General features: G+C 28.9%; 4 protein-coding genes and 1 pseudogene across 5 annotated transcripts; 1 reads left to right on the forward strand and 4 right to left on the reverse strand.

Annotated features, from left to right (window-relative positions):
- Positions 1 to 3,666: 3,666 nt before the first annotated feature.
- On the forward strand, positions 3,667 to 5,221 carry LOC129297068 (lamin-like protein; annotated as a pseudogene).
- A 4,601-nt stretch (positions 5,222 to 9,822) lies between these two features.
- Positions 9,823 to 12,345, reverse strand: LOC129297071 (putative receptor-like protein kinase At1g80870). The gene has a single exon (XM_054935442.1). The coding sequence runs from the start codon at positions 12,114 to 12,116 to the stop codon at positions 10,062 to 10,064; it is 2,055 nt and encodes a 684-aa protein (XP_054791417.1). The 5' UTR covers positions 12,117 to 12,345; the 3' UTR covers positions 9,823 to 10,061.
- Positions 12,346 to 15,174: 2,829 nt separating this feature from the next.
- LOC129297067 (galactoside 2-alpha-L-fucosyltransferase-like) lies at positions 15,175 to 17,428 on the reverse strand. The gene is made up of 3 exons (XM_054935440.1): positions 17,170 to 17,428; positions 16,990 to 17,068; positions 15,175 to 16,678 (listed from the first exon to the last, which is right to left on the reverse strand). Exons 1-3 carry the CDS (start codon positions 17,398 to 17,400, stop codon positions 15,228 to 15,230), a joined length of 1,761 nt encoding a protein of 586 aa, XP_054791415.1. The 5' UTR covers positions 17,401 to 17,428; the 3' UTR covers positions 15,175 to 15,227.
- An 8,598-nt stretch (positions 17,429 to 26,026) lies between these two features.
- Positions 26,027 to 28,403, reverse strand: LOC129297070 (probable fucosyltransferase 7). Its single transcript, XM_054935441.1, has 3 exons — positions 28,141 to 28,403; positions 27,971 to 28,041; positions 26,027 to 27,525 (listed from the first exon to the last, which is right to left on the reverse strand). The coding sequence occupies exons 1-3, from the start codon at positions 28,401 to 28,403 to the stop codon at positions 26,072 to 26,074; spliced, it is 1,788 nt and encodes a 595-aa protein (XP_054791416.1). The 3' UTR covers positions 26,027 to 26,071.
- A 16,118-nt stretch (positions 28,404 to 44,521) lies between these two features.
- Positions 44,522 to 47,141, reverse strand: LOC129297072 (fucosyltransferase 2-like). 2 transcript variants are annotated; one of them, XM_054935443.1, is made up of 3 exons: positions 47,087 to 47,141; positions 46,528 to 46,987; positions 44,522 to 46,096 (listed from the first exon to the last, which is right to left on the reverse strand). In XM_054935443.1, the coding sequence occupies exon 3, from the start codon at positions 45,846 to 45,848 to the stop codon at positions 45,120 to 45,122; it is 729 nt and encodes a 242-aa protein (XP_054791418.1). In that variant the 5' UTR covers positions 45,849 to 46,096; positions 46,528 to 46,987; positions 47,087 to 47,141; the 3' UTR covers positions 44,522 to 45,119. The 2 variants fall into 2 exon arrangements, with proteins under 2 accessions (XP_054791418.1, XP_054791419.1); XM_054935444.1 differs by having other exon boundaries at positions 46,528 to 46,614; positions 46,715 to 47,130.
- Between the last annotated feature and the right edge of the window lie 3,711 nt (positions 47,142 to 50,852).

Here is a 50,852-nt window from a genome sequence, read left to right on the forward strand (position 1 = left end):
AAAAGGTGAAGATTTGCTCTCTATGCCACATACCGCAGCGCATGGTCAGTCCGTCATAATGCACAGAGGCAGATTTGAAATCCAATGGGCTTCTCTGTGCCATACGCCCAACGGAGGGCAACATGCGTTACGGCGCATGGCCAAAATTTTGATATATCAGTTTCGTATCTGCGCAAGAAAATAGAGAAGAGGAAAGAAAAATGAAGAGAACAAAGAGTTAAGCTAAGGCTTGAAGAAACCGACTTATAGGAGTAATTTAGAGCTCATAAACACCAAAGGTAGCTTTCTTACTTAATCTTTCTCTCTTTTTTTTATTTTCTTGATGGTAGAAGTTAGGGTTTAATTGAAATAATGATTTTCAGTCCAGAGAAATATAAATTTTGAACCCATTAACTTAAATAGAGTTAATATGAGTAGATTAAACTAAGTAAACTTGGTATTTATGATTTTATGATGACTGCTGGTTGAAGGACATTAAATGTCTAAAATTCTCATAAATATGGTAGTTGGGAAACAATGTGGTTTCATTAATGACCATCTAAGAGCTCAATATTATTAATGAGAGTTAAAGAAAGCTAAGAAGCTTTTATGGGTACTTTTACATGAAGAATAAATCTTAAGTATTAAGAAATGATGAAGTGTTAGTGAAAAATAGCTCAAAATGGATATTGATGTTTTGCATAGTAAATGCTTGTAGAGTAACTATCATTGGTACCATTCAAGCTCTTGGAAGCTTTGGGAGTGAGTAATTGAGGGGTGAAACCTTTGACCTCTTAAAGGTTGAAGTAATCAGGGAAATTTTATCTTATACTTTTTGTGTGTTTATTAGTTTAATAGTTTATTTTATCATTGAAATGTGTAAATTAAAAAGAAATGCAAGTATAGCTTGATTTGTTAGAAAATCCACTAGATCAAAACTGTAAATTTTATATGCCTTTATGATGTAAAATTTTTTTGAGAACAATATCGGTGGATTTTCGTATTATGTTTTATTGAAAGTTCAAGATTTTGTGAATTGAGAAGTAACATGAATCTTTGTTTATGAGAAGTTCAATATATTTAAACTAGTAGAGTTCAATGATATTAAAAGTGTAAAGTACAATGATTGTGAAGTTAGAGTTCAACGACTTATTTGATTTGAAGTTCCATGAAATGTAATTTAGAAGTCCAATGATTGTGTAATGAAAAGTTCAATGAAAATTGATAATGTTCTATGAATTGCATATGTGTGAATTATGACCATGAATGTGCATTGCATGATCTTGATAGGCAGGAGTTTTTCCTAGGAAGAGGAGTAGATAATGAAATCCACATGGTAATGCCTATCCGTGAGACGGTTTGCCAGATTAATTATATCTATATTGTCTCACTTGTTCAATGAGGGATTGTTCTATTGGTTCAATGAGAGACTCGAACCTAGCTAGCTATCCACCGGTTCAATGAGGAGGCTAGTTTAAGATGTATGACACCCCATAGTGTGGGAAATAAGGTAAACCGTGTTCCATAAATGAGTTAAGTGTGCCTTGGCTAAGTAATTCCCTCACAATTATTTAGGCTAGGGAAGTCATGAAATATAGACTAACCCATTGAGTTATAGCCCATGGTTTTATGTCAGAGAAAATAAGAAGAATATAAGAGAGGTGTGATCATGCATATAGTGAATAAGGGCATCAGGTTGTCTATATTATGTCCCTAACGATGATAAGATCACGAGTTGAGTCCTAATTTCTTCCATGTATTTGTCAATGAATTGTGTGACCAACTCTCTTTATATGAAAAGCACTAAAAAGCATGGTTTTCTCAAGTAAATGCTATTATATGGAGTGAAATTGTAAATATCTATTTTCAAATGTTTTACATGGGTTAAGTATTGACATTAACTGTCACTTGCATTCAAACAATTAACATACATTAATATGGGTTAGTCAGACTTTGTTACTGAATGGTTATACTCACCCCCACTATTTTTAATATTATAGGGAAAGCTCAGAGGTATGGATAGAAAAAAAACACCTAAAGGTTTAGACTGCAATCCTTTGTAGTAGGTCTCTTTATTTTAAGTAATTATATGTATGATAATTTTATTTTCAATTAGGAATTCCATGTATTCCTTACTTGCATTATGTGAATTGTAAATTGTGGGTCCTAAAAAGTGAGTTGATGAATATGTGTTGTTGTGATAAAGGACCAAAACACTAATATAAGTAAAGTAAAGAGTATGTTATGAGATAAATTGGAGAATTTGATGAAAATGGTGGTAACTCCCCTTGTATGTTTTTGAGTCGAAGGGATTGGATAGTAAAAAATTTAATCGGGAGTATTTCATGAGATATGGTACATTGCACGAGTTAGCCTTAATGACTTGTATATGATCAAATTGGTGTCGGTGGCAATTGACCTTTGGCATTTGATTTAAACACTTGATTTTGTGAAAATTATTGTAAAAGTATAAGTTTTGAAATGTATCTAATTTTTATTTTAGAATAATTTGAGTCTGAGACTAATGCTATTAGTTAGAGCTCGAAAAGAGGTTTTCTGTAGACACCTAGTTCGCAACATTCGGACATCGATGGAGATTTGAGACGCACCCAAAGTTGGCCCTAATACTGTCAAATTGATAGCAAAATTTATTATCAAAATTCATGCAATGCAATTGACCGCGACGCATGGTGCCACGCGCTACGGTGCATGTCACAGAGGCGAATAGGCTGCGGGCATGTTCAATAACTGCGGTGTATGCCTCAAAGTTTTTTCAAAAATTATCTTATTTCAAATTCTTAAACAAATACACTTATACATGTAATGGTCCTATACTTTTTCATATTTGTAAACTTAATTTGTCTAATTGCAAGACTTTAAATTTAATTTTGTAAGCTTGGGGTCTCCATTTGCTAACCATTGAAAACTTGATATTTTATATTAATTACTAAATCCCATTTTCTAATTACTTGAAACTTGATTTTAAGTATGGGATTAGAAGGAGGAGGATATTACAAAACGTCTTAATTAACAACATTTCCTAAAAATATAAAAGGAAACATGACAATAAAGTGTTTCCTTAAATTATGATAATGTCATAATTTTTTTTTTAAGTTTTTAGAAACTTTTCTATCATTAAAAAATTAATATAAATGACTAAATTACCTTTAATTCAAATATTAATTGCCATTTAAAAGTTTTATTTTAAGATTTACAATTGTTTCTTCTTAAAATGACAAGAATTCAACAACAATTTTTAAGTTCACATTTGAAATCTTGATATTTTTCAAATGTTACAAATATCAATTAGTATTCACAAGTTTTGTTTTTAATATTCACAATTTTTTCTCTAAAATTACAATAATTCAACAACAATTTATAAGTTTAAATTAATGATAATTTAATCATTTATATTATTTTTTAATGACAGAAAAATTTATAAAAATTTTATAAAAATTATAACATTTTAAAAGAATAAATATTATTTACATAATTTAAATAATAAATTTTAATCGGTATTTTCTCAATATAAAAATGAAGGATTTTTTTTTTAAAAAAAATGAAAAAGTGAAGCAATGGTGTAATGCTAATAATTGAGTCGAGCGTCATAGTTAACTGTAAGGCGTAAGCAAGCCAGCCAGAGGCGTCCCGCAGAGAAAGGAGCGAGACCAGCTCCCGCACACAAGGATGGCCAGTTCCAGTTCCTCATCCAAAGTGTGGACGTTGTCGTTGGTCCTCGCCTCCGTCGTCGCTTCCCTCTCCGCCGTCCATCTGCCACCGACCACATCGTCGGCGCCAACCGTGGCTGGAACCCCCCATATTAACTACACTCTCTGGGCCAACAACCACACTTTCTATGTCGGCGACCTTATCTGTTAGTCTCTTTCTTTTACCTTCTCCCCAACCATCTCTCTTTTTGTTCCTTCCTAGAATCTGAACCTGCTTTCCCTTTTGGTATCTCTCTCCTTTTTTTAATCCAACACATTTTTTTCCTTCCGAGCCAAAACAAGTCATGAAATTGAAATCTTCTACTCTTATCTCAGCTACTGTGCTGAAGATTTAGAAAGAAAGGGTTCTTAATCTCTTTCTGTCTCATGAGATTTGGCATTGTGTTTGATTTGGGAGGCAAACAGAAAAGAAAATGAAGCTTTTTTTTTCTTGTAGTGTATAATGGCTACTGTTCTAGATTATGCTATACTTGTTCTTTAACCAATAATTTCTTTCTCTCTTTTGAGCAAGGAAGGTTTCTGCTATGCTTCTTCTTCTTCTTCCTTCTTTGAGATGTAATCTCTGTCTGTCTCTTGAGATGTTTCAAGTATCATTCAGGTACCAGAATAAACAGTGCATTTCGTTTGATTCGGGAGGCAGAAAGAAGAAGAAATGAAGCTTTTTGTTTTAGTTCTCTAGCTACTGTTCTTAAAGATTTTCTTTAAAAAAAAATCTGTCTGGCAATGTGTGGATTTGAAAGAAGAAAAAGAAGCTTCTCATTGTATTTGACTGTTAAAGATTCTGCTATGTTCATTCTTTAAGCAATAATATCTTTCTCTCTTTCATCAAGGGACCTAAGCTATTTCAGACTGTTGTTAAAGACTCTGCTATACTTCTGCAATTCGTTGTTTTTGACTCTTTAGAAGTTTTAATTTTTGTGTTGCTTTTGTTTTTCTTGGTGGGTAGCATTCAGGTACCAGAAAAACCAGTACAATGTGTTTGAGGTGAACCAAACTGGGTATGATAACTGCACAACTGAGGGAGCTATTGGGAATTGGACAAAAGGCAAAGACTTCATACCCTTGACTGAGGCTAAGAGGTATTACGTTCATTTGGCAATGGCCAATGCTTCAATGGCATGAAAGTCTCTGTACTTGTCCATCCTCTTCCTTCTCCTCCTGCTTCTGCTGCTGAATCTGCTAAGCATTCATCCCCATCCTCTGCTGCTCCATTATTGCTTTCCATTAATGCTTTCTGGTCTCTGCTCATGTCTTCTGCCTTGGTTTGGTTTGGATGTGTGGTTGGATGATCTAGCAAGTGTGTTTTTTCTTAGGAATTTTTATGATTTATCATTCTCATTTTCTTTTTCATTCTTCCCTGATTCAATCCAGACATTGTTGTGTCATATGAGACTCCATGATTGTGTCAAACCAATACCATTCCCAATTCTGAAGGTTGTTGCCTTTCCAAACTTGAGTGTTGTTGTCTGTTAATTCACATCAAAGTATCGAAAGCTAGACTGATTATTGAATTGTTCAAGGCATTGATTCCACAATTATTGGTCAAAATCACGATCGAATTGGTCATAAACAAAAATTTCATTAAATTAGTTAAGGTACTCCATTTTCAATGCTATGATTCAGATTCCAGACATATAAAAAAGCTTATGATTGATGCTCACACATTTAAATGGAATTGAAATCAAGAACACTATTTTTAGTAAAAACATTAAGACAGGCACTAAAGTTTGATACATGCTTCTGGGAAATCGGTAAAGAATGTTCTCTTCATTTTGTATGTAATTATAGTTTATGTGTAGTTAGTGAAGATTCTGCTGTAATCACGTGGCTATGCATGTGCCTTCAATCTTAAGATGAGAGGTCTTGTATCATTGACTGTACTCTTGTCTTAATTACTGGGCAAAGTTTTAATATAAGATAAAGGTGTGGAAATTAGTTTTTTTCCCCCAAAAATATTGCCTTTCCTTAACTGCACTATGTTGTAATTTATACATGCATTTTGTTGTGATAATTAATTTTAATGAAGGGAAAAATTGGAAAATCAAATGTTTTTCACAGGTTTAAGGATATTAACCATGACTTCTTAAAAACTGTGAAGTTGATTAATTTTATCCTATAATCAAGAGAGGGTGGAGTATCATGTTCAAATTTTGCACTGAACTCAATTTATGACCGGTTGATCTTCTATGCCTGACCAAATATCTTTGGATGCTATTTAGCTTACTGCCTCTGGTTAACATTCGTTATAAGGCACTTTTAAGAGATATCATGTTTAAAATTATAAGATATTTTGGTTTTTTTAGAAGTAATTAATGAGGGTTTTTTTTTTCACAAATGCTATTAATAAATATTTGAAATTAATGAGATTATTTTTTAATTTACTTGTGGTTAAGTTATCTTATTAAATAAGGTGGATATAGAAAAATTTTATAATTTTTAATGATTTTAATTGTTTTATTTGAAAGTGATAGTTAAAAATGTCTTATAATTTTAAATAAAAGGAGTACTTATTTAAAAGAGTGAATTTTATTTCATGAGAAGTGCACATGTTATTCACACTCTATTCAATAAAAGCGTGTCATGTTAGATGAATGTAAATATAAATTAATTTTGTTATTGATTATAATAGATAGAGAAAAGTAATAAATTAAATAGGTGCTTTATTCTAAAATAAAATCATTACAAAATAATAATATAAGATATTATTTAATTGAATTGGTGTAATATGATATAGTATGTATGAAGTGGTGTGTCGAGTTTATCTAATAATTTTTTATTTTATGTTAGGAACCACAAAAACCAAAACAAAATGATTTTGATGATTTTTAATGTGATATTAAACACACTAAATTTCACAAATATAACAGTATTTCAAAAATACACCTCTTGAGTCGTGCTTTTGTGAACAAAGCCAACTTATTATAACGAGAAAATGACGTGTGATCATTGAAATAGAATATTGACATGTAAGTCTCATATGAACTAATTACACTATATTTTTTTTTTGAAATTTTTTTGACATTAAGTTTTCTTGCCATATTACCACCATATTAACCTTCTTGACATTAAGTTGTCACTGTTAAAATTGCAGTTGCCAACTTGTCATGAGTAATAATCAAAGTTGTCAATCATTATACAAAACTTATCATTGAACTTTATGTGACTACTAATCTTTAAAATCCATTAGTTAAATTTTTGAAAAGTAGTTATCATAGATGCGATTGTAGTTGCCATTACTTGTAACAAAAGTTATTTATCATTCTGAACTTATCATTGAGCTCCAACACTTGAAACCAAGTTAATTGTTATTTATAAAAAATAGTTGTCATTGGTGAAAGTGTAGTTGTCACTTTTAAATATATGGTTGTCATTAATTACGATCAAAGTTATCAAATTGTATAGAAAAATATTATTTAGGAGAGAACAACCTTTTAAATGGCACTCAAATTTTTTGAGAGATTAGTTTCACAACTACTGATTGTGGAGATGCCTGGGCAACAAAAAAAAAAATTGTTATACATAACTTGTTAGAGCTCTGGTGTAATTTCAAATTATGGGCACTATGGTATAACTTGATAAGGAAAATTAATGTCAGAAAATGATCTAAGAACTCTACTTTGATTAGCTCATTATTATGGAACTTATATGTCAATAAGCTATTTCAATGATCCTCATATGTTATTCTCCCTACTATAATTCATACTTGAAAAACATATAACAAACCATGCATATGAAGAATCAGTTTAATAGATTTGGACCTAGTGAGAGGCTTAAATCCACTTATCCAATAATTATCTCATGTGACATGACAATAATAATTCAATTTAATTGAATGATTGTAAAATGTTTTGTTATCTAATACTTAGAAAGTGAATCTCAAATTTTCAAAGAGAACAACATATGTGAAGAGTGTTTTGAATATAAAGATTGTTTTGAATTTTGGACAGAAAATATATTTTGATAATTTTTAAGTATTGATGAAATATAATTGCTATAATTAGTACACGCATTAAATGAATAGATTTAAGCCACTTGTAAATTTAAATCTGTAATTAACTTTTAAATTGATAACCAGAAGACAAATAACGAAACGAAGGGTTATTATGGTTCTGTTAGCTGTTACGAAAGCCAACAACTCTTGTTTCCCCGTAAGTGACACATTTGACACACATGTTTATGTATCTTTTTATGGTTAACTCAATCCTTTTTTCTAAAAAAAAAAATTATTACTTAAGAAGTCGCGAAATTGGTAGGCAATGTGATCCTCATTTGACTGATGACTTGTTGAAAAGGACTAGAGCATATCAACATGACATGATTACCATATAGTTAATATAATATATTAACAACAATATTGAAGAGATTTGATACGATCGCATGTTTGTTTTAGCACCGAATTTCTGGGTCCGAGACAGGGCCAGATCCGGAGTTTTATTGTTTTTTTTTTGGGCGGTTAAACTGAAAATAAAATAAAATGGGGGGCCAAAGTCTACTTTAAACTATTTTGCAAAGAACAAATAAAATTTTGCTAAAGGCGCAATGATGTAAGGGGGGCAAGGACCGTCTTTGGTTCGAGATTTGACATGGATTTGTCTTCTTTGGCACTTTAAAGGAACAAGACAATGTCATAATTTGCAGTCTTGTGGCCAACTCAAGAAGTTATACTCCTCCGATCTCATTTATAAGTCTCATTTTAGAAGGTGTATTTGGTCTCATTTATAAATTATGGTGTATTTTTTAGGTAATATTTGAGAGGTATTTTTAAAATTACCCTTCATGAGAGAGAAAAAGTAACAGGACATTACTTTTTAAATTTGTTATATAGGAGCATGTTTGAAATTTTACTTACTTTTATTCCTTGTACTTTTATTATATTGGTATTGATAAGGTTGGTAGAAATAACTTATAAATAAGATCGGAGGGAGTATGTTTGAAGACAGGAACAATATAAAATTGTTTAATAAAAAAATTTGAATGATGGGGATGGGGGAAGTGGAGGGAAAGGGAGGAAAAAAAATGAAGACATCCCTAGTCCGTTGGAAATGCTATCTCCAATTAAATTTAAGGGTTAAATATTATTTTATATTTAAATTTTTTCTTAGAGTTTTTTAGGTACTCTTAACTTGATTGAAATTATTTTATCCTTAAACATTTAAATTTCAATATCTCATCACCTTAACATTAACATATTTAACAGGTGTTATGTGGATCTCACTATTTGTGCATTTTTACAAGGTTACAATGTCATTTTTTGCCTCAAACTTTTCCTTTAAGGTTTACAATTACATTGAACTTGATTTTAGATTATTTTTATTCCTAAAAATTTGAAATTCAGTGCGTCATCACCTTACCATCCACAAGTCTAATAGTTTAGTTAATGGGTTACACTATTTGCTAAGCTAGCATTTTTTTAATATTTTTATAATAAAATGTTATATGTGAATCCCAATCTTCTTCTTCCTCTCCCCTCTCTCCTCTATCCCTCCATTCTCTCTCTTTCCTTTATTCCTCCAATCTTCTCTCCATGCTTTGCAACCCAATTTTGAACCTACTCCGAAACTAGGTTGCAATGGAGAAGAATGTAGGAGAGATAACGTGGAGGGGGGAGAGGGGAAGGGGAAGAAGAAGATTGGAACCTCATATAATATTTTATTACAAAAATATTTTAAAAAAAATACCAGCTTAACAAAGCATGAGCCCATTAATGAAATTGTTATGCATGTGAACAATAGAGTGATGAGGCAATAGATTTAAAATGTTCAAGGACAAATATGACCCAACATTGAGTTCAAATTACTCGCAGACTTTAAGCAAAAAGTTCAAAGACAAAAATTACCCTTAACTCTTATAAAAAATGCAAATGGTGGGGCCTATATAACAGCCATTAAACGTGTTAACATTGAGGTGATGAGGTAATGGATTTCAAATGTTCAAAGATAAAAATGACTCACAATAAAATTTAAAATACCTATAAATCCTAAACAAAAGTTTGGAGGGGTCCTTTAACCCTAAATCTAATAACGCTTGAATGTCATATGATAATACTAAAAGCTAGATAAATGCTTCAAAAAAGAAAAAGAAAAAGACAAAGGAGTAGCATTCTCATGGGTTAATACTTAGTGTTGTCCTGGTAATGATTGACTTTGTCATGTGATTTAGACTTGATTGGTCCATAACTTCATGAGACCATGACCATTCAGCAAGCACAAACCAAAAGTGACTACCATCAATACCATCATATATCAAGCCATTACAAAGCACCAAGAAAGTCATCTAGTATACATTTAACATACATTTCAACGCTACAGGTGCATTCAAACTCAGCACAAGATGAAACAAACAGTAAAATGAAGCCTAACAAAAAAATATTAACATAAAAAACCTATTCTGCAGTACCTTTTTGTCTTCTTCATGATTCATAAACCATAACCCCTTCAGATTCTTAACAATATCCCCAATATCTGGCCTCAATTCTGGATCTTTCTGTAAGCAAGAAAGTGCCATGTTGATGCACAAGCTTGCTTGCTCTTTGTTGTAATCTTCTTTCAACCTCTCATCTACAAGCTCTAAAATGTTACCAGATTGTGCCAATTGCTTACACCAGCTTACTAGATTGGCTTTCTCAAGCTTCAGTGGGGATAAAGGAATATGTAATGGTCTTCTTCCTGAAACAATCACAAGGATCAATACTCCTAAACTGTAAATGTCAGTCTTCTCCGTTGAGAAGCCATCAAATCCACCATATTCTGGAGCAGCATAGCTCAGCGTCCCTCTCATGCTGGCTGTGCTGCTGAAAAGATCTCCGCTTCGCATCTCGCTCCCAATGGAAGGACTGCTTCCTTTCTCTTTCCAACCTCTTCTGAAACTGAACTCCCCATTTTGATCATAGCCATTCTGATCCTCCCTTCCAAGTTTTTTACATCTGAAGAAATAAAACCTTTTACCCAAATCAAAATGTCGTACTTTAAACTTCTTCAACTTAGTCTGTAAATTTTTCAGGTTGCCTCTGTTCTTGCTTAATTCTGCCAGATTCTCTTCTTTCCACAACTCTTGCATCTTCCTATGCTTCTTATGATATTTCTTTTCCACTGATTCTTTGTTCTCAGCAGCGCCAGTGTCAGCATCTTTTGTGCTCATTGCTTGAAATTGTGATCCATTTACATCATCGGGTTTATCTGTTGGATTTGGATTTTCCAGTTCTGTTTTCTCAGGGATGTTCTTCTCTTCATCCCAATTAGTGTTTGGTGGATAAATCTGACTCCCTATCCACTCCATGACATAATCTTTACTGCATAATTCTGAACTTTCATCCTGCCTCCACCACCAATCTTTACCCCATGGTTTTTCACCTGGCTTTTCTTCATCTACTGATGAAGCATTAACATTTAACTCCTTACCATGATCAATGCTGGAAAAGTCACCATCATAAGGAACAAAGTTGTTATCCCAATCGTCCCCACCAATGTACAAACTTGAGATTTCCTTCCCCTTGACAGCACTTGTCCTCACTTCATTTTCACTGATGAAGGCACTAGAATTCACCGAATCCAAGTTCAAAGCTCCAACATTATAACCTGCTTTACTATACTTGGATGAAGGAGATGCCTGCAAAGTATCAGTGGCTGGGCTTTCTGCAGTTAAATTACCTGAAAACTCTTGGCTCTTCCATAGGTCCCGACTCTTATCACAGAAATTCCTACTAAATTCACCATCCTCCACTTTAATCCTTGACAATCCAAAATCCGAGATCTTTGCATGGTAATCTTCATCAAGTAGAACATTGCTTGGCTTAATATCCCCATGAATCACTGGAGGATCACATTCAAGGTGCAGGAATTCCAAAGCTCTAGAAACATCCAATATTACAAAAAACCTTGTTTCCCAGCTTAAACTGAAACAGACATTTTCTCCAAAGAGAGACTCCTGCAAGCTTCTCTTAGGCATATATTCAAACACCAAAGCTCTCCGGTTGTCCTCCATACAATATCCCAGTAGGGTCGATAGGAAAGGGGATGTTAATCCACCAAGAATCTGAAGCTCATTCTGAAACTCTTGCTCTGTTTGTAAACACAAAGCATCTAGACGCTTAATAGCAATAAATTTCCCATCTTTAAGCTTTCCTTTAAAAACTGTGCTAGACCCACCTTTGCCTATGACGTTTTCAGTGTGAAAGCCATTGGTGGCTTGCTTGAGCTCTTTGTCTGAGAATCTTTGGAGCTTCAAAGGAGAATTTGCATCAAATGGGATCGTTTTAGCTCTATGTACAACAGAGTACCAGACATGGTATAGAAAGTAAAGTATTGAGCAGAAAATAACAAGAGACGCTGAGATTGTGAGAGCCAGGAAAAGAACCATGTTCTTGGTGAAAAAATTGTGACTTGGAGCTGGAGGGAAGGATCTTGAAGTCATGTTGGAGATGGATTCTACTTCTAAGATTCAAAGGGTCTTAGATTCGAGATATTATTTACAGGAATTGAAGAAGGAAAGGTGAATGAAGAACTGGCTGATGAGCCTTCCGGTTTTTCTGATTCATGCCTATCTTAGGTCCCTGGTATCCAAATTTGGCTGCTTTCATGGTTTATAATATCAAAGCAGTTGAATTCAACCATGATCCATTTAAGAAAATAATAAACTCAAGTCTTTCCATCTGAACTTATGGACTTGGAAAATAAAACTAAATGTTTGACGGAGATCAATCTTCTTTAATTGAATTGGGATATGGGAGATGACAAGACAAGAGTTGACTTCATGGTTTTAGCTTCAAGAGTTTTCATACATTCATGCATGTTTCTATCAAAATCATAGTTTTAGTGGTTTATAATGTAAAACCAAACACGCTTGTATATTGACTAAACACTCCTTTGTTGAAAAAAAATTATTTATTACTCCTTCCACCTTATTTTATAAGATATTTTTTGAGGTGATTTAGTATCCCAAAATATATAAAAAAATGTTTTTTAAAAAATAAAATTTTATTAATGATGATTATTTCAATATTATCCCTCATTATTTCACAAAAATTTCTTTCCTCTCCCTTATTAATAAATGATAATTTTGGAAGTTTATAAAAAATTAAAATTATAATCTTTAGTTAGTTGTTTTGTTTTATCCCGTGTTTTCTGGAACTATGGTTCTTGTTTCTTACAAGAAAATTCGCTAGTATATTATATATGTGCCAACTATTAAGTGTTTATAATAATGAGATGAGACGAATAAGAGAATATGCAAGTGGATTTTGTGTGGTGGAAAATATAATAAAGAAGAATTCAGCCAAAATGTCATAAACGGTGGAGCCTACTCAGATGCTTTTCTGAATTTGACTTTTTATTAACAACCTGAAAGTGTGACTTGAGTTCAATCAAATCATTTTAAAAATTAATAAATATTTATTTGATTTGAACTAATAAAAAAACTTACATTCCAACAAACAATTATAATTTTGAAAAATCTCACTTAGGGCCTCATAGCATAGAATTTTGCATTTAAAGCAAATACAATCTAAAAACTTTTTACAGCTCAAGGGCCTGAGTAGAAATATATTTTAACAAAATAAGTTGTATTTGTCTTTGGACATTTTATTGTCAATTAAAGGATATTACATTATACATTCATAGATATTCATTTGTACTTTCATCTTGTATAATTTGTGCATTTTAAATTAAACTATTTTCACTGGTCCAACTATACATTATAGGACATTGTGTTGAGATTTTATAAACATTATGTTGTGTATTCATGGATATCTATTGTTATTTCATCCTGCAGAACTTGTACATTTTAAATTAAGCAATTTCTTTGACACCAATTGTTCATTAAAAGACATTATGTTAAGAATTTATAGACAACATATTGTGCATTCATAGAGAAAGGGAGGGCAAATGCATTTTTTTTATTAAAACATATTTTCACTCAAGGCACTTGGGTTTGCAGAGAGTTTTTAAATTTTATTAGGTTATAAATGCAAATTTTTATGCTTTTGAGGCCCTAAGTGAGATTTTCCCTATAATTTTTAATCAAATATTAAGCACGCCCTACATTCTAGGAGATGCCAAGATTGGAATAAGGAGAGAAGTGATCAATATTGGCTAGGTTTAGTGAAATGAATTAGATTTTTACAACATGACACACCAAGAAGAGATATGTTTATGTTTAGTACTTGACTATACTTCAAATGGAATATTGGTGTTGGTTGGTAATAAAATTAAATTTTTATTATTTTTCCTATTTTTAATTTTTTTTAAAAAAATGTTCAGTAATTTCTGGCAAGAAACAAAAATATTCAGTAATATAATAGAGAACCTTGACTGCCAAAACAAATAATAAAGCGAACCATGTGAGGGATGCCTTTGTCCCAATAATGGATAGCCTTCACAAATATTTTGTTTTGAGGAAATCTGGTCACTTGAGAACTAAGGCATACATGTTTAATTAACTTATCATATACACTAAGTGGACCAATAATCTCTTTGAATTGATAATGACATTTGATCATCTGATAGTCCTGCATTTCCGGCTCAATAAACAAAATCACAAATCCTGATAAAAGTAGAAGCAACATCAAGAGGACAAAACTATTTTATAAAGAATCCATAGGTAATAAATCAAGAAATGAACCCACTGGTAAGCCAGTAAAGGTGGGTTAAGTGTCCGTTTGATTACAAATCGATTTGTTAAAAATTCATTTAACAAAAATAAATTTAGTGAAAGTCAGTAATTATAATAAAATTTATATTTTGAGATATTTTTTCAAAAATCAAGTTTGGTAAATTAAAATATATTTGAATTTCATATAATTTAAAATGTTTTTGAATATATTATTACTAATAGAAAGGAAATTGATTTTTATCATTTATAATTTTTTCTACACAAATGCAATATATTATTAATGATTGAAAATATCTGTGATAAAAATTTTGAATAGCATAAAAGTTAAAATATTGGACAAAAAATTGTATAAATAATTCAATATACATTAATAAAAGCATCTGACTCGAGGAGTGGCATGATAAAATCAAAAGTTAAATGCATATTTTAACTCCCTCATTGAATGCCCAATCCCAATGCTCACAGTTAGTTTCAAAAGCAATGTTTACCTCGAGCAAATTCACTTTCTAAGGCTTTTCAAATGAACTTTCTAAAGGTGATGTGTATCTTTATATCCAAATTTAGTAGCTAAACAACTTTTAATTTTCAGAAAGTTATTATAAAGTACCTTTTTAAAAGTCAAAAGTAAGTTGCTTGAATGGACATTAAGTTAATAAAGATTTAGCTCATAATTTATCATAATGATATGAGAACATTGTTGGTAAGGTTTTTGTAAATGCTGTTGAACTTAAAGGTATGTCCTAAGTATAATGAGTTATTGGGGTCCAACTCATAAAAAAAAAATTGTCCGAAAAAAATAAAGTAAAGAATCCACATGTAAGGAACTTGTGTGTTTCAAAATATATATATTGATTGGGTTCAACATAAATACAATGAGCACATTAAAAGGTTTGTTGAATAGTCGTGACTAACTAACTACACAGAAACATTAACCAACTTTACTCCAGAGGAATAATCCAAACATGACCTCATGTAAGGGAAAGAAGAACTAAAATCTTTGATAGCCTTTCCTTCACAATTATGCTTAGGAGGAATGTGATAACAAGGCTCCATAGAGAAGTCCCTTTGACAAGGTGGATTGGGATGAAGAGTCCTATTTCCGACTAGCCTATGAAGAAGCCATGGCTTCAATCCTCCCAAACCTTGAGCCACATACCCAAAAGTAGATAAAGAAGTAGTCACCAACACATCACAAAGACTCAAAAGGTACATATCAGTCCATGCCTTCATGTTATGCAAATTGTTATGGAACTTTTGACTCCCTTCGTGACTTGGTTGATGTACTCCTACCACTTCTCCTGTAATGGTTGGTTCCGTCAAATACATAATTCTCAATTTCTCACCAAATTCAGGAAATAGCGATGCAACTAGAACAACCTTTAAACTTGGGTCTTCATGGGTTGAAGTCGAAGCCGCCGAATTTTTCTTGTCTAATTCCGGGAGCAACTTGTGCTGCAAGGTGCAACTTAAGAGTAGATCCATAACTGCTTCATGTGGGGTGGAATCAGGAGTGAATAGCCTAATTTGAAGGCCAATTTTCTCATCTGCTTTTGCTAAGTATGCATCATAGAATCTGCTTATTTGTCCCCAAGCCTCATTTGAAGGGTGAAAAAGGTAATTTCCTACATGGTGAAACACAGTGTCTCTCTCTGGAAACATTTGTGCAATCTCAAGGTTAAAGGATGGGATCATGGACAGAGAAGGGACAAAGTACTGGTCTGTTTGCAAAATCAAAAGAGGGACTTTTTGAACAAGCTTTTGATTATGATCACAGTGGAAAAACTTCTCAGGATCATCTCTGGTGTGTTGGAGATTCAGATATAGAACTGATGGTGAACTGTTCTTAGCCAACATGTTTTCATATGTTTCAACATGCTTAGGATTCCAAAAAGGAGAATCTTTTGAAAATACCCAAGTTGAATTCAGAAATGGCTCACAGAACAAACCCATCATGTCATTTTCAAATTTCACAAGTAGGACTCTGTCTGTGAGTACAGCATAAACAAATGAAGCAGCCATGCTTATGATTCTATTACCTAAGCCATTTGCAGGTGTCCAAACAAGGTACTTACACGTGGTATCCTCACTGTTTTTCTTAGACCTTAGAAGCTTTTTCATGGTTCTGTTGTAATATCTGGTCCATGGTCCACATTTTCTGTGAATTTTTTCATAATTGCGTAGTTTGGAAATGAGATATGAAGAGGGTTTGTGCGGAGAAGCTTTTCTATACAAGTGAGACTGAAACCTGCTTATGCATGATGCTTCATCAAAACCAGAAGCTTGAAGCCCATCATAAAGTCTTTCGGTGACATTTTTGACAGGTGAGATTGAATCATTTGTGAATCTTGAGCATGAAGAATTCAATCCTATAAATTATGAAGAAACTAGATACAAGTTAGCAAGATAGAATGTTACCACCATGCATACAAGGACCATGATCTAACACTAACATAGTTAATTTCACTTACGTGTACCTAACTTGGGTCATGGTTCTTAAGTGCATTTTTAAAACTATGCAGACAAACATTATAGGCTGATCAAATTAAAAGGAATAGGAACAACAAAATAAAATTATAAGGATTAAAAAACAAAAAAAAACAATTAAAATATAGGGACCTGTTGTATTTTCCCTTACTTTTTTTTTGTTTTTGTTTTTTTGGTAATAAAGTTGTATTACCTTCATCTGACTCTGTAAGATTCTGATAAGCTATGTCTTTTGTTGCTGTAATATTGAGATTTTCCTGCCAAACCCTTGACTTTTACAAGTTCATTAAGGATAAAGTGTGTGAGCTTGGATCAAAAAATGAGGGAAAAAGGAAACAAAGGAAAGACAAGGGGGGAAAGGTATTGTAAATACCTCTGAGGAGGTTCCATTAATATCTGATGCATTGGTTGAGAGGTTGTGAGGTCTTCTTCTTCCTAGGATGTCTTTTGAGAAACCCTCAGAATCAGAAAGATAGAACGTTGAGTTCTGGTACATTAATAATGTAATTATGAGCAGTAAAGAGAAAGCCATGGCAAACAAAGCAGAGCATGTCGTGAATCTGTTGAAGCCCGTCCCCACCATCTTGTTGTTGTTGTTGTCCATCGCGGCTGCTTCTTCTGACGCTCAGAACCAGAGCTTTAATGGCGGAAATCAGACCAAAGCCCTTTGACATTACCAACAAGCACATAATCAATCAGCGTCCAAAATTGAAGCCAAAGTTTTTTTAAAAAAAAAAACAGTTATCTAATAAGAAGAAAAAAGAAGCATACTGCATATCTGCACTCTCAATGAAACAAAACGCCGGCTTTCTCAACCTTTAAAAAATTGTTGTGGAATATTAAAAGGTGAGATGGTAAATATCTTATATTAATTATAAATTATTATGAGTGAAGATTTGATTCATAAATTTTACGTGAATATTTCTGTTTCTATAATAACAATATTCTCTTATGCTTTAAATGCACATACTATATACACACAACACACACATACATACACAAAGAAAAGAATAATAATGGTTATTTATTATTCATTTTTTTGAATAATTAATTTACCTTTTTCATAAATTTGAAACAATTTTCACAAGGTTCTGAATCATGTGCCGGTGGTGTCCAGGAGTTAAAGCTATTTTCTATTCTATTTTTTTAAAAAAAATTGCAATGCAACTTATTTATTTAATCATGTTTTTACGTAACAATTGAAATTGAGAAACATCACAAATTTAAAGTAACAATTTAATAATTTAAAAAATGCTCATAAAAATTAAGTAAATAATTTCATTAAAGGATATGACACTTATTCACCGAGGAAAAAAAAAAAGATATGACACTTAAATAAATATTTCACTATGAAAGATAAATAGTTTTAAAAAAGTACAATTCAGAATCTTTTCACCAATATCTGTAAGCTTCTATATGCTTATATATATATATATATATATAGCATACACTTAATACCAGATGATGTTTCAGATGAGGTTATTGTATTGCTATTGTACCAGATTCATGATGAAGCCAATGTCTTCTGGTTTGAGAGCAAAAGTTACAGCTTTTTGTTCTTGCAAGGGCAAGGCTATCAAAGAAGACGCTAATAATAATACATAAATAAAACAATATCAAACTCAATCAACAAAGAAGAAACTTAACAGAGTGCTCACTTGTTTGAAAGAAATAAAATAAAATAAAATAGATTGATAAAGAATGAATTAAACTAAAATAAAATTATAAATTGACAGAAGTGATGATAATAAAATAAAATAAAATAAAAGCCATGAGGCGATAAAAGAAATAGGAATGGTGATTGACATCAATAAGGTCATGAATCTCCATTCGCACCCATCCGTCATTCTGTTGCTCTCACCTCTCTATAATCCTCACTATATATCTTTATTATTTTATAATCTAGAACCAAAAATTCGAGCAGGCCATGTTTATTCAAGCGGCTTAAATAAGCCCGACCCAACTTTCTGAAAAATTCCAATAGCCAAGCCCGACTCCAAATTTCTTCAAGCTTCGGAAGGCTTGAATACTTGAATTTCATTTTTAAAATTATTTTCATTTTAATTTTTCTCTAAAATTATGATGGACCCCATAGCACGGGTGACATAGCATTAATGGCAACGAAACTTGAGGATGGTAATCATGAGCATGGTGACATAGAAGGAACCCAATACTTCCAATCCAACGTACCTAAAAACCCATTACAACATATTGGAGGTCCAATGATAAAAGCCCGAACTAAAGCCATGAAGCAAGCCTTGTTTAGTCTTGTGCAAGAAGTTCAAGAGCTTGGAGAGCATTGGGGCACTCCTCTCAAGCTCAAAGGAGAGCATCTATACGTGTATAATGTATTTAGAATCCAAACTTATGAAGAGTCAAGCCCAAGAGATACAGACCTTAGCCCAATGCAATGAAGACTACAAGTTGAGCCTCTTGCAAGCAAGGAGGCATGAAACCCTAGTAAAGAAGTCAAGGGTGGCGTGATTTTAAATCCTTTATGATCCCTTGATTGTCTCCTAAATTATTTCCTATTTTAATAGTCCTTTGATTTGATTTTCTATTTTGAGTCTAGTCAAAGGTTAGAATTAATTATAGTATTAATTTCTAAATTTTGTAATCCCATAATTTTAGGATCACATCTTCTAAATTATGTGGCTGAATATTTATCATTATTTTATATTATTTCTCCTTTTAGTATTAGGAAATTAGGGTTTTAATTTTAGAAAATATTTTTTCTATGAGCCTATATAAATTAGGCATGCTCCCTATTGTAAACAAGACAGAAGTTGAATGAAATTATTCATTTTAGAGTTTATAACTCTTGTGAGCCTTAGTGCTTTGTGGTGGCATCCCGTGTGAGAAACAGACGTGATCAAGAGCGTGATCAACTCTTGTGGTGTCTTCAAAGGTTGAGGTTCCTAGAGGCAGGTGCTCTAGAGGATCTTCTCCTTAATCATTATCCTATTATTTACTTCATACCTTTCTTTATTTTCGTCATAAATTTCGTCCCTTTTCTTTTTGTTCTTGTGTTTTTGTTGTTTCAGGGTTCTGTCCCTAAACTAGCACGATTCTGCTTCCGCGTCCCCTATCAAATTATTTTTTTTATTTTATATAAAATATAGAAATATATTTTTACTCAAATTTTTTTAAAAAATATGTGGGTCTTAAAATATAAAATTAATATTAAAATATAATTTAAATATTATTTTGAGATATTTTATAGATTAAAAAATAAAATATTACAATATAAATATTTTTTTAAAAAAAATCTATAATAATGCACTTAAATATATGATATTTTAGTATAAAATGATTTAAAACTTAAAGAATTAATTAATATTTATTATATTTTATACATTTTAAAAAAAATAATTTTTTATTTGGGTATTTGGTTTATTTGGTTAACTTGAATAAGCCCAAAATATTGATTTTTTTTAAAGTGTTAAGCTTGGCCTTAATTTTATTTGAATTTATTCAAACTAGCCTGTCGAGCTTGATTGAAATTATTAATTTTATTATAATCTTATTTTAATCTATTTTATTTTATTTTTTTCTAGTAATCAAACAATGCCTATGAGTTAAAAAAAAAAAAAGAGAAAAAATAATACCTTACAGTAAAAGACAGGCTGTCTTCAACAGCTCTGAAAATATTCAACTAGTCTATAGAGAAACAGATGCATATACATACATAGGATGGTAATAATGAACAAATGATATGTTTCCTCAAACGTTTCCGGACACTAGAAGTTTCCCGAATGAGCACTAGTAGGGGAATCAAAGTCTCTCTGTAAATGCAGAAATTTCGAACATTATGTACATACACTTGAAACATCCAGAAATCGCTGTAACCAATTTAAAATATAAGTTATTCCAAATTATTTTTGACTCATTTTTTCTAAAAATGTTTGGGTGGAAGGGGGGTTATTACATTCTTTTAATCTTGGGATTCTCGAAGATTACGATAAAAGGATAAATCACATGAATTTAAATTTGATAAGTGAATTAAGTACATTCATTTAATAAGTACTTCACATGATACAATAATAATTTTTTAATTTAATCGAACAGTTATCAAAAATTTTATCATATATGTGATACTTAGAAAGTACCAAATTTTGAATTTTTGGAGTGGAGAGCATATGAAAATGAGTGTTTTGATTGTGAGAATTATTTTAAATTTTTGAAAGAAAATGCATCTTAATAATTTTTAAGTATTGATGAAATTAAATAATTGTAATTAAAACATTTTTTAAATGAGCATATTTAGAGCATTCATTGAATCTAAATCCAAATCTTACAAATATTATCATGTTATTATCACCAGAGATTTTTTACCAGATTTGATTTATAAAAAAAAATTAGACTGTGTTATAAATTATAAAATACTTAAAAGAAAGGGATTAAAAAGTTTTGGTTTTAAGAACACAGCCATTAAGCAGGACGAATGCATTGTAATCTTCAACGATGGCTTGAGATTGTCGAGCCCAAAACAAGAAATTTATTTCTGTAAGAAAATAAATTCAAAATATTTTTGGACTCATAAATGGCAATTTGACCACGATGCTATAAAAAAATTACTAATATACTATATTTTTAAAATTATTTTTCCAAATATTACAAATTTAAAAGTTAGTTTGAATCAGTTCGAGTTTTAAATTTTTTTTTTAAACATGACAAACCTTAACCTTTATCAAATCGAATTCAATACTTCTACTTTTTCTTATAAAAAAACTTGATATGACAGACATGACAGGCTATGGTGTCACGCCATATAGTCCATAGCATGTCACACCTTATAGTACATAGCCTGTCACACCCTATAGTATTGTTTACCACTATCCCACCCTAATAGATTATTGCACTCTGTAGTTTCTAGGAATTCAATACTTCTACTTTTTCTTATAAAAAAACTTGATATGACAGACATGACAGGCTATGGTGTCACGCCATATAGTCCATAGCATGTCACACCTTATAGTACATAGCCTGTCACACCTTATAGTATTGTTTACCACTATCCCACCCTAATAGATTATTGCACTCTGTAGTTTCTAGATATGAGAAATAGGCCAATCTCATTCATATAGGCTCAACCCTTAATAGCTCAAGCTCATAAGTTTGATTATCCTATAATTCATCATTTTTTAAAACTCAACTTTTATTTAAAGGGCTCAAAACTAAGCTCATAAGTCTGCTTTTATTTTTTTATTTTTAATTTTAAAAAATTAAAATTTTCAATTATAATATTTTATATTTTTTAAAAATACAAGTTTAATGTTTGCTCACCAAAATAAAATGGGCCAAAAGGGCCACCCTAACCTTGGCCACTTCAAAATTCAATTTTCCTATAAAAATGTAATTTTTCAAGCTAAATCTCTTATGAAAATGAGTTTAAATGGCAGCCTGCCAAGCTTAGCTTTTATCTTTGACTTTAATAGGTTTCCTTCCCTTCATTTTGAAGAGAACTTGGTCCACACAAGAGGAGGGGGGAGGGGCTCTTATTCCTAACTATAATAGGTTTCCTTTCTTTCATTTTGAAGGAAACTCAATCCATGCAAGAGAAGGGGAGGGGCAACCCACGGTGAAGGAAAGGAAACCTATTAAAGTCGTGAATACGAGTTGAACTTGACGAGCCGCTATTTAAACATGTTTTTATAAGGGTTTGGATTTAAAAAATTATATATTTTTAAAAAAATTGAGTTTTGAAGCTCGAGCCTGATAAGCCCTAAAAAAAAGGCTACGATTAGGGTAGCCCTTTTATGCTCGTTATTTTAATGAATATTATACCTTGTATTTTAAAAAAATATGAAATATTTTAATTTTTAAAAATTAAAAATAATAAAAGCAAGCTTATAGGCTCAATTTTGGGCTCTTTGAATAAAAGTTAGGTTTCAGAAAATAATAGATTATGGAGTAATCTGGCTTATAGCTTGAGTTCTTAAGGGTGTAGTCCATATGAGCCAGACTCACCTCTTTTCCATTTCTAAAAACTATAGAGTGCAATCATCTATTAAGGTAGGGTGGTGGTAGGCAATACAAATAACCTAGCATGTCTGTCACATCAAATTTTTTTTTTTAAGCACAAGTACTGAACCCAGTTTGATAGAGATCAAGTTTTGTACTTTTATGTTTAAAAAAATTTGAAACTCGATCTAATTGAAATCAAGTTTTAAATTTATACTTTCTCCGTTTAAAAATATAATATGTTTTTAACCAAATATTATTCCCAAATAAAGTAGTTACTTGTCTTTAAATTAACATTATTTTTTCATATTTATCCCTATTTAATATAATGTTATACCCTAAAATATATATATATATATATATAAAGTGATTTATTTAATAGGGGTACTTTTGAAAAAAATAATGATTATATCTTAAAAAATTAAAAATATCTTATATTTTTTAACAGTAGAAATAGTATTCAAGAAAATAATTTTAAAAGTGTAGCATATTGGTAATTTTTTTTCTACATACGATGGTCAAATTGCCCTCATAATAATTAAAACAATAGTAGATATAAAATAACATATTGGCTAATAGCTACTCCCTCAGTTTTTAAATAAAAGTAAACTTTAACCAACTCATACAATTTAAAAAAAATTGATAAATTCTAATAATTATATTTAAAATTAAAAAGTTTGAACTAAATGATATTTTAATTAACCCTTTATTTTTCCCTAATATAATAATAGTATCATTTAATTCAGAATAATTAAAAAATATCATAAATACTTCCAAAAATTATTATTTTGTTTAAAAAATAAAACATCATATAAAAAATTTGTTTAGTGAGGCAAATCGAGAAGGAATAGGTTGATTCGACTTTGGCTTTAGTTTAATGTTTTTTTGTTTTTTTACTGTCTTCAGTCTTTGCTTCCTGTTGTTGATTGTTTTTACTTGGAGTTTGCCTTTTTTTTTTTTTTTTACGCAATGCATCCTTTGCTGGTAAAAAAAAAAAAATCAACCTAATAGTCATTGTTGCATATAATCAAGGGAGAATGATAAATAAAAACCTTATAAAAATATTAATATTAAATTAAAAATTTTATTACTGAAACATGATAGAAGGGATATTAAAATTTAAAAATGTCAATATTAAAAAATTTTAATTTGATATTAATATTCTTATAAGGTCCTCATTAAACATCATATTATTTCTTTATATTTCATTCCTTAAATAAAATTATTTTCCTCTCTCCCTTATGATGAAAGGTAGTTTTGAAAGTTGATAGAAAAATTAAGATCATAAAACTATATTTAATTAACTACGTTAATATGTGTAATTTTTCTAAAAAAAAAAAACCTTTACAAATTGTTAGAACTAGGAACATAAGACAGGCTGATCGAGCTACCTGTTTAAGCCTTTGTTTTTTTTTTTTTTTCAAATTTAGGCTTTAAAAATTAAGATATTTTTATATCACGGGTAAAAGCCAAACTCTTTTAAGCTCTAAAAAAAAAATTGGATTCAGGCTACTTTCGTTTAAACCCATATTTTTAACCTTAAAAAATAATGATATTTTATGTTTGGATTTTTTTTTTGGTTAAAAATATGTTTGGATTAAATTTATACTTATATGTTTTTGTGCTTTAAAATTATATTTGTTTCATTTTAAATTTTAGAAGATTTTAATTTGCACTTTAAAACATGAATATAATATAAAAATGACAAATTAAATTTTAAAAAATTAAGAAAATTTGAAAAATAAAAAGCGGGCTATCATATCAAACCAAGCTCTAAACCTAATCAATAAGATTCAAGTTTAAAAAATTGATTGATATTAAAATAACTAAGTTTTTAAGCTTGAGCTCATATGAGTCAAGCCCACTTATTTGTAGACTTTATATGTTGAAATGGAGGGATTATTTATTATGAGTTACTTTTGGAACTACTATTCTTGTTTCTTACAAGAAAATACTTAGGTTTATTGTATTTACTGGCTATCAAGTGTTTACATTAAAAAGTCAAATTTATGTACTTAACGTTGTATGCTTACTGTATTTATATTTAATCAAATTATGATAAGTAAATCTTAATTAATGTTTTAACAAAACTAATGACAAAATTTATTATAAAATAAATAATCTATACAAAATTTAAATATTTTGATTTAATTAAGAACAAGTTATAATATATACAAAGTTAAGTATATAAGATTTTTTTTATATTAAATAGACCATTTAAGAGTTTATACATGCGGATTTTGTGTGTGGTGTAAAATATAATAAATTAAACAAGAATTTAGCCAATTGTCATAAACGGTGGAATCTGCTCAGACGCTTTGCTGGATTTGACTTTTTGTTAACAACCTGAATGTGTAACCTGAGTTCAATAAAATCACATTAAAAATTAATAAATATGTATTTGATTTGAACTGACAAGAAAACTTACAAGTAAAACTTATAATTTTTAAACAAAGTTTAAGAGCGTCCAAAATCCTCAGAGATGCTAAGGTTATAATAAGAAAAGAAGTGATCATTCATCAACATTGGTTGAGTTTAGAGAAATAGGCTAGCTCATCACATAACCAAAATAATGTTTGATTTTTTATTAAAAGATATGTTCATATTTAATACTCGATCATATTTCAAATAGAATTATCTTCAAGAAGAAGACATATATATAAAGAGAGACAATATTCCAAGAATACCATATTAAGTATATTCTTAATTACCAATAAAAATAGTTTATATAACATAAAATTTGATTTGTTAATAAAAATATAAAATATAAAATTTGATATATTGGACAAAAATATATAAATAATTCAATATACATTAATAAAAGCAACTAACATTAGCGGTGGCATGGTAAAATCAAAAGTCAGTTATAAAATCAACAAATATTTTACACTAAGCAAATCCACTTTTAGAGGCTTTTCAAATGGACTTTTTGAACATGATTGTACCCAAATTTGGTATCTAAACACTTTTGGCTATTAAAAAGTTGCAAAAGTATTTTCTAAAAATTAAAAATAAATTACCCAAATAGATTCTAAGTTAGTAAGAATTTGACCTATAACATGATATAAGGACATTGTTGTTAAATGATATGTAAGCACTCATGAGCTCAGAGACATGTTATAACTCTAATAAATTTTCAAAACTCAACTCTCCTAAACATTATTTTATCCAAAATGGGGGAAAAAAAAAGAATCCACTAGTAAAAACTTAAGCTATGCAATATATATATATATATATATATTGACTAGGTCCAACTGAGATAAAATGAGCACAGCAAAAGGTTTGTTGAATAGTCATAACTAACTAACTAACTACACAGAAACATTAACCAACTTTACTCCGGAGGAATAATCCAAACATGACCTCATGTAAGGGAAAGAGGAACTAAAATCTTTGATAGCCTTTCCTTCACAATTACGCTTAGGAGGAATCTGATAACAAGGCTCCATAGAGAAGTCCCTTTGACCAGGTGGATTAGGATGAAGAGTCCTATTTCCGACTAGCCTATAAAGATGCCATGGCTTCATTCCTCCCAAACCTTGAGCCACATACCCAAAAGTAGACGCAGAGGTAGTCACCAACACATCACAAAGACTCAAAAGGTACATATCAATCCATGCCTTCATGTTATGCAAATTGTTACGAAACTTTTGATACCCTCCATGACTTGGTTGATATACTCCTATCACTTCTCCTGTAATGGTTGGTTCCGTCAAATACATAATTCTCAATTTCTCACCAAATTCAGGAAATAGAGATGCAACTAGAACAACCTTTAAACTTGGGTCTTCATGGGTCGAAGTTGAAGCTACCGAATTTTTCTTGTCTAATTCCGGGAGCAACTTGTGCTGCAATGTGCAACTTAAGAGTAGGTCCATGACTGCTTTATGTGGGGTGGAATCAGGAGTGAACAGTCTAATTTGAAGGCCAATTTTCTCATCTGCTTTTGCTAAGTATGCATCGTAGAATCTGCTTATTTGTCCCCAAGCCTCATTTGAAGGGTGAAAAAGGTAATTTCCTACATGGTGAAACACAGTGTCTCTCTCTGGAAACATTTGTGCAATCTCAAGGTTAAAGGATGGGATCATGAACAGAGAAGGGACAAAGTACTGGTCTGTTCGCAAAATCAAAAGGGGGACTTTTTGAACAAGCTTTTGATTATGATCACAGTGGAAAAACTTCTCAGGATCATCTCTGGTGTGTTGGAGATTCAGATATAGAACTGATGGTGAACTGTTCTTAGCCAACATGTTTTCATATGTTTCAACATGCTTAGGATTCCAAAAAGGAGGATCTTTTGAAAATACCCAAGTTGAATTCAGAAATGGCTCACAGAACAAACCCATCATGTCATTTTCAAATTTCACAAGTAGGACTCTGTGTGTGAGTACAGCATAAACAAATGAAGCAGCCATGCTTATGATTCTGTTACCTAAGCCAATTGCAGGTGTCCAAACAAGGTACTTACGCGTGGTATCAACGTTGTTTTTCTTAGACTTCACAAGCTTTTTCATGGTTTTGTAGTAATATCTGGTCCCAGGTCCACATTTTCTGTGAATTTCTTCATAATTTCGTAGTTTGGAGATGAGATATGAAGAGGGTTTGTGTGGAGAAGATTTTCGATACAAATGAGACTGAAACCTGCTTATGCATGATGGTTCATCAAAACCAGAAGCTAGAAGTCCATCATAAAGTTGCTGAGTGACACTTTTTACAGGTGAGATGGAATCGTTTGTGAATCTTGAGCATGAAGAAATTTCCAGTCCTATCAATTTTGAAGAAACTATAAAAGAGTTAGCAAGCAGAGGATGGAAACTCTGACTACCAAAAAATTAGAAAATAAATCATTTAATCCTATACTTTTCACTCTATTAGAATAAACTCAATTCTTAAACTTTGATTGATTGTAACTAAATTCTCAATAATTTTTATTTGATTAAATCCCTATAGTTTTATCTATATATTAAAATGTTGGTTCTTATATTTTATAAAATAAAATTATCAAGAATAAAGTTATTATTAAAGTTTAAGAACTAATGTTTTAAATAACTAAAACTACAAGTTACTTTGAGTTAATGTTTATGAATAAAGTTATAATTGAGTTGAATTATTCAAATTAAGGAAATGAATTACAATTGAGTTAAAATATAAAGATTAAATAATTTTTTTATTTTTTTTAATTTTTTTCTTTTTTGTAACAAAGTCAGTACCTTCATTTGACTCCGTAAGATTCTGAGCTCTATCTTCTGTTTCTGTAATATTGAGAATTTCCTGGGAAAGCCTTGACTTTTCCAAGGTCATTAAGGATAAAGACTAAAGAGTGTGAGCTTGGATCAAATCGTGAGAGAAAAAAGAAGAAGAAAATAGGAATTGTAAGTACCTCTGAGGAGGTTCCACATTAATATCTGATGTATTGGTTGCTCTTGCTGTCAATCCTAAGTCCTTGGTGGTGACGTTATAAGGTCGTCTTCTTCCTAGGATGTTATCTTTTGAGAAGCCCTCAGAATCAGAAAGATAGAACGTAGAGTTCTGATACATTAATAATGTAATTATGAGCAGTAAAGAGAAAGCCATGGCAAACAAAGCAGAGCATGTCGTGAATCTGTTGAAGCTCATCCCCACCATCTTCTTGTTGTTGTCCATGGTGGCTTCTTCTTCTGCTGAAGCTGAGTTTTAATGGCAGAAATCAAACCAAACCCCTTTGACATTACAACAAGGCACATAGCCAATCAGAGTCCAAAATTGAAGCAAAACTTAAAAAATAAAAAAACATTTATCCGATAAGAACAAAAGAGCATGCATACTGCACATCTGCAACAAGGAAACAAACTGCCGACTTCCCATCCTTCAAAAAAGGAACAACCTACGGCATATAATAATCAGTGGCGCAGCCACATTCGGGACCACGAGGATGTAACATATTTTAGGTTAGAATATACAAAACTTCCCTCAAATTTTGGTCAGCTGCACAAAATCCTGGTCACTTTTAAAAATTTAAAATAGGTTAATGAAAATTCTAGACATTAAATTATTACACAAATAATATTTTAGTTCCTGAACTCTTAAAATATATGAAAACTCTTCTCAACTTTTAAATTTTAAGCACCTGAAATCCAAATTTTAAGTTAGAAAAAACGGCTATTATTTTTAAAGTTAAAATGAGTATTACTTAGTATACAATTGGGCCCCACAACTATAAAAACTACAAAAGTCACGGTTGTTTTTTTCAACTTAACAATGAAATTTCAAATACTTAAAATTTAAAAATTCAAAAAAGTTTTTACACATTTCAGAAGTTCAAAATTCAAAATAATATTCGTGCAATAATTTAGGATTAAGATGCTCGTTAACCCATTTAAAATTAATATCCCTAACATTTTATTTTTTTGAGCACCTAAAACTCAACTATTAGGTTGGAGAAAATGATCGTTATTTTTAAAGGTCAAGATGAGTGTCACTTCAATATGCGATTGGGCTCCACAACTATAATAACTATAAAAGTAACAGTTATTTTTTTCAACTTAACAGTAAAGTTTCAAATGCTTGAAATTTAGATGTTAAGAAGAGTTTTTACATATTTTAGAATTTTAAGATCCATAATATTATTCGTGCAATAATTTAAAATTTAAGATGCTCATTAATCCATTTAAAATTAAAATCCCTAACATTTTATTTTTTTTATCACAAAATCTCCTATCATTATTTCTTAGTTATCTTACAAACACAAGTTGTCATATCATATATATATATATATAAGACATGTAACAACTTATGTGGTATCCTATATATGTAAGTTAATAATGATTTTATAAAGATTTTATCTATATTTTTTCTGTGCATTTTTTTCTTGTTTTAAAAGATACATTTTTATTCATTTGACTTTTCCTTAAATTGGGAAAAAATAATTAAAATATTGACTAAAGTACACTTTTAGTTTTCTAACTTTATATAAAGGTTTAATTTGATCTCTTAATTTTATAAAATATCTTTTTAGTCATTTAACTCTAACATTAGTTTTAAATGATTGTTTTTTATATCAATCATTATTATTTAAAAAAATTAAATGTAAAATGTCAACATTTAAAAAAAAATTCAATATTTTAAAGTTTAATGTAAAATTTATTAGAATAAAACTAACAGTACTAAAGTTAAAGGATTAAAAAATACTTTATGAAGTTAAGAAACTACAATAAAATCTTATGTAAAGTTAAAAGATTAAGTGTTTATTTTAGCCTAAAATATTTTTCCATATTAGGTGCCAGGTGTATCTCATTAATATGATATGGAAAACTTTATTAATAAAATAACATATTCATTAGCAATAGGGGATTTTAAAAAAATAAAAGATTAAGAAAATTAATTGTAAATATTTAAATATGAGAGAAGTCATATACAACTATATTAATAAAAAAAAGTTGTGTATATTTTAATCAGCTTATTACTTAAAAGATCATACTGTAAATATATAATATTCATTACAATTTTTTATGATTGAAGATTTGGTACATAAATTTCATGTGAATAATTTTGCTTCTATACTAATTAACAATCTTCTGTTATGTTTTTTTTTTTTTTGGGTAGAATCTTCTCTTATGTTTTAAATGCATATTATATTTATATATTTATATATATATATATATAAAGAATAAGTCAGGATTGCTAGTTTGAATAATGGTTATTTATTATTTATTATTTATTATTGGCTAGTATTATTCTATATTTTTTTGAATAATTAATTTACCTTTTCATAAATTTGAAACGATCTTAACAAGGGGTTCTGATATCTGAACTTTATCGGATGTCCCGAAGGCACCCGACTTCTGCTGAAGTGCGTGCGGCGTGCGTGCGGGAGAAAAAGCTATTTTCTCTTTGCAATTTTTTTAAAAAAATTACAAGTCCACTTAGTCATTTAATCATGTTTTAAAATAAAAATTGAAATTAACAAAAAAACATCATAAATTTAAAGTAACAATTTAAACTGTTTATCGAAAAAAATTAAAATTTTAACGAAGGCATATAAAAATTAAATAATTTCATTAAAAGATATGACACTTAAATAAATATTTCACCAAGTGAATGGGAAAGATGTATGTACATATGTATAAAGTGGTAATGATTTAATGAATGGTATGATATGTTTCCTTAATCGTTTACAGAGAATCAGAATTTTCCCAACTAGTCAGGGAATCAAATTCTCACTGCAAATACAGAAATTTTCGATTCCAAATTATGTATGTGCGCATGAAACATTCAAAAATATAATCACTGTCACCAATTTAAAATATAAATTATTATAAATTATCTATGACTCATCTATTATCTATATATAACGTCAGACGAAGATATATTTTGCGGTGTTATTGCAATATCATTTACATTTTTTGGTCAGAATATCATTTACATAATGACAATGATTTTGCAATATATCATGACTTCTTGCAATAATTCATGATGAAATTATTTAACATAATTTATGGTGAAACTATTTCTAGGATGTACAATAATCATTATTTTTACACTAATATCTGATTATCCTTCCAAAATATCAAGTTCCAGATATACCATTGATTTTTCCTTCAATTTTAATTTCTCCTTCAATTTATAAAATCCGAAAAATAATCAACTCATATTCCATGCATTAATTGACTTTAAATTACATAAATATTTGTTAAATTAAATTTAATAAGATTGCACTCAAATTTAAATTTTAATAAATTTATTGATTATTTTATTTTGTGAATATGTAACAGATAGAATTAGAATATATTAATGGTTAATTTTGTTGATGATAAACTGAAAAATACGTCAGTAGTATATATATAATAGTTTATTCGATTTTATGACAATTTTTACAGTGACTTGTTAGAGTTACTCTACTTTTTTTTTTTCAATTAAGAGTTCTCTTAGACATTTTATTTGCAAGTACAATCCTATAATATGAAGATAAATTATGTTCCCAGTAGTCTATGCTCCCTCCCATTAATTATTTATTTTACTTTAATTTAAAATTGTGTTATTATTAAAGGGACTCGGTTACTGTAGTTTTCTCAGGAGATTTCTTCTCTTTGATTATTGGATTTACATATAAAACCTCATCATAAATTAAAAATAAATTATGCTCTTGAGAGCTGATAATTTGAGTTAAGTCTGATGAGTTAACTCAAATAAGCTTAAAATATTTGAAGGTTGATAGTAGGAAAATTGAATTTTTTTTTCAGTTGGCCCAAAAAAAAAATTAGCCAAGATATATGACATATTAATATTAATTATTCTCTTAAAACTTAGTTCATTTTGTACTAAGATTTAATGTGTGTATATTTGACTGCATTGTTATAGATATTTTCTTTAAAAATTAAGAAGATTCATATTGTTATATTTCTATCATTTTTAATTTATAAAATAATTTTGAAGATGCTTTTAGTTTTGATCTTAAAAATTTAAGACCCACATTTAAAAAAAAGTTTAAAACATCACAAAATTTTACTGGGGACTTCAAATATCAAGACCTCTTGTCCCATCTTGAATAAGTATTATACATATTAATTTTATTTTTTTATTATAAATATAATTCCATTTCAATTTGATAATAAAAGAGATGCACATAATATCTTGAAATTTTAAAACATATCTACCTCTTCGAAATATCCACATGGTTTTTTTTTAATCAAAAGTCTTAAAATGAGAAATTAAGTTTAGGAAGAAAAATGAAAATAAAAACCATATTTTTATTAGTAGAAAACTATATAAATAAACAAGAAAGAGGCAGCATATTCTTGATAAATGATAATGTATAAATAAAGGAAAAATATAATTTTTAATCTCTATATTAAACAGTTTTGATACAAGTTTTTTTTTTTTTACTTTTTTTCATTCGTTTGTAAAGTTAGTTCCTTTAATGTTGAGATGGTATTAATGATATTAAATTTGTTAATATGTTACTAATAGTGTTAATTTGGATGTTGAGGTGTTGAATAGTGAAGAGAATGCCACTAGAAAGCGGCAATTGTTATCCTTGCTACAAGCAGCAATTTTTCTCCTTTTTATTTAATTAATAAAGAGTATTTATTTTTAATTAATAAAGAATACAAGCATAAGGTTTTGTTTGAACAAGCAGCGATTTTCTCCCTTTTTTAATTAATAAACAATACAAGCTTATATGTGGATTCATTTACGCCAGAAGTATATGATACAAGCATGATATAAGTTATACATCCCATTCCTCTTTAAATTAATTATATTTTTATCCCTATCCGTTCTTCCTTCTGTTTTGTACACATACATATATGATGATATATCTAGCTGAATGTTTCATTCAGGATTTTAAGCAATATTTATTTTTTATTAGATTTACTTGTAATTGGATGTAGGTTAATAGATTAAATCTTTCAAGTCATTGAATACATAACAAAGATCTTCCAAATGACAGGGGGATTGGAACATCATTGCATCAATTGCCACTGAGAAATTCACATATGTAAGTTTAAAAAAAAATGAAGAAACCACATTGTTCAGTGAATATTTCCTTCAATGGCATAGAATTTTAGAATTTCATCCTTTATGGATCTGATTTGATAGCCTAACATCTTCTTGGCAGTCTGTCTTCCAAGCGTTCGCCTTTGTATGTGAGATGCTGAAGAGAAAAGTATATCCATTGTGTTGGTCGAGTGCTATACCATATGTGAGAATGGATTTACAAACTGAACTCAATTGTGACTCACAACAAATACACTTGAAAGGTTGAGAGAAAGAACAAACTGAGAGAAATTCACAATCAATCATTTTTTTGACTTGAAAGTTATCTTGTTGTATAAAACCACCCACATCAATTGTGGGTTTCGGTCGTGCATGCGTAAGTTAAAACTGTTCCCTCCTCTGAAGTTTTAAATCATTAAGGAAAATTTTTACATTTGACCCAAAGCATATTACATTTTTTAGCCCAAATCTTCTCTATATTCCGATAAAGATCCTATAGGTATATTGAGCCTGATCCACCAAAAGTGAATTACTCAATAGTATCAATAGCATTTGACAAAATTATTGGGATTCCTCTATCCAGCTTGGTGACTTGGTGCTTAAGCTCAACAAAGAAAATTTATTTCTTTTTAAGGCCAAAGTACAATTTACCAAGACATAAAAGAGATAATCCAACAGTTTTCTCATATATTTTTTTTAAAAGTGTGGTTATAGTTATACTAACCACAAACCATCTTTTTTCTACTTTTGCTTTTCCTATTAAGCTTTGAACCTTTGTGTTTGTATTTTGGTTTTATTATGTTAATATAATTGCTTCTTATTAAAAAAAAAGTATTTATATGATAATATATAAGGCTATGCAAAAATCTAATTGTCCTATCCAATTTAGTCTAACCCGAACAAGTTCGATCCAGTAAAAAAAATTTCTCCAAAAGATTAAAGAGATTAAAAAGATCAGACTAATTTCTTAGATTAGACTAGATAGGAGACCAAGCTCTTAAATCATTTAATCCTATCATATGAAATTATTTTGATATAATTTTAATTATTTTTAATATATTTAAATAGCTTGAAGTTTGAATTCAGTGTTTCCTTCATTCACATTTCGCTCTATTTAATATAATTTTAATTTATTTTATTGCTAAATTGTTATTGTAATGTATATTAGACAAGTTGCTGACATTTGTTGAATAATGTTGTTATCGTTACTGTTGAAGTTATGAATTTAAATTATTTGGATTGTAACTGATTTTTTTTATTGTTGTTAAAAATTGTTATGGATTTTTTATAATTATAAGTATTTTTATTATTTTAATTAAGTTTATCAAAATGAAATGAATTATTACTTCCCATACAAAAAAAAAAGTTAAATGAACACTAAATTACCAGGACCAGTTTAATAGTTCTACGAATCAAATTTAGTTATATTAATTTTTGGGCTACATTTAGACCAAATCAAATTACGCCTTATAAGTTGGCTAACCTAATTATTGTTATGAAAGAGAATAAACTTTAGATTAGATTAAAATTCAGCCTTATCCAACTCTTTGTGTAGCGTTAACAATACACGAAGAAAAACTCAGTTTCCTGGTACGGAGCATGAGAATGAATCATCTTATGAAATTGGACATGAACAAACAACAGCCGAGTCATTCTCTAAAACAGGGGACCACATATGCTTATTGCACGTGAAACATGGGACCTGTCCATGTGTATGATAGAAGCCATTGCCCTCAAATGCCAAAAAAATATTGCGGGTAGTGATTCTCAATACTTCATTTCTCCTCATTTAAAAAATTTGATTGCCCTTGTCTCCTCCAAAAAAAAAAAAACCAAAAGAAAGTTTATGTGTTCTCATGAAAAAAGTTACTTATTTTCTAAAAAATTTATTTGACTAAAATATTATTTATATGTTATAATTTTCAATAAAAAGATTTAAAAAGAATGGAGGAATAATTTAGAAAATAATTTTCTTTGATAGTTTAAATTGTAAATTTTATCACAAAAAAAGTTTTTAATATTATAATTTTATGTTTTATACATAACTTTTTAGTTGTACTTCATCAGTTTAATATTATAAGGTACTAATAAGAGAGAATGATAGTTATGTTTCAAAAAAATAAATTAATGACAGTTAAGTCCTCTATAAAAGTTTTTACAATATGAATTATAAATATTAATTCAAATAGTTACAAATAAATTTTTTGTTAAATCTAAAAATTATATTTAATATTTAAATATTTATTTACAATTGAAACTTTTGTAGTCGTAATAATTTGGATCAATATTTTTAACTTCTTTTTTTAAAAAATTTGTTATGAACTTAACTAATATTAATTTGGTGTTTTAAGACTTAATTATCATTCTCTCTACTTTTAACCATGTTATATTTCCAATAAGTTAGTTAATTATTTTTAAAATTATACACTACTTTCATGTTTACCTTTATTTTTTTTGGTAATATGTTTACCTTTAGTTAATAAGATGTATCAATTAGAAACTTTATTAATTACACCCCTTGAATAAGGGTATTTTTGAAAAAAAAATTATTAATTGCATATTTAAAGACCCAAATGGCTTATTTTTTTAGCATCTTATCTTAAAAAAATGTTTTATATTTTTAAGTGGTTGGAGTATTTAACTTTTAATAATTTTTATATTTAATATAATTTAATAAAAATTCAAAATTAATTTGTTAAAAATATTAATATTTGTTTTAGGTATAAATCTGGTCTCCACTGAATAATTTTTCTAAGTCCTTCACTGCATGCCAAAAGGTTATGACCTGCCAAGTTTGGAAAATGACCCTTAACTTTCAATAGGATCATTTTATTTAAGTAAAGTCCTAATAAAATTTAAAATATGAAGCAAGTTTCTTGGGTTCTTAACTGATATTTGTATATACTGCAATTTGTTCTCAGTTTTAAAATTAGAAAAATAAGTTACAAACTCAACAAGACAAAATTACAAATTTGGAAAATAAAATTGTAAATTCTTGAAAGTATGCAAATAATAACATGTTAATTTTCAAATTTAATCATAAAGATTTGCATTATCTATTAAAATTGTGAAAGGAAGTTGTTAATTCAAGGTGATGAAATTACAAATTTGTCTCCCAAATTTGATATTTTAATATTATGCAATCTTATCTTTCAAATTTACAATTTTATTATCTTGAATTTGTAACTCACTTTTTAATTTTAATATAAAATATAAATTTTAATTATTAAATTTGAAAAATAACATGTTATTATTTAAACATTTCTAGGAACTTGCAACTTTATCACCCAAATTTGCATATTTGTCTTGTTGACTATGCAACTTGAGTTCCCAACTTTTAATATTAAAAACATATTCTATTAAAAAAATTAGGAACATGTTACATTATAAAAATATTAGTTAAGAACTTAAGGAACTTACTTTACATTTTAAAATTTGTTGAGACTTTACTTAAATAAAATATTTTTTTCTTGGGACTTAAGTGTTATTCCTCTAAATATCTATGTACCCTTCACGCCTCATAAAATCACAATAAATGACCATAGTCTTTACTAATAATTAAAAAAATGTGAATACTCAATTAAAAAATTTATTAGCTACACTTGAAATTACTTGTGACATCAATTGAGAATATATAAAAGTTAGTTTTAAATCTCAATTTTTTTTATCAATATACAAATAAATCACTTAAAAAATCAAGTAAATATACTTGAAATTATTTATAAGATTAGTTACAAATCTATGAGAGTCAATTGTGAATCGTAAACTAATTATTTATGATTGTTTTCTTTTAATATATAAATAAATTATTTAAAAAAATTTACTATATACACTTGAGATTATTTATAATGTCAATTAAAAATTTAAAAAAGTCAATTATAAATCGTAAGTTAAATATCATTCGGGAATTTATTAAAATTTATTGTAAATCTCAAATCAATTAATAAAAAATAATTTATTATAAAATATGAGGAAAATACTAAATATGAGAAAAAATATGAAGAAAAACTATACTCTATTGTCAATATAAACCAGAAACGACAATCAATAGATTCAGAATCAAACAAAGTAAAACAGAGGTGAAGAATAGACGGGACGGACGAAGCCAAAACGAAAGAGAAGAGGCGAGTTCAATTAAAGGGTTTTAAAAACGAATGAAATTCTGGCCAAGTAAAAAAAAAAAAAAAACGAATGAAATTAAATGATGTGAAATGCTGAACCTCTGTCAGCCTCTCAAGGACGTGAAATCAGAAATGTCGAAATCTCGCCTCGTCTAACCTCACAGATCGTTTCCGCCGTTGACTATTCCAATGTTGTCTGATAGTCTTTTTCGCCGTCAGAGTATGTGGGGTCACTAAATTAAAAGGGACTATGAGTTGACACCTTGATGGATGACTATGTGTGGACAGGCCCAATAAATTGGGGTTTTCTTATTGGGCCACATCACTGGGGGCAAGCGGATCAAAATTTCTATCTCAACAACGATCTATCAGCTCAACACGAAACTAACAATGTCAATGGCAAGTTGGTATTTTAACATCTTTTGTATCACGTCAATATCCCTCTAAATGTATTTAAAAATAGAAGATTAACATTACAAATGACAAAAGCTATAGGAACTTATTTTATCATGTGGGTGTAAGATTTTGTCATATAATATTTAGAAAATACTAAATTTCAAATTTTTGAAAAAAATAACATATATATATATATATATGAGATGTATTTTGATCGTTAGAATTATTTTGAATTTTTTAAATAAAATGTATATTAATAATATTTAAGTATTAATAAAATTAAATTATTATAATTTTTAATTATTGATAAAATTGAAAAGTTTTGTTTTTAAGAATACAGCTAGTAGGCACGATGAATGCATTGCAGTTTTAAGGTTAATGAATATCCCAAACTTAAATCTATTGCCTAAATAGTATTTCAAATTTTGAACTCTTCAAACGTATAAAAATTTCCTTCAATTTTTAAATTCTAAATACCTAAAATGTCATCATTAAGTTGAAGCAAATTGTTGTTATTTTTAAGGGTCAAAATGAGTTCCGTACTAGCATGAATTTAGTCTCACAACTATAAAAGTAACAGTCATTTTATCTAATCTAACAATGAAGTTTTAAATGTTTGAAATTTAAAAGTTAAAAAAAATTTTTACACATTTCAAAAGTTTAAAGTCTAAAATGTTATTTATGTAATATTTTGAGGTTTAAGTTACTTATTAACCCTAAGTTTTAGGAGTAGGTTGATATGCTTTAATTTATATTTTAATTATACATTTTACTTTTTTAAATCGTTTTTATTAATCTATTGTAAATACCCCATTTATCTTGGCATTTCAAAATAAAAGCGATTGCCTATTTCAAAACAAGAAATTTATTTCTATAAGAAAAAAATGTCAAAATATTTTTATGGGTTAAAGGTATTTTTGCTTTTCAACTTTTTGCATGGAGTGAACTTAAATTTTAAACTTAATTTTAGATCATGTTTGTCCTTAAATTTTAAAAATTTGACGTGTCGATTGTTTACCATTATCTACTTAGCTTGAATTTTTTTTTGGGCCACAAGCCATCGAAGTAGAAGAAGTTGCCTGGTCAAAATTAAATAGGTTTATTTATGCGCTTGAAGTGTTCACTTAGGAACACAAAATAACCTTTACTTGACTTTTTGGATCATTTTCTTTCATAAAGTTGAAAAAAAAACGTTACCATACAAATCCTAACTTGAATGCCGCATGACCTGTAATATTTCAAAATTTAACCCAAAATTAATTTAAGCTAATAAAAAAATAAATGAATAATTTTAGAGAAATATTCAGAAATAAATAATTTTAGTTAAGAAGTTATAATTTGAATCTAAGTTAGATAAAATCTTAAGTTATGATTTTTTAAAAAATAAAAATAAAAATATTAAAAAGAAAGAAGAAAAGAGATATAAATTAATAAAAAAAAGATGGAAAACAGATGAAATCCGCTGGTGTGTGTGTTTGGTGTGTGTTTGTGTGTGCATACAGAGGTAAAAAAAAAATATGAAAGAAAGTGAGTGTGGAACCCACGCTTAAATTAAAAATACACCACTCCTCTTCTTCATTCTTTCATTCACTCTTCGGCCTCACAGAAGGGAAAAACAGAAACAGAGCGTGCGCGCTCGAGACAAAAAATTTGATTGAAGGCTCTATAATATGATATTTTGAATAAAATTTAAAATATTTAAATAATATGTAAGTGTCATAAACATTTTTTTAATCATTTTTTTGAGTTTCTAATTTTATGGTTATGGAAAATCTAAAGTTTGAAAGGATGATGAGTTTATGATAAATAAATATGATTGTTAAGATTGTTGGTAGTATATTAAATATTTTAAAATATTATTTTGTTGATGGAATTTGAATTTAAGATTTTTGAGTTAAACACTAGACTCATATGGATATATTTTTTATTAAATCTAAAAATATAAGTTAATTTGTTTATGTTTAAGTAATTATTTGATATGAGAAATAGATTATTATGACTATAGAATGATGATTCTAAATTTAAAACTAAGCTTTATAATTTTTAAATATTTTTTCGTGTAAATTTATGGAATAAAAATAAAAATTTTAATATTAAAAAATTATTTAAAAAATAATTTTAGCCAAAACTTTAATAAAATTATTGTGAAGGAAGTTATTGAATGAAGTAAATAGGTTTAAATATATAAAATTAGATTTTAAAAGTCAAGAGGCTAAGACTAAGATCTTAAAAAAATACTTAAATATTAGAATACGAGTAAAAATTGTATTAATAATATTAGTGACACATTTGTGATGTGATTAATTGTATATTAATTGTCATTTAGCACTATTCAAGTTTTGAAAGTATTGATTTAAGGGATAACCTTTAAGCTTTCAAAAGTTGAGGTAACCGAGCTAATTAATTATTTATGTTTGTGAAACAAATGAATACGCACACCCCCCAACCAAAACTTAAAATAGTTGTTTGTAATGCACCAAAACTTAAAATTGTTATTTGTAATGCATATGTGACCTTGTTGAGATTTTATGATTTGTGACAAAGTTAATTATGATATATGTAAAGAATTTGAATGTGATGCTCATATGTGCAGAAAAAGAAATGAATATAAAAACTTGCTTGTAATGTAAAATATTAATATTAATTTATGCTTTTATGGAATAATGTGACACGATTTGAGTAATGAGATTGAGAGTTGATGATGATATGCATAGTTTTAATTATAAATTGTGGATTATACATGGTGACGAATTATATATGAGCATGTTATGATACTAACGTAATTTATGTGGTAATATAAAAATTGATATATGAGGATGATTGAAATATGATTATTAATTTATGTGGTAATATAAAAATTGATATATGAGGATGATTGAAATATGATTATTCTTTATGCTTGTTGAGTAAGAAAATTGATAATACATGGGATAATTGTGAATTACATATATGAGAGTTATTGAAATGTATTTTCTCATGAGCATAATTATATGGTCGAAGTTTGCCTTAATAAAGGAGCTAGCGGTTGTGTAAAATCTATATGGTACTTGGCTATTAATTGTTAATCCTAAGGGTTATAGCTACTACTCACTTTGTAGGGTATTGTAGTATTGTTCCTATTAAGAGACTTAACCCTATTCGCCTACCTAGAGTTTTAGATATAATTAGTTTTGAGTATGACAACCCATAATGTATGATTTAGGGGAAATCATGTTCATCAATGAGTAAGATAATCTTAGCTCGATAACCTCTCAAAATATGATTAAGGACTTGGGTAGTCTCGTCACATGAATAATTCCTTTCGATTGTTAGCCCATAGATTTCATGTAAAAGGAAATAATAGAGGATAAAAGAAAGAGATTGATCATGTATTTCATTATTGTTATGCCATTTGAATGATTAATGGCTATGTTTGAAACTCCGATTACAATTGTAAAAATGAGACATGGTAAATATGTGAAAAATATACATATGGGCACTTGTGCAAATTTTATACGAACATTCAGTACTTATGGATAATCGTGCTACTTTTATACTTGACTTTATTGTTAAAATTATTCACATGAGTTACATGTTAATATGCTTAACATGATCTTGATATGATTGTTTGCATGGTTATCTTGATAAATTTATTAGCTACTTGCACTCATGATTAATTATTATGCATCTATGTAACTTAGATGTACATTGATTATTGAGTGGTTATATTCACCCCTTTCTTTTAACATATTACAAGAGCCAACTTATCTTGGAAGAACAGAGGAAAGGAATATCAGACCAAGTGATAATAAACACTTCTGTAGGCCTTTTTATTTTTTTATATGTCTATTTAGCTTATGATATTGTTAACTAGGATAATATATTCTTGATTCGCTTGAATTATGGGTTTTATGTTAGATGGAAGTGTATTTTGGGCCCTTGAGGATGTGATTTGATGCTTATGTTTATATTAGTTGGCCAAAATACACGAGCAAGTAAAAATAGTTATTATATATATGATTTGAGAACCGAAATATTGTTATAGTCTCCTTTTATATTTTTGATGTCTAAGGGTGAATAGTTAATATTAATTATATATGAATGAACAGGAAAATTTATGCATGTGATGAACTGTTGATAAATAGATGATATACATGAAGTATGATGATTAAGTGATAATTATTATGATAAATGTAATTGAGACCTTAGCCCCTGTTGTCAATTATGAAAGAATTTGAGTAGGTAAGCGTTATGTTGGTAAATATATATATATATATATATACACTATTTGGAGCAGGGCACATAAAGGAAATAAGAGAGAGTTTTCCTCCCATCTTGAAATGTGTTTCTTAATTATTAATAAGTCTCATACTTCCACACAGGTTTAATTGAATGATATGAGTTCTTAAAATATTTTCAAGACTTGAGATCTCTTTATTTTAAATAGTTTGTGAAAATATATGTTAAAGATTTGTTTGGGTTAATCTCTTATATGATAATCTTTTTGAATTAGTCCTTGATTAATTATAATTAGTGTGATAATTTGAGTCTTAATTTAGGTCATCCTTGCATGGCCCAAAAAAAGTCAACAAAATGCTTCCAAATTAGCAGATAACGGTTAACAAGCCATGCATGAATGAGAAAATCATGAGATGTTAGATTTTAAAAGTTTAAGAACACTCACATGTCCCATGCAAAAAATTCAAGAATAAAAATTCCCCTTAACGCTATTGTTAAAGTCATAGAACACTAATAGATATAAAATAACCTACTAGCTACTAGAAACTATCCGAAATCAAATGGTGATGTAAATGCTTTATATATATAAACATATGATCAAGCTTAAGTACTTCATCTTATATACTTAATGGGCTTTTATCCCATTAAATTAAAATAAGTAAATTTTAATGTGTTGATAATATTAATAAAAAAAGTCTGTTGTAAAAAAAATTAATATATAAAGGATTCATTTGTCTTGGTTTAATTGAAAACAAATATTTTAAGCATGTAAGACTAAACATATAAATTTTTCAATATATAGACTAAATATTATATATATATATATATATATATTAAACAAGACAAAACTCTTTTTTTGTAAAAAAAAAATATTTACTTAAAAAATATTTGTCCTTTTCTACGCCGCGCTTGGGGCAAGTCCATTAATTTAATGTTTTAAGAGATCATAACGCTTATATAAAAATAATGTTAAAATACCAAATAAATTATTAACCCATAATATATTAACTTATACATAATAGGTTGACACCACTCTTTATAAATTATCTATCTCATGTAGAATAAATATGATTAAATTCATCTTCTCATTAGTATTATTAACATAATTAGAAGTATGCTTTTACAAGATTGACAGGTTTTCATTGATCACATTTTCAAGAAAATAAATCAACGAACTGCCACGCTGTCAGGGCTCAAGAACTTCTTTTTCTTTGAAATGTGCCAATTTTAACTTGATTAACCTCTTAATCATGACTAAGTCAACTGAAACTCACAATGTAGACAAAAAAATTTAAGAAAGCTAGTCATACAAGTAGAGAGTAGAGAGTTTGAATAAATAAATTTGAGAATTTTATTAGTTTGCTTGAATTGTTATAAATGAGAGGTGAAGGGGTATTTATAGACCTCTCCTTCTTCCATAAAGTTTACACCTTCTTAATAGATGATTGGGATTAATTCAATCAAATGGTGTACATTTTATTTCTAGAATATTCTATAGAAATATCTATAAGAAATATCTTTGATATTTACAAATAGAATTTTAGAATGTACAAGAGGAAGTTATCTCTAAAATAATTTAAATACTTCAAATACTCTCCATACTATTTTAGAGATATTTGAGTCACTTGGAATCATACTGGTATTTCCAAAAGTCCTTGCTCATCAAGCGATTGTTAATGATTTTGATATTAGAATTTTCAATATTCCTCCTTCATAATGTTGAAATTTTATGCGATTGGATTTCCGGCGAAGAGTTTATAATTGAACGGTCTATTAAAAAAAAAACTTACATATATAATACCAAAAGGGCATGAAATCATATAGATTATTCTAATCACAACATTGTAAATTAAACCACTCCGAGGAACAAGATTTTTTTTTTTTTTAACCTTCAGAGACTTTTTCTTTTTGGGTGAAAAACTTACAAATACATTGTATATTACTGAAAGAAACTCAAGAAACCACTGTACAGCTAAAGCAGTATGAAAGCATGAATGCAGTTAGAGTTTACTATTCACTATTACCGTAACAATATCAGCATCATTGTCATTTAAGGATTATAAATAATTTATGAAACTAAATGAAATTACCTACATTTTTTAATAAAAGTGAAATATATAATTTTTCAAAAATTAAAATAAAATTTCAATTATACATTATCGTACACGAAAATTTATGGCAAGATCTTTGGTTTTGAAGTTCTGAATGATACAAACACAAGAAATGCTCTTCAGATTGGGTGCCAAAAAACATATAAGATATGCTCACATAAATGCATTGTGTGATAACTAAATTCCACCTACTAGCAGGCATTAGGTCCTAGTAAAAAAAGTTATATCTGCCTAAGCATAAGATCTTAAGTTTAAATTTAGTAAATATAAAAAATATCTTTAAGAGAGTTACCTCAATTGGACTTAACAATACTCAAAATTGACCTAATCAGATAGCCATATTAAAAAAAAAAAATTCCACCTCATTCTAAATAAAATAAATAAATGGACACATATAAGTAAGGGCATCAATGAATATGCTCTTACATTGTTTCAAAAGAACTCATAAGAATATACCTTGAAGAAATTAGAAGCAACCAATATGTCAACAAGAAAGAAACTTAAAAAAAAAAAAGTGACGTTTTTTTAAAAAAGAAAAAAGAAAAGAAAAGAAAATCACTCAAACAGCTTCGCTACCCTGGTAACATCTTTACAGTGCCGGCCAAGAGGAAACTCATAAGTCAAATTGAAAACTGCACTATCTAGCAAGAAGCAACCATGCAAATTAAAGGAGGGAAATGAAAGCAAGCTCCATCGATAAGTCTCTATCACAAGGCACATATCTCTCCCCTTCAATCTCTTCCTCCTTCCCAAGAATCCATGGCTTCAATCCTCCCAATCCTTGAGCCACATACCCAAAAGTAGACTCAGAGCTAGTCACCAACTCATCACACAGACTCAGCAGATACATATCTGTCAATGCCTTCATATTATGCAGATTACTATCAAACTCTTGACGTTCCTCATGACTTGCCTGAACTACTTCTATAATCTCTCCTGTCACTGTTGGTTTTGCCACATACATAGCCTTCAGCTTCTCAGAGTACACTGAATGCAAAGATGCCACCAGAATAACTTTCAAGGAAGTCTGGTTTTTCATCTCAGATGTTACTGATGATGTTTGGTTTTTTCAGTTCAGGTAACAAGTTATTGCTTAGAGTACAAGCTAAGATTTCACCCAGAACAGTTTCATATGGTGTTGTGTTCACATCGAATACTCTTGTTTGGAGGCCAATTTTCTGATCAGCTTTGGCCAAGTGAGACTTGTAAAACTTTGTGATCATACGGCATGCTTGGTTTGAAGGATGAAAAAGGTAGTGTCCTAAATAAAGGGACACAGAGTCTTTTTCTGGGAACATTTTGCTTAGCTCTTTACCAAAAGATGGAACCATGTAAAGAGAAGGGACAAAGTACTGATCTGACCGCAAAACCACCACAGGAACTTTAGAAAGAAGATCTTGACCATGATTACAGTGGAAGAACGTTCCATGCCCATTACCACCAAGTTCTAGATCAAGCTCTATAATCAATGGAGGAGAAGAAGGCATTCCCTTGTCATTCTTCAGCATGCTTTCATATTTCTGCAGATCTCTACGACGAATTACTTGAGAAAAATTCCTCTGGCAGTAACTAAGATGAATCAGGATACGGATCACAGAACAGACCAACCATTTCTCTGTGGAATTCAACAAGGAAGACTCTTCTGTGAGAACAGCATAGAGAAATGAAGCAGCCACGCTGATCATCCTATTTCCCAAGCCATTGGCAGCCCTCCAGACAAGATATTTACAAAGTGCAGTATCTATATCAATGACATAACGTGATTTCATGAGTTTAATTATAGTTCTGTTGTAGGGTTTGGCGTCAAGTCCACATCTTGTATGGAGATCCTCATAGTTTCAGAGCTTCGATATGAGATATGGAGATGGTTGATAAGGGAAGGCCTTACGGTATAAGCAGGAGTGTTACCTACTTAAGCATGACTGTTCATCAAACCCAGAAGCTAGAAGCCCTTCAAGCAGCTTGTCATCATCATTAGCAACACTAGTAGGTGACAATGATTGATTAATTCTTGAACCTGCAAATATAGGGGAAAAGATCATGATCATGTAAAAGAGCTTTAACTTGGTTTAATACTGAAAGAATGTGGAGTGTGAAGTATGTAAACAATAAGATTTGACCTAGTGATACTAAAGTAATATCTAATACTAAAGGATTCAAATTCAAAAATCAATTAGAGCCAGTTCTATAATGTTGGCTCAAGAAAGATTTGTCAAACCCAGTTCTAACGAAGTTCTTGTCTTCATAAATCTTGAATGTTCCGTTAGTTTCATATATTAAAGCATGATCAAAGTGAACAACTCATGTGGATGGAATCCATTTTGGACTGTAAAATTGGTGGTTAAATATCTCTTGAAGGTACTTCAACCAGAAAGCACTACAGAACAAAGATCAGTAAAATCGATGAAAAAGAAGACAATTAACCAGAGCAGTAAACAAAGGTCTTACCTGCAGCTTGTGGTTCAGTATCTGAAACTCTGGCTTCCGGTCCGTGATGAATAGAAACTTTTTGAGCTTTTTCACACCTTAGCTTTGCTAAATCCGAGAAAGAGATTCTTAAATTCAGCTCCTGATACACAGAATTCAGAGTTTCTTGGCAATATCAGGACCAAACTATAGGATGAAAAAATGCTACCTGAGGAACTGTAATATTGTGAACTGTCTCTTCTAAGCACTGAATCGTGACGTTCGATGCTTCATTAAAGGCATAAGTTGTAACGTTTTGAGTTGTTCCTTCATTGATCACGGTCTTTGAAAAACCCTTAAAGAAGTGGAAGGCATCGTCCTGGTAAGTGAGACTTACGATGAAGAAAAATGGTAAAGCTATTGATACACAGACAATAATGTTTTGAATCTTTCAGAACTATTCAAATTCGCCATTCTCTCGATTTGACTCTGAAGACGTTGTCTGGAAATTAGGAAGAGAATCGCAGGAAGAAGAGATTGGAATGAATGAATTCATTTGCAGATGACAAAAAGTGAAAAAGAAAAGTTCTTGAAACGTTACCTATGCTATGGCACAGTGAAGATGGTAGGTACCCAGAAACTTGAGCGACCATTAAATTTTAAAAATGGACCAATCTCAAGTATACACACAAGAAAATAAAGGTTGCAAGGATAAAGTCATCAATGATAGACTATTAAGAAAGATATTAAGTGGCCATCTAGATTTTTTTCCTTTTACAGAAACTGACACTTTTCTAAAAGAGAAAATGATAATAAAATTTTTTAAAAGTATATAAATAACAAGCTGACACTTTTCCAAAAGAGAAAATGATAACAAAACTTTTTAAAATCATATAAATAACATACTGGTTCCTTAAAATACCACAATTTTATTGAAGTTTTATAAATTTTTATGTTAATAAATTTTAAATTGAAAAACTATTTTACTTTTATTGATAAATTGTGATTTCAGGTTAAATTTTTGTAATTTTTTAAATAAAAGTTGTTATTCCTTAAATAAAAGTTATGATTGAAACTATTATTTTGAGAACTTATTTTTTAATAATAGAAATTACATTTAACAATAGTTTATTTTTTTTGCCTCTTGTAATTTACAAAACAAAAGTTATTATTTCTTAAGCAAAAATTATGATTGGGGCTTGTTATTTTGAGAACTTATTTTTCTATAATAGAAATTACACTTGACAAATTGTGATTGCTTATTCAACTCTTACGATTCATAAAATAAAAGTTATTATTATTTAAGTGAAAATTATGATTAGAGCTTGTTATTTTTAATAAAGATCAAACAGTCTTTTCACTTTAAAATTTATTAACACAAAAATTCCTAAAAATTTTAATAAAATTATGTCATTTTAAAAAATTAGATTATCATTTATGTAATTTGAAGGATTTTAATTTCATTTTCCCTCTCTGAAACCTTAAGAAGACAAATAATGTTTCTCTTAGCATATCATCCTGTGCGGTGAGCAAAGAAATTCTTCCTTAAACATATTATTTTCAAAGATTTATCTTGAGACCTTATATTCCCAGAATCATCCTAGCAATGCATATTTTAAAAAAAAATACTTCAAAAACAGATGAAAAAAGGAGTTACTTGGAAAAGGCAGACGAAAGAAATTTTTTCAAATACCCATTTTAGTTTCTTTTCTTTAATTTTTAATTATACATAGTCAATATTCAATAAATATTATAAAATTAGAACAATGAAATTTATGGTAAATTTAGAGTAAAAATACAGATTTTCCTTCTATTTTTTCTTTGTTAAAAATATTTCATTTCTATTTTTAAAACCTATACAAAAACATTTTCATTCTTGATTCAATGTCTAGTTTTTCATTACCAAAGCCGATAATCCAACACAAACCTTATTACATCGCAGATCTTAAATATAGTACATAAATTAAATTTGGATTATTTTATATTTGAGCATTATTAGATCAAATGAAATTGAGTATATCTTTTAATATATTTTAGGGAGAATGATAGTTTAGTTCCAAGAGATAAATAATTTAAGTTAGTGCTAACTAATTTTAGAATGTCAACAAAATTCATTAGTCCTTTGTGGTATTAAGTTTAACAAGAATTTGCAAGTGTGGCTCCTAACTTTGCAATTTCATTATAATGTATTTGTAATTTATTTTTTAAATTTTAATAAAGAACACAAATGTTCATCTTTAATGTTAAAAAGTATTAAGTCTAATAGTTTTAGGAATTTGAAATTTTGTCTCCCTATTTTGCAACTTTATTGTGATAATTTTACAACTTATTTTTTAATTTTAATAAGGAATACAAGTGTTCATTTTTAATATTAAAAAGTATTTAGTCTAGCAGTTCCAAGAATTGACAAGTTGGTTTCCAATTTTACAATTTTGTTATAATAAATTTATACTTACTTTTAAATTTTAACAGAAAATAGAAATGTTTCATATTTAATGTTAAAAATATTAAGTCTGTTATTTATTCTTTACCTATTGCTTATTTATCAATAAAATAAATATATCCTCTATTTCTTCATTGTTTATTGTTTATTGTTTATTTTTCAACCTGTGTTAAAATTTAAAAAACAAGTTGCAAATGCATCGTAATAAAGTTACAAAATTGAGAGTTGAATTTACAAGTTTCTTGGAGATGTTAGATTATTACTAAAGGACCAACAAACTTTATAGGTACTTTAAATTGATTGAGACTTAATTTTAATTAATTAGTCTTCTTGGAACTTAATTTCATTGTTTTTATATTTTATTTTTACTTTATTTGACACTTTAAATTTTTTTATGGTAGAAAGAATCAGTCGTCTAATTCAAAATGGGATACTATAATTTTTTAAAATATTTTTGACCAAAAAAATCTAAATATATTTCACAACTCACATTTCTTAATTAATAACTACTTATCTTAGAATGCTATAAAATTATGGGCAATTAGAAACTTTGGTACTGAAATATGATTAAAAAAGTACTGAAATTTGAGAAAATCAATGTTGAAAAGTCCTAATTTAAAATTAATATTTTTATAAAGTCATTATTTGTCATTCTTCTTGGAACATTTATCCAAATTCAGGGTTAGGAGTGTTCAACTTATATTTATCATTTTTTCTTATTTGTTATTCATTATTGGAATGGGTCTTTCTCGGCTTGAAAATAATAGAAATGAGACGAGACACAAGATTGCCTTTGTGACATCCCATCTTGTCTGAATATTTTATATATATATATATATATATATATTATTTTTTATTTTAAAAATATACATTAAATATATTAATTATATTAGTATAATTTATACATATATTAATTGTATCAATTATAATTACAATATATGGAATTTTATTTAAAACTAAATTTTTTTATATTGATAATTTTAATGACACAGAAGTAATATCTTTCTTTATAATATATTAATTGTATTAATATAATTTATTCTTATATATATATTTAATAAATTTGTTTATATTGTATTTATTGCTTTATTTTTAAAAAGTAATTAGCTTAGTATATCTCAATTAAAAAAGAAGAACAATGATATTAATGTTTTGCCTGGCTTTTTTGTTTTTTGCTCTTATAATATAAAGATAACTTATAATGTTATCATAATGTGTTTATACCCTTTAGTTATAATTTATGCAATTCAATAATTAAATTTAAATTATTATAGGTATGTACTCAAGTTATTTTGATTTTAAACTTAATAAATTATATGATTTAAAATTTTAATAAATATTATTATTCAAACATTCTCTCTCACATGTTCGATATATTGGTGGAGGAACTTTCCATTTCATCTCAATTTCTAACAAACAAGACAACTTTTTAGACGAGACGGAATGTGGGACAAACTTTCAATTTCAATCTTTTTCAGAGACGAGACACAGGATAGGGGTGTTTTGACCCCGTCCTATCCTATGAACACTCTTATTTGGGGTGATAATTGGGTCCTTAAAGTGGAAATGTGAAATTTCCAAAAATTTCAGGGGAGAATCAACCTATGATTGTCAAGCATGGAAGAGCAAGTGATTTAATTTTGAATATAAGAAGGAAAGTTATGAATCATTTATTTTTAACAAGACTAATTTAGTAATTTATATAAATTAATTTATAATAGAAAATTTTTTAAAATTTTAAGAGAATTATGATATTTTAAAGATTAAATTATTATTATTTAATATTTTGTAAAGTGATTTTTTATTATCATCTTTTTAGTTTATTTTGGGTTGCAACTTGGAAAAAGTTCAGGGAATCGATTTTGTTTCTGCTTTTTAAAAAACTCTCTCCTGCGATTTGATTGGTTAAATGAACTTAGAATTA

The sequence above is a fragment of the Prosopis cineraria genome, unplaced genomic scaffold (assembly GCF_029017545.1).
Source record: "Prosopis cineraria cultivar Desert tree isolate PC_DT_omini unplaced genomic scaffold, ASM2901754v1 PC431, whole genome shotgun sequence".
NCBI lineage: Eukaryota > Viridiplantae > Streptophyta > Magnoliopsida > Fabales > Fabaceae > Prosopis > Prosopis cineraria.

Coding starts and splice junctions, on each gene's coding strand:
- LOC129297071 (XM_054935442.1), bottom strand. CDS start 12,116: ATGACTTCAAGATCCTTCCCTCCAGCTCCAAGTCACAATTTTTTCACC.
- LOC129297067 (XM_054935440.1), bottom strand. CDS start 17,400: ATGGACAACAACAACAACAAGATGGTGGGGACGGGCTTCAACAGATTC. Junction 17,069..17,169: donor TTAATGGAACCTCCTCAGAG/GTATTTACAATA, acceptor AACTTGTAAAAG/TCAAGGGTTTGGCAGGAAAA. Junction 16,679..16,989: donor TCTTACAGAGTCAGATGAAG/GTAATACAACTT, acceptor CATAATTTATAG/GATTGAATTCTTCATGCTCA.
- LOC129297070 (XM_054935441.1), bottom strand. CDS start 28,403: ATGGACAACAACAAGAAGATGGTGGGGATGAGCTTCAACAGATTCACG. Junction 28,042..28,140: donor AATGTGGAACCTCCTCAGAG/GTACTTACAATT, acceptor GGAAAAGTCAAG/GCTTTCCCAGGAAATTCTCA. Junction 27,526..27,970: donor TCTTACGGAGTCAAATGAAG/GTACTGACTTTG, acceptor CAAAATTGATAG/GACTGGAAATTTCTTCATGC.
- LOC129297072 (XM_054935443.1), bottom strand. CDS start 45,848: ATGAAATCACGTTATGTCATTGATATAGATACTGCACTTTGTAAATAT.